This window comes from Cibotium barometz, chromosome 2 (assembly GCF_041138505.1).
Source record: "Cibotium barometz isolate CiBa-2024 chromosome 2, ASM4113850v1, whole genome shotgun sequence".
NCBI lineage: Eukaryota > Viridiplantae > Streptophyta > Polypodiopsida > Cyatheales > Cibotiaceae > Cibotium > Cibotium barometz.
The window spans coordinates 20,599,813-20,671,901 of record NC_141047.1 but is presented as its reverse complement, the minus strand read 5'-3'; the positions used below and the strand labels follow the sequence as shown (position 1 = coordinate 20,671,901).

Here is a 72,089-nt window from a genome sequence, read left to right as displayed (position 1 = left end):
GTATATAAATTAATTTCAATAATTAATATCAATGATATCCATGCATATTCATAGGTGAATATGTACATGGAGTAAATAAAAATATTTCTTTTAGAATGCACAAATGGTGGGGATTACTCTTTTAGAATAACATAAAAATAAACTTTATTTTTCACAAATTTTAAGAAAATTTTACCATAACCTCCTTTGTATGACTGACCATTTTTCAATTTTTAACATTCTATTCTCAATTTAAAATTAATCCCAATTTGAAGTAAAGTACTCTAATCTAGTCAATTTTCACTTTCTAGTGTGAGAACAATAAGAAAAGTTTAATCAATTTATTTGTTACTCATTCTAGGATAAAGAAAGGCTGAATTCTTAAGGAAGAGAAGGGGGTAGCCTTTTCATCAAGGCATAACATTAGGATTCACTTTAATCAACAAAAAAAAAAGCAAAGAAATTAGAAAACCGTAGATTTCAATTAAAAAGTAGAATTTTTAGCTTACATGGAGTTTTGTGAGCTTTCCTTTGGCTTGAGGGATTGAGGGTTCTACTCTTGTTTGGATTAAGGGTGGCCACCAATTCTTTTGGAGAGGATTTAGTTAAAAATAGTTGAATTCAATGTAATTGGCTCTGGGTAGGAGTAGAGTAACAGTGCATAAACACTATTAAGCTTTTATAAAAGGGGAAGGCTTCTATTTATAGGAAAAAGTGAGCCTCAAACTAAGCAAACTGATTCTAGAATTTTTCAGATCAGTTTGGTCAATTTTTGACCATTTTTGGGTCAGTTCAGCTTACTTTTTGGAACTAGACTTGAAATAGGAGAGAGGAGAGATGAAATATCTCACTTAATTGATTTAAAATTGGGAAGCAATGATGAGAAAAAAGGTGCCTCCTTCATGAGGGGGAATCCCCACTCTGAGGTGTCAAAAATTCATTTTTTTAATGTTTCCTTTGGTCCTTAGTCCACTCTTCATCTTAAGTGAGTATTCACTCATTTTTGGGAGGTTTTTCTTAGGCAATTTGGCTATCAATCCGGTATGAAGTCACTTGCAGGGGGAAGGAAATGAGCACTTAGACGACAGGTTCTGGTATCCTCTCTCTCTCTCTCTCTCTCTCTCTCTCTCTCTCTCTCTATGCTTCCCTCTTTATTAGTCTCTATCTCTCTCTCTTTGTCTCTTTTGCTTATTTCTCCTAAAAATGAGTAAAACCCCCCCAAAAATGGGTTGAAGAAGTTAAGAGTTCATCATTAAGCACATGATTCGGGCTCGGTACATACTTTTTAAGTAGGCTGACATGAAATACATTATGTACTTTGAGATGAGGAGGCAGAAGAAGTTCATAGGCTAAGTCACCTACTTTCTTTGTTGTAATCAGATATGGCCCACAGTATCTGGGGGATAACTTCTTGTACTTCCCAAGAGATACAGAACTTCTTTTAGGGTGTACTCGAATGAAGACCATATCTGCTTCTTCGAATTTTCTGTCTGACCTCTTCTTATGTGCATACTACTTCTGTCTATCCTAGGCAGCTTTTATATCTTTGCGGATTGACTGCATCTGCTGCTCCATGTCGTCAAGCATCTGTCTGGACATCTCGACCCTAATAAATGGGTCGGACGAAGTTAATGGTGTTAGGCAGTCTTGTCCATACAGAGCTTTGAAAGGGCTCATCCCGATACTTCGGTGATAAGAGGCATTATAGGCAAATTCGACTAGGTGCAGATAGCTTAGCCACTTCTTGGGTTCCCTGCCACACAGCATGACCGAAGTATATCTTCGATTACATGGTTCACCCTTTCTGATTGACCACACCATTGGTCTCGGGGTGGTAAGCTGTGCTGAGATCCAAGAAAGTTCCTACTGCTTCAAAAAATGCAGTCCAGAATCTTGACGTGAACTTGGGATCTCAATCACTTACTATTCTCCTGGGGTAGGCCATGCAATCTGAAGATTTCCTTGAGGAACACTCTGACCACATCCACTGCAGTGTAGGTTTCTTTTACTGGAAACCTAGAAAAAGCTATTAAATGGGAATAGCATGTGAATGGATGAGATAAGGTGAAAATAGGATGCGATAAGATGTGTATGGGATTTGACAGGATGTGATAAGATGTAAACGGGATGCGATAGGATGAGAATGGATGTGACAAGATGTGTATGGGATGTGATAGAATGTGAATGGATGTGATAAGAGGTGTATGGGATGTGATAGAATGTGAATGGATGTGATAAGATGTGTATGAGATGTGAAAGGATGTGATAAGATAAAAATAGGATGTGATAAGATGTGATGTAATGAGAATGGATGTGGATGTGTATGTGGAAGAATGAATGTGGATGTGTATGTGGAAGAATGAATGTGGATGTGTATATGGGAGAATGGATGTGGATGTGTATGTGGAAGAATGGATGTGGATGTGTATGTGGAAGAATGAATATGGATGTGTATGTGGAAGAATGGATGTGGATGTGTATGTGGAAGAATGGATGTGGAAGAATGAATGCAGATGTGTATGTGGAAGAATGGATGTGTATGTGTATGTGAAAGGATGTATGTGAGTGAATGAATGCAGATGTGTATGTGAATGGATGTCGATGTGAGTGAATGAATGAGGTGTGATGTGATGTGAATTGGGATGTGAATGAATGAGATGTGATGTCATGCGAATCGGATGTAAATGTATGATATGGGATGTGAATGGATGAGATGTGATGTGATGTGAATCCGGATAAGAATGAATGAGATGAGATGCGAAATGAATGAGATGAGACGTGATGTAAATTGAGATAGATGTGAAATGAATGAGGTGTGATGGGATGTGAATATGGGTTGATGCGAGTGGATGAGATGTGATGAGAAAAAATGAGGAAAGATGTGATGAGATGAAAAATGATGTGATTGGATGAGAATAGGAATACATATGAAATGAATGAGGTGTGATGGGATGTGAATATGGGTTGATTGCGAGTGGATGAGAAAAAATGAGGAAAGATGTGATGAGATGAAAAATGATGTGATTGGATGAGAATAGGAATACATATGAATTGGATATGGATTAAGTAATGTGGACAGATGTGGAACAATGTGAAAAATGATGTGATGGGATAAGAATAGGAATACATATGAATTGGATGTGATTGGATGAGAATAGGAATACATATGAATTGGATATGGATTAAGTAATGTGGACAGATGTGGAACAATGTGAAAGACGAGAGTTCATTATAGAAACTGTATTTATGACCTATTTTTAAATGACTGTTTTATGTCAATAATTCTGGGGAAGCATTATTGACCGTCTTGTGAATGAGGTCGTGGAGACCAAACTGTTAAAGTTGCAACAGTTGACGGAGAGTCAACGGAGGACGTCTCGCGTAGCAAGGTCGGCCGAGGTCTTGACCAGCCTCAGTTTGATTTAAATGGTGAGCTTCCGGTACGGTGGATGAGGGGCCAAGGAAGCGGCCTATGAGTGAAGCGCTAGGTGACCTGCGAAGGATCCTAGAGGGTGCTGACCATACGGTGCTCGAGCTCTGGGTTGCTCGGGGTCGCCGAAGATACCTACACATGTGTCGTGGAAGATATTGGAACAAGGAGTAAGAGTTGTTTTCTGAAATCGGGCATGGATCTGGTTGATTGACCTTGCTAGTCCTCAACGGATGAGTCCATGGCTGTTTTATATGGATCTGTTGGTTGATCTTGCTGATCTTCAACTGAGATTCTATCTTGATTTTTATAATTGAATATATTGTCGGGTACTATGAGCTAGGAACTATCAAAAAGGCCCCTAGGGGACAGGCGGTGAGCGTTCTGCCAATGATGCCATAGGTACACCGATGAAGGAATGATTGGAAATTAGGATTCAACAACCGGATATTTTGGAGGATTATGATCATTGACACTATGGTTTCATTAAATGATTGTTTTAAAGATAGCCGAATATGTGAAAAAGGCAATTTCATATTGGGTGTGTAAGTGGTGTGACTGGCGTTAAAATTGCATGAATATCCAACTAGGGGGCTTGGGAAGTCTTTTCCCTGGTACCCGGGACAAAACCTAACTAAATTCCTAATTGGATCCCATCACTACAGTGGTTGGACGGTTGGCTAACCCATGGGACTAGGCTGGACTGATGGATCCGTAAAATGAGACTCAATTCTATTATAGTTCGATAGATGAAGTAAATCCCGGATAGTAATTGTTTTATGGAAAAAGAATCAATGACTGTGTCTCTCGATGGGGAAAAAAGCATTGGTTTCTATGATCCAAGTGCAAGTGTCTTCCTTGATCTGACCAAGTGACTCACAGGTTCAGTTGGATCAGTTTGGTCAGTAATGACGACTACGTTAGAGTACAAATATCCTGGAGGAATCGCCTGTGCTTTTTGGTAGGGGGAAGTTTTTCCGGGTTTGGTTTTTGAAGAACCAAGGGATTAGTCTCTTATCCAGATATTCGTTGGTAGGCGAGGCCCCGAGTGAGGGATCCTGCCCTTTGCAAGAAGTGCTACTTGCGCTACTAGCACCCCCAAATCCGTTGCATACAGGGGGCATGGATAAATTTATGAAGTACAAGTAAAAGGTTGTAATTAAGTGATAAAATTCATACAAATTGATATTCAGAATGAAGATTCATAAAATTGAAAGTGGGTCTTCAGATGAAGTCCCGCAATTGTATGGAAATCCCTGACTTGCTTGAGGCCTAGTCATGATGGTATTTACCTTATAATTCCAAGGACCGTGACTACCCGTATATACCGAGGGTATAACTGCAGCTCTGAACTGGCAGTATATACCAGTAAATCTAAGACCTTGAAATTATAAGTAAAAATGCTATCCAAATAATGAATTCGAATGCTGGTTGATATGATTTTAGAATTCTGGTTGTGGAGTTGATTTGGATTCTGATTGAAAAATGATGATTCCTGAATTCTGGTTGAAAAATGATGATTCCTGAATTCTAGTTGAAAGAAGATAAGTCAAACAAAGCCACAATGAGGATGAATGGGACGAGTCCCTGTGATGATGTTCGTAACTGTAATGATGATAATGACTCTAGCAAATCACTACGAGATTAGTGGATTGTGCTAACAGATTGCTACTGTTAACACTTGACCTAGTGGATCCAGTTAAGGGATGACAAATTAAAAACCTGCATAACTGAAACTTCCATGGAGGAATGTTCAGATGGAATTTTCGGCCTGATGGACCATTATTGTGTTAAGAATATGAATGATATGTTCTGAATGAATTGTTATCTGATAATGAGTTCTATATAAGGGATCTTTATCCCATGATTCTGTGGGTGGAGAGCTGACCAATCTAAAGAACCCCAGAATCAGTTAGATCTAAAGTCAGATTTGAATTGTAAATAAAAGGCCTTAACAAGAATTTTTGTATAGATAGGATCATGGATCGAGGTCGTGGTGGTAGGAATGATAACCCCCAACTCGATGTGAGGAAGAGCTCGACTTGGATGTTCGTAAAACTCTTCGTAGATCGCAGCCTGGACCTTTCAAGGGTGAAGGGGGAAACTTGGACGAGAGTGTGGAGAAGTGGATCGAAGCAATGGAAGAGTACTTTGATGTCACCGAGTACAATGAGAAGAGCAAAATGGCTCTTGCAAGGCTGAAGATAGTAGAAACAGCCAGAGTAGCATGGAGAAACCACTACGAGACAAACCGTGTGGATCAAAACACTCAGACATGGAATGATCTCAAAATTTACCTAAGGAAGAGATTCTATCCTCCTGGCTTTTTGGAAACAAAGATGAACGAATTCTTAGAGTTAACCCAAGGTAGCAGAACTATTGAAGTATATCACCAAGCGTTTGCTCTCCTCCTCAAATACTCGCCACCGTTGGATGAAGAACAGCTGATGGCCAGGTTCATTTGGGGACTGAATGGACCTTTGAATATCCTAGTGAAGAATGCCAAGGCAGTTTCCATGGCCGAAGCAATGCGGATGGCGAAGGATTTCGACAAGGCCTTTGATGTCAAGGTCCCGCTGAAGCCAGCACCATCACCTTTTAAAAGGTTTTTAGCTCCAGAAGGTGATTCCAACCTTCCACCGTCTAAGAGATATAAGGGTCAAGCCCAGGATATGGGAAGTTCCAGAATGGAAGAAATATCCTTTCCCGGAACTCAATCCCTTGGAATTCAACTACACAAGTTCCACCCTTGAACAAGGGAGTGAAATGCTATAACTGTCAAGGATTTGGACATTGCAGTATGGATTGCCCAACTCCTTTTGGAACAAGGTTTTTAGGACGGGAAAATCTAGGATCAAGATTCCAGACTCCAGCTCCTTCCTTCTAGAGTAATCAGGTTTCTTTCTGCCAAAATCAAAGAAATCCCAGAGGTAGACCCTCTAACCAACCCGCAGTTTTAATCCAAAGTAATGCAAGACCTCCGCCTCAGAATAGGGAAAGTCAAAGAGAGATGTTCCCAAATCGGTCGTCCACTTTCGAGACAGTAACGCTGGAAGTGATTGAAGAAGAAGAAGAAGATGAAAGAGATCATACTCCACCTATGAGATGAGGACATCTCGTGTTTTTTAAGTGGGGCAATGTAACATTCCTCTCTCCAGATTTTGAGGTGTACAGGTGTAAGAACCTCCCCTTCTGATCTTGTAATTTTTCCCCTCTTTGAAATAAAAGAAAGATTCTTTTTTACCCTGTTTTGACCTAGAGAGAGAAAATATCTAGAGAGAGAATCTAAAATTGAGATATTATTGGATATAAAAATCCTCCTAGTGTCTAAAATGGTTTCCCCTAAAAAAAAAATTCAAAAAGAACTTTCCAATGTGCATTTGGAATTAATTGAAAATAAGTATAAAGGACCTTAGCCTAAGGGTCCAGATTTTTAGAAATTTTTGAATTATTCTCCAATTAAGGTTTCTATATGGAGACCAATAAGATTAATCCAAATGTAGGGAGGAGATAAATTGAAGAATAAAAGAAAAACCCCCCAAAAATGAGTAAATGCTCACTTAAGATGAAGAGTTGATTAAGGACAAGGTTTATTAGTAAAAAACTATGAATATTACTAAAAAATGAGATATTTTGGGTATAATGATTCAATTTTGACACCTTGGTAAGGAGAAGGGGGCTCTTCAAGGAGGCGCCTATTTCACATGTGTGGTGGAGTTTTAAACTCAAAAATATTGTGATATTTTTATCTCTCCTCTCTCCTGGATCAAACCAAATCAAAAGGGAGCCAAACTAGTCCAAATCTTGTCCAAATTTAGCCAAACTAAACCTGGAAAATTCTAGAAACTAGTTGGACTTGGTTAGAGGCCTCCCTCACCTATAAATAGATCCTTAGCCCTGTGTAAAAAATATGAGAACTATACCATGCCATGATTATACTGAAATAATGATATTTTCTATTATCCTTTAAAAATCCTCTATAAATTGAAGAGATTGGAGCTTCTCTCTCTCTTCAATCTTCCTTGGAGACTTCATCAACATACCAAACCAATTGATTGGTTGGGGGCCTCTACTTTGATCAAAGAATCAAGCAATCTAGGAGGTAAAATGTGGTTTATGGTCTTTTTTCTTTAATCTCCAAATGTTTCTCTCTTCTCAACCCCTCTCAAGCTTGAGAAGCATTCAATTGAATGGCTTTTTAATACAATTGAAGTTCTTTAATGAATTGTAGTGATAAAACACATAAATTTTTATTTATGCTTGAATTAAATGTTTTTTTAAAAGCATGTCTCTCTCTCCCCCAAAGAATGGTCATTCCTATGACCTATTCTATATTCAAATGAAGCTTCTCATGAAGCAATTCTCTAATCTAAAAGTAATTTCTATGCTTGTCAAATTAGAGGCCAAATAAGTGGCTTTTTTAATACTTTTATGCTATTTAATTTATGAAAAAATTAAGAATCAAGTCCATAATTGGATATTGATCCAATTAATGGTTATTCTAATCATAGGGATATTACTAAACTTTATGCTTTCAAATTATTGAGAATTATCAATAATAGCAATGGAGCTATGGTAAATTTTTTAAAAAATTAACACATAAATCATTTTCATTCATAATATGAAGAGGACTTCCTACCATATTCTAGGATTAATCATCCTAGATTAATTGAATGATTCTCATTATAATCATGGAAAAATTAAATTTTATGTTTATGCATAAATAGTCAATTAGAAAAAAGAGGAATTTCTAGTAATCCATTTTTATGTTAAAAGAGTAATCCCTGACAATGGAGATCCATGTATTCCAATGAAGTAAGAGAAAACTTGGGATGCTAAAATAATGTATATTTTATTTAAAAATTAAAGAAGGACTTTAGTTAAATTTATCTTTTTGCATAGATAAATTTAAATGATGAAAGAGATTCTTCCCACCATATTGGAATTCAAATATTTAAATGAGGAAAGTGTAATTCCTAGTGTAAAGGAATTAATGGAGATTTTTATTTAAATTTTAAGAGAAAATTTAGTTAAATTTATCTTTTTGCATAGATAAATTTAAATGATGAAAGAAGAATTCCCACCATATTGGAATTCAAATATTTAAATGAGGAAAGTGTAATTTTTAGCATATTGAAATTAATAGATATTTTATTTAAATTCAAAGATAAATTTTAGATAAATTTATTTTATCTATGAGAAATATTTAAATGGTAAAAGAGGAATTCCTATGACATTTGGAATTCCATCATTTAGATGGGAAAAGAGAAATTCCTAGCATATTGAATTAATGGGTATTTTATTATGAGAAATATTGATGAGATAAAAGAGAAATTTCCATGACATTGGAATGCAAATAATTAAATGCAAAAAACAGGAATTCCCATGGTATTTGAGATCCAAGAAATTAAATGAGAAGAAGAGAATTTTTAGTATAATTCAATTTATTATTACTTATCAAAAGTGGAAATATGGACAGAATTGATTTCTGTAAATCCCATGAATTCTTTTATTCAAAAGAGGAATGTTGAATATAATTCATTTGAGAAAATAAGAATGAATATGGAAATAGTCGTTGAGAAAAAGAACCTTTACTTAAGCCAAGCAATTGGCAAAAATTTAGAAAAAGTCCCATTATCGGGATCAACCTAGAAAAAGCTATTAAATGGGAATAGCATGTGAATGGATGAGATAAGGTAAAAATAGGATGATGCGATAAGATGTGTATGGGATGTGATAGGATGTGATAAGATGTAAACGGGATGCGATAGGATGAGAATCGATGTGATAAGATGTGTATGGGATGTGATAGAATGTGAATGGATGTGATAAGAGGTGTATGGGATGTGATAGAATGTGAATGGATGTGATAAGATGTGTATGGGATGTCATAAGATGAAAATAGGATGTGATAAGATGTGATGTAATGAGAATGAATGTGGATGTGTATGTGGAAAAATGAATGTGGATGTGTATATGGAAGAATGGATGTGGATGTGTATGTGGAAGAATGAATGTGGAAGAATGAATGCGGATGTGTATGTGGAAGAATGGATGTGGATGTGTATGTGGAAGAATAAATGCAGTATGTGGAAGAATGAATGCGGATGTGTATGTGGAAGAATGGATGTGGATGTGTATGTGAAAGGATGTATGTGAGTGAATGAATGCAGATGTGTATGTGAATGGACGTCGATGTGAGTGAATGAATGAGATGTGATGTGAATCGGGATGTGAATGAATGAGATGTGATGTCATGCGAATTGGATGTAAATGTATGATATGGGATGTGAATGGATGAGATGTGAATCGGGATAAGAATGAATGAGATGAGATGTGAAATGAATGAGATGAGACGTGATGTAAATTGAGATAGATGAATGAGATGAGATGTGATGTAAATTGAGATAGATGTGAAATGAATGAGGTGTGATGGGATGTGAATATGGGTTGATGCGAGTGGATGAGAATAAATGAGGAAAGATGTGATGCGAGTGGATGAGAATAAATGAGGAAAGATGTGATGAGATGAAAAATGATGTGATTGGATGAGAATAGGAATACATATGAATTGGATATGGACAGATGTGGAACAATGTGAAAGACGAGAGTTCATTATTAAAACTGTATTTATGACCTGTTTTTAAATGACTGTTTTATGTCAATAATGCTGGGAAAGCATTTTGACCGTCTTGTGAATAAGGTCATGGTGGAGACCTAACTGTTAAAGTTGCAACAGTTGACGGAGAGTCAACGGAGGACGTCTCGTGTAGCAAGGTTGGTCGAGGTCTTGACCAGCCTCGGTTCGATTTAAATGGTGAGCTTCCGACGGTGGATGAGGGACAAAGGAAGCGGCCTATGAGTGAAGCGTTAGGTGACCTCCGAAAGGATCCTAGAGGGTGCTGACCATACGGTGCTCGAGCTCTGGGTCACCGAAGATACCCACACGTGCGTCGTGGAAGATATTGGAACAAGGAGTAAGAGTTGTTTTCTGAAACAGGGCATGGATCTGGTTGATTGACCTTGCTGGTCCTCAACGGATGAGTCCATGGCTGTTTTATATGGATCTGTTGGTTGATCTTGCTGATCTTCAACAAAGATTCCATCTTGATTTTTATAAGTGAATATATTGTCACGTACTATGAGCTAGGAACTATCGAAAATGCCCCTGAGGGATAGGTGGTGAGCGTTCTGGTTGCCAATGATGCCATAGGTACACCGATGAAGGAATGATTGGAAATTATGATTCAACCGGATATTTTGGAGGATTATGATCAGTGACACTATGGTTTCATTAAATGATTGTTTTAAAGATAGCTGAATCTGTGAAAAGGCAATTTCATATTGGGTGTGTAAGTGGTGTGACTGGCGTTAAATTTGCATGAATATCCGGCTAGGGGGCCTGGGAACTCTTTTCCCTGGTACCCGGGACAAAACCTAACCAAATTCCTAATTGGATCCCATCACTTTAGTGGTTGGGCGATTGGCTAACCCATGGGACTGAGATGGATCCGTAAAATGAGACTCAATTCTGTTATAGTACGATAGATGAAGTAAATCCCTGATAGTAATTGTTCTATGGAACGAGAATCAACGGCTGTGCCTCTCGATGGGGAAAAAAGCGTTGGTTTCTATGATCCAAGTGCAAGTTTCTTCCTTGATCTGACCAAGTGACTCACAGGTTCGGTTGGATCAGTTTGGTCAGTAATGACCCTGACTACGTAGAGTACAAATATCCTGGAGGAATCGCCCGTGCTTTCTGGTAGGGGGAAGTTTTTTCGGGTTCGGTTTTTGAAGAACCAAGGGATTAGTCTCTTGTCCGAATATCCGTGGGTGAGGCCTCGAGTGAGGGATCCTGCCCGTGCAAGAAGTGCTACTTGCGCTGCTAGCACCCCCGAATCCATGGCGCGAAGGGGGCAGGGATCTTTCAGTCTCGCAAATGGTTCCTCCATGCAACCTTGGCCGTTTCCACAAATTTTAATTTGGCGAGAGCCATATTGCTCCTTCCATTACATCAAAGTACGCTTCCATTGCCTCAATCCATTTTTCCACTGTTTCTCCTAACTATTCCCCTTCACCCTTAAATGGACCAGGTTGGGATCGATGCAGGGCTTTACGAACGTCTGGATCTAACTCTTCATCATCGGTGTGCAGGGCTTTACGAACATCCAGATCTAACTCTTCATCATCGGCGCCGGTAAGAGGATTCGGCTGCCTAAAACGGGCCGCGTGCCTCGTGATTCTGACAAAACGAGATTTTTTTCAACTTAACTTCGTCATCAAATTTATGACTATTTAATTTTTGAGATTTATTTCTTAAACAAATAAATATTCCATCATAATTCTTAAAAACAAGATTCACTCTGATAATTTTATTAACCAATATTCACAACCATGAAAACAATTTGGAATCTTTTGCAAAATATCATTTATAATCAAAAGTTTTTGATATATACATAGAGCGTCTCGGCTCCAAAAGTCACTGCCCTCAATCATGTACGCATAAAAAGGCAATACTGCGATGGAGACATGCTATGATAGACACGATTCATCATAAGGGTGCTGTAATTCTACTTCTAGGAATAAAGCGGCTTAGAAGTGTAAAAATTCGGCAAGAATTTCTAAAATTCCAGGGCGAATGATTAAAGAGTTGGACATAATGAATAACTCCTAGCCTTATCAAGATCATGGCTAGCGATATATTTTGCCTGAGTCTTTGATGCTGATTGGTACTGACGTTAATACATCACCCTCCAGAGAACCACATGTGCTGATGTCGCTCTATTGGATCAGGGAAGTATAGATCCTCAAAGTGACGAGCGAGCCTCACTCTACTTTCTCGGGTTGTAGCAGAGGTGATGAGATTTTTGAAGGCAAAGGCGATCATATCCTGACTCTGGGAAAGTCCAGGAATGCTAGACAAATTCGGGATATCCATCTAAAAATCCAATTCAATTTATGAGTTTTCAATTTATGAATTCATTTCAAACATAATCTTAGCAAGTGAAAATATTTTTTTCGCAGATTTACTTTAAAATTTTAGGCAATTTCTGCTGCTGTATCATAACTTTACAACAACGCTCTAATACCAGCTGTGAAGATCCCATTGCCCCCTCTGTGCACCGGATTTTTGGTTGCTAGCACAGCAAAAGTAGCTTCTTCTTGCGCGGGGCAGGGTTTTCCACTCGGGGCATTGTCCTCGAATGTCCGGACACGAGACTAATTTGGTGCTCATTCCGAAACTGAAACCGGGAAAATTTTCCCTGCTCGAAAAACGGGGACGATTCCACCTTTTTAATTTCCTTCACGACTTTTCTAATGGGGTCAAGAGACTAAACTAACCTTCACCTGATTAAACCACATAGAAGGAAAACTACTACTACAGACTTAACTTGAAGAAATCAACGCTTTTTTCCTAACTGAATTAGGCATAGCCGTTGATCTATTCATTTGAGAAGTCTTCAAGTTATTTATTTAACTACTCAAGTTCTAAGCGTATTCCTATTATTCAATTTCATTATTAAAACTCTACTGATTCCAGCCTACCCCATCCGGCCCATGGGTTAGCCACCGCCCAACCATTGGAATTGGTAGAACCAGACAATTTCTCACCCACCTATAATTGAATGCCTTTCTTAACTTTTGCTTTCGAATATAGATACGCACACACTCCTCTTTAAAACTTAACTTATAAAATAATCCATTAACAAAAAGTTATTGATTATAGATGTCATAACTCAAAATTTCCATCCAACCCTTGTTTCTAAAAAAAAACAGTATCACTCTGGACTCTCCGTTGAGACCAGCTGGTCAACAATGAGATCCAGTGCAACATATTACAATAATCATTGGTCCATCATACAATCTTCCACGACATACGCAAGAAGTGCTACTTGCGTTGCTAGCACCCTCGAATCCATGGCGCGAAGGGGGCAGGGATCTTTCAGTCTCACAAATAGTTCCTCCACGCGACCTTGGCTGTTTCCACAATTTTTAATTTGGCGAGAGCCATATTGCTCCTTCCATTACATCAAAGTACGCTTCCATTGCCTCAATCCATTTTTCCACTGTTCCCCTTCACCCTTAAATGGACCAGGTTGGGATCGATGCAGGGCTTTACGAATGTCTGGATCTAACTCTTCATCATCGGTGTGCAGGGCTTTACGAACATCCGGATCTAACTCTTCATCATCGGTAAGAGGATTCGGCTGCCTAACACGGGCCGCGTGCCTCGTGATTCTGACAAAAGGTGGAGCTCGAGATATGAACATGGGTGTTTTGTGTCCCTAATTCTTTATCCACTGAACCCTCCAAATGTCGGACATCTTGGGCAATGTCGTCAGCACTAGAATCAAGACTATCAGCAGCACAAAGAGGACTACATTGTAGCATATATGTTTTACTTCGAGAAATATCTATGAGGTAGTTTTTATTGCCCTCCATATCATAATGAGCGATGATTTCCTGTAGGCTTCCATCGGTCCTAGTAGCTTTCACTCCAGAAAGGGCGTGTGAAGAAGGCAAAAACCCTTGTAGATATCCGTGAGACTGACAAGCGTGGTCTGGTGGAGAAGTATTAAAGTTTGAGATTTTTTGCTACAGCCATCAAGCTCCCACTCATCAAAGGTAACAGTGTGCTCCATAGGGAAGGCAATATGAAGATGCAGAAAGGACAGGAGAGACGAAAATGTGAAACAGAAAGGATAGGAGAGACGAAAATGTGAAATGAAAATATAAAAACGAAGGAACAGGTGGAGCAATCACGATTGAGAATGAAGGAGGTTGAAATGATAAAACAAGGTGGAGCAATCACGATTGAGAATGTAGGTGGTTGAAATGATAAAACAAGGTGGAGCAATCACGATTGAGAATGACCACGATAAAATTTTTTAATAAAAAATATACAAATAAAAATTTTTTAATAAAAAAATACACAAATATATACATTTATTAATTCTAAGTGTTATTTTAATAAAAAGCTTATCTCTTTGTAAATACACACACACACACATGTTTATATTTATATTATTATATTGTATATATTCTAGGCTAAGAACCCCAGATGGGGATATATGTAAATACACATACACACATGTTTATATTTATATTATTATATTGTATATATTCTAGGCTAAGAATCCCCCGATGAGGATATATGTATTTTAGTGTGTGTGTGTATTTACAAAGAGACTAGTCTTTTACTTATTTTAGGATATACAAATATATTAGATTATATATCTAGTAGGCTACACACACACCACACACATTTATTAACATCAATATATATATACATATTTAAATAGCCTAAACTATAAAATGTACGTGTGTACAATAAAACACATATAGCTTAATACATTTTTAGACATATATATATGTGTGTGTATATGTATCTATTTTTAGGCTAAGTATGTTTTAGGCCACACACACATATGTGGTGCTTAGTTTAAAGGGTACACGAAGAAAAGATATTTTTAGGGTACATGAAGGATACTTTCAACTCAGCAAGCAGGCAGACGAATGCAAGAGAAGAGGTGAGTTTTTTTTTCATTTCTCGATTTTCCTCTGTTCTTCTTTTCTGTGCGCCGGCAGCGGCTTCGTTGGAGGTGTACGTTGTAGCTTTCGTAGGCGGTGAGACGGTGTTGAGGACGTCCAGTTTGTGGCATAGGCGGAGACGATGTTGAGGAGGTCAAGTGTGAGGAGACGGGGCAGCGCTGGCCGCAACGCCTCCATCGCCTCTCCTCCAGCATGTCCACTCCCCCGGCAGAGCCTGGGGATGGTCTGCACTAGCGCAGACCATCCCCAGGCTCTGCCGGGGGAGTGGACATGCTGGAGGAGAGGCGATGGAGGCATGTTTGAGCAAATGTAGAGGTGGAGCCGGTGGCGTTTGAGGAGGTGGAGGTGGTGCAGGAGGTGGAGGCGAAGACGCAGGCGTCGCTGGACGTTTTGTTGAGGAGGCGGAGTTTGAGAAACAGCTGGAGAAGACGACGTTAATAGCTGGAGAAGACCTTTAAAAGCCATGCTCGTGCATTTCCACCCCCCCGGCGGGGGATGGTCTGCGCTAGCGCACGGGGGATGGTCTGCGCTAGCGCAGACCATCCCCCGGCTCTGCCGGGGGGGGTGGAAATGCACGAGCGCTTTCTCTCTTCGTCTTTTGCGCGAATGTCCAGCTCGCAGGTTTGTGCCCATGCTACTGCCAAGGCCTTCTCGAAGGGCATGCACATGGCCGTTCTGTGGTTCATCGGCATGCTGCTATGCTATGATGGGTCTTTCTGAATGTTATGTGCCTTTGTGGATCTGATTTCGGCTTTGGTTTTTGGAGCTCGACAATTGCGGGTTCTAGAGGTTTTCTATTCTATGGCATGTTATGGACTACTTGCTGCCATGTTGTTTTTATCTTTTCTCGTCTTGGCAATCGCCTATTTAATGATAGTTTGGGTTGTCTTCTTCATCGAGTTCGTCGTCTGCTTTGTGTTTTTTGAGTTTATCTACAATTTATTTATCATGGGTGTGTTAGTTATCAGTCTTATGGCTCCTAAGAGAAAAACAATACGTGACAACACGAATCTTATGCAAATAAACTGCCGTCCTTCCCCTCTGATGAACGTGGTCCGTGGTCGCTTATCCTTGCATTTGGAAGGTTTCGCTTACCCATGCGTTTGGAAGGTTCTCTGCAGAATTCGAGCAACGTTTTTTTCCAGTGATATTTTTCCTTATCTCTAGCGTATTCCGAAAACATTGATATTTTTCCTTTATCTCTAGCGTATCTCTAGCGTATTCCTTATCTCTAGCGTAGGCGGGTATCTCTCCTTATCTCTAGCGTAGGCGGGTAACAATGGTTGAGAACTCTCCTTATCTCTTGCATTTGGAAGGTTGCTCTCTCGAATGCAGGTGTAGGGGCTATTGGAGCACAATATTGTGCGTTGGCGCTCTAGAAAAAGAAGGCACACATTGCCTGGGGTGGACGCATCAAGATGTACATAGGAGAGGGGAGGTGGGTGGGTGGGCACCTAAAGGAACCTAAATGTTAGGTACCTTATGTTTACCTTTTCCTATAAACATTAAGTACTTTAGTTCTACCACAACCTTTAGCCATATAATATATACATAGCATAGAGGTCATGTGAATTTATACACAACATAGAATTTTTTAACTTCCATTCAAATGTTAGATACCTTAGGCTTACCTTTACGTCCATTGAAATGTTAGATACCTTAGGCTTACCTTTACGTCCTTAGGCTTAGCACCTTTACTCCCATTCAAATATTAGATACATTAGGCTTACCTTTACTTCTCCCAATTGTAATAGGAAACTTTAAAGCACAAGCTCACACAACAGAGAGTCGTGTAAGTCCCATTTGAATGGTGCATTTCTTGTACGCATTTATCATTGCTTGAACATATGGCACAATGAATTTGAGCTCACATTTGGCTATGGATCATCGTAATGATGATGACGAAGAAATGGGCACGTCCTTCTACGCTTATATCATGGTCCTCTCGGACGAAACACTGCAATGGGTTTGCATCACTGCCACCATGAACAGCCAATATATATTAGCTCCTTCAATGGCTCTTGTATTAAGCTAGGAAGCTCAGGTTTATTGGTTTCTCCTCAAATGTGCACTCTAACCAGAAGAGCCCATTTTGCAACTCTAGCTCTTCAATATAATCCGTGGCTTCACTTCATGTCTATGCTATTCTCTCTCTCCCCACACACACACACACTAGTAGGAGATGTTTGTGTGTGAGGTTGATGTTTTCCTATATACATGAAGTAGGGTTTATGTGTGATTCAGCTCAAACTTTTTGCTACTCATATTCAGGGCAAAAGAAAGGAAGATGGCTCCAAGAAAAGCAGGAAAACAACAGGCAAAGACTAAGAAAGGTATATGATGTGAATAGCCAAGATTCTATTGAGATTGTGTTTTATTGTTTTAGATATGCTTACTTGGGCTTGGTGTGTGTGTCTTACAGACAACAGGGGATACTCACTAAGATCTGGGCGTGTTTGTTTGACTCTTAGCGAGGAAGCTCAATCACGGACACCTTTGTCCTCACATGTATCTCCTGTTAGAGAGGAAACAGAAGCGCATAATTCTCTTGGTCATGAGGAAGAAGTGCTTGTGTTGGAGAACGAAATGAGCTCACCTCCTCCAACTCACACGGAGATTCCTGAATCTAGTACTGGTCAAGGGGAGACCCATAGAAGGCTTCTTGGAAAATGTAAGATCCCTGTTCCCACCGAGCAATGGATTCGAGGTACTAGCAGCGGAAGTAGCACTTCTCGCGCGGGACAGGGTTCCCACATTCGGGGCCTCGCCCACGGATATCCGGACAAGAGACTAATCTGTCGGTTATCCAAACCGAACCCGGAAAAACTTCCTTTACCCGGAAAGCACGGGCGATTCTACCAGGATAATTTTTACTCTAACGTAGTCAAAACTCTTACTAATCAAACAGATCTGACTGCATCTATAAAGATACTTGGTCGGATTAAGGAAGAAACTTGCACTTGGATCATTGGGATCAACGCTTTTTTCCCCACCAAGGAGGCACAGTCGTTGATTCCTATCCATAGAACAATTACTATCCAGGATTTACTTTATCTATCGTAAAAACAAAAGTTTGAGTCTCGATTTACGGATCCATCAGTCCAGCCTAACCCCATCCGATCCCATGGGTTAGCCAACCGCCCAACCACTGTAGTGATGGGATCCAATTAAGAATTTGGTTAGGTTTTGTCCCGGGTACCAAGGAAAAGAGTTCCAAGGCCCCCTAGCCGGAAGTTCATGCAAATATAAAACTAGCCACACCACTTACACACCCAATATGAAATTGCCTTTTTCTTAGCATCAGCTAAACTTAAAACAATCCTTTAATGAAACCATAGTACCACTGATCACAATCTTTCAATTTATCCGGTTGATTCATAATTTCCCATCATTCCTTCATCAGAATATCTATGGCATCATTGGCAACTAGAACGCTCACCACCTGTCCACACAGGGGCCGTTTCAATAGTTCCTAACCCATAATACTCAACAATATAATCACTTATCAAGATGGACTCTCGTTGAAGATCAGCAAGATCAACCAACAGATCCATACAAAAGAGCCATGGACTCATCCGTTGAGGACCAGCAAGGTCAGTCAACCAGATCCATGCCCTGTTTCAGAAAAACAACTCTTACTCCTTGTTCCAATATCTTCCTCGACGCACGCGTGGGTATCCTGGGCGACCCAGAGCCCGAGCACCGTATGGTCAGCACCCTCTAGGATCCTTCGCAGGTGACCTAGCGCTTCACTCATAGGTCGCTTCCTTGGCCCCTCATCCACCGTATCGGAAGCTCACCATTTTAATCGTACCGAGGCTGGTCAAGACCTCGGCCGACCTTGCTACGCGAGACGTCCTCCATTGACTCTCCGTCAGCAGTTGCAACTTTATCAATTAGGTCCACGACCTTAATCACAAGACGGTCAAAATGCTTTCCCAGCATTCTTGACATAAAACAGTCATTTACAAACAGTCACAAAATACAGTTTCTATATCGAATTCCATCTTTCCACATTTTCCCTTCTCAATCCACATTACTTATTCCACATTCCCTTCATATGTACTCATTCTCATCCATTCATTCATATCAACGACACATTATTTCCCATACACATTTCACCTTCATTATTCTTCATACCCATCCATGCATACATCCATTTTCACATTCTTACTCATACATCCATATCCACATACATACATCCATACATACACACCTACATGCATACATCCACATCAACATGCATACATCCATACATACACATCCATATGCATACATCCATTTTCACATTATGACAACCCATATACATCTTATCTCATCACATACACTTCTTATCTCATTCCATACACATCTTATCATCTCTTAACTCATCTTATCACATCCTAACTCATCTCATATACATCTTATCTCATCTTATCACATCTCATACACCTCTTATCACATCTTAACTCATCTTATCACATCTCATACACCTCTTATCACATCTCATACATCTCTTATCACATCTTAACTCATCTTATCACATCTCATACACCTCTTATCACATCTCATACACCTCTTATCACATCTTAACTCATCTTATCACATTTCATACACCTCTTATCACATCTCATACACCTCTTATCACATCTTAACTTATCTTATCACATTTCATACACCTCTTATCACATCTTAACTCATCTTATCACATTTCATACACCTCTTATTACATCTCATACACCTCTTATCACATCTTAACTCATCTTAACTCATTTTATCACATCCTAACTCATCCTTTATGCATACCTCTATGCAAGAATTTCAATTGTGATAAAAGTAACACTTTTATAATAAAACAATTATTTTTTTTCTGAAATATTTTTATAATAAAATAATAATTTATTTATTTTTTTCATTTCTATGCACGAAATTCAATATGATGAAAATAACTTTTTATAATAAAATAATCAATTTCTTTTTACAGTTTTATAATAAAATAATAAAATATTCATCTTTTATGCATACCTCTATGCATGAAATTCAATTAGGTTAAAAGTAACACTTTTATAATAAAATGTTTATCTCTTATGCATACCTCTATGCATGAAATTCAATTATGTTAAAAGTAACACTTTTATAATAAAATGTTTATCTCTTATGCATACCTCTATGCATGAAATTCAATTATGTTAAAAGTAACACTTTTATAATAAAATATTTATCTTTTATGCATGCCTCTATGCATGAAATTCAATTATGTTAAAAGTAACACTTTTATAATAAAATATTTATCTTCTATGCATACCTCTATGCATGAAATTTAATTATGCTAAAAGTAACACTTTTGATATAAAATTTTATCCATTATGCATACTTCTATGCATGAAAATAAAAATGATAAAAGTAACACTTTTAATAAATTTATCCATTAAGCATCCTTCTATGCATAAAATAAAAATGATAAAAGTAATACTTTTGATATAAAAATTTATCCATTATGCATACTTCTATGCATAAAATAAAAATGATAAAAGTAATACTTTTGATATAAAAAATTATTCTTTAAGCATAAGATAAAAATTTAATTTTCTCATGATTCTAATGAATTTCTTTCAATTAATCTAGGATGATAATTCCTAGAATATGGTAGGAAATCCTCTTTTCATGCTTTGAAATAAATTATTTTATGTGTAAAATTTTATAAAATTTTACCATAGCTCCGCTACTATAACTGATAAATCTCAATTATTTAAAAAAGGATAAGGCTTAACTTTAAGAGAATGATTAGAATGATCCCTAATTGGATCATTAACTCTTAATTAAAAATAATCATAAACTAAAAGCATAGAAAAACTATTAATTTATTCTCAAGCATAGATTAATCTTGGATTAAGAAAAAGCTTTATGAAAAGCTTCATTTGGATTGAGAATGGGTCATGAATATGACCATTCCTTAAATGAGAGAGAGAAATTACATAAAACCCATTAGAATTAAACATAAATAGAAATTTATGTAATCAAATTATGTAACTCTTCACTACTATTCATCAATTAACTTTAATAATATTCAAAAACCATACCAATTAAGCTTCTCAAGCTTGAGAGGGGTTGAGAAGAGAGAAACATTGAGAAATTATAGAAAAATCAAAATTCACCATATTTACCTTACAAATTACTTGCTTCTTGTTCACGGTAGAGGCCCCCAACCAATCAATTGGTTTAGTATGTTGATGGAGCCACCAATGAAGATTAAAAAAAGAGGGAAGTGTCAAAAACTAGTGAATTATTAAAGAATTCACAGTTCTTGGCTTAGGTGGAGTAGAGTAACAATGCATAAGACACTATATATTTTTCAACAAGGGGAGGCTTCTATTTATAGGAAAATTTGAGCTCCTAACCAAACAAACTGATTCTAGAATTTTCCAAGTCAGTTTGGTCACTTTTTGACCATTTTTAGGTCAGTTAAGCTAACTTTTTGGAACTAGACTTGAATGAGGAGAGAGGAGAGATAAAATATCTCAATTTTTATGAGTTTAAAACTCATTCAAGCATGTGAAATATGCACCTCCTTTAAAGAACTCCCCTTCCTTACATATGTGTCATAATGAAATCATTTTAATATTGCTCATAGTTTTTTACTAATAAATCTTGTACATTTTCAACTCTTCATCTTATGTGAGCATTTAAGGGACTCCCCTTCCTTACATATGTGTCATAATAAAATCATTATTCCCAAAATATCTCATATTTTTAATATTGCTCATAGTTTTTTACTAATAAACCTTGTACATTTTCAACTCTTCATCTTATGTGAAATATGCACCTCCTTTAAAGAACTCCCCTTCCTTACATATGTGTCATAATGAAATCATTTTAATATTGCTCATAGTTTTTTACTAATAAATCTTGTACATTTTCAACTCTTCATCTTATGTGAGCATTTAAGGGACTCCCCTTCCTTACATATGTGTCATAATAAAATCATTATTCCCAAAATATCTCATATTTTTAATATTGCTCATAGTTTTTTACTAATAAACCTTGTACATTTTCAACTCTTCACCTTATGTGAGCATTTACTCATTTTTGGGTATTTTCTTTTTACAAATTGGATTTATCTCCTCCCTACACATGGATTGATGCTATTGGCCCATAGGAACCTTAATTGGACCATAATCCAAAGATTTATGAAAATCTAGACCCTTAGACTAAGGTTCTTTATACCTATTTCTAATTAATTCCAATCTCTCTAGAATATTTTCTCTCTCTAGGTTAAAACAGTTAGAAACAAGGTCTTTATATTTTTGAAGAGGGATTGATTACAGGGGAAGATGCTAGACATCAAAAAGGGTTGGGAGAGGAATCTTACATTCTACCCCACTTAAAAAACGCGAGATGTCCTCATCTCGCAGGTGGAGTATGATCTCTTTCATCATCTTCTTCTTATTCAACGTTACACCTTGGAAGTGGACGGTCGATTTTTCCCTGGTATTCTACTGGAGTATGGATGACTTGAGAACTGTCGGTTAAGTCCTTGGTTTTTCAATTGTAGTACAGATCTGCCCTTCTTTCCTCTTCTACTTCTTCTGAAATTGTGACTGCTCTGGCTGCTGCAGTCTGAGGTGGAATTCTTTCTCTTTGGTTGCTCTTGTTCTGGAAAGGAGTTCTGAGGTTACTTTGGGTAGAGGCAGATGGTTGATTTGGAGTTCTTCTGGGGTTACCCTGGCTTGGGTGAGACGGACCCTGATTAGACTGGTATGAAGGAATTGGTCTCTGAATTTGGGTTCCTAGACTTCCCTGTCTCCTTGACATGGCAGGAGTTGGGTAATCTTTTAACTGATGACCAAAACCTTGGCATCCAAAACACCGGTTCTCACTTCTGGGCTCATTGTTCTGCATCCTTAAAATAGATGGTCCTCCTGAGAAAGTATTCTGGGGGAAGGATCTTCCTTCACTTTGGAATCTTCCTGTATCTTGATTCTGAATCGGTCCTTGCTGCCTCTTTGGGGGTGGAAAGTTTGAAGTACCTTCCTGGGCTTGGAATCTTTTAAAGTTAGAGGGTGCAGGCTTTGGCGGGACCTTTACTACAAAGGCTTTGGCAAAATCCTTTGCCATTTTTACTGCTTCAGCCATGGACATTGGTTTGGCATTTTTGACCAGTGTGTCCAAAGGTTCGTTCATTGCCCGAATGAACCTGGCCATGAGCTGTTCTTCATCTAGAGGTGGTGAGTATTTGAGTAGAAGAGCAAAAGCCTGGTGATATTCTTCAATGGTTTTGTTCTCCTGCTTTAGTTCTAAAAATTCGTTCATTTTGGTTTCCAAAAATCCAGGGGGACAAAATCTCTTTCTCAAATAGGTTTTTAGGTCATTCCAAGATTGGGTATTTCTATTTAGACGGTTGGTGTCACAGTGGTTCCTCCATGCTACCCTGGCTGTTTCCACTATTTTCAACCGGCCAAGAGCTATTTTGCTCAGCTCATTATAACCTGTGACGTCAAAATACTCTTCCATGGCTTCCACCCATTTCTCCACAGTCTCACCCAAGTTCTCCCCTTCTCCTTTGAAGGGTCCTGGCTGAGTCCTATGAAGAGCCTTGCGAACATCAGGATCAAGTTCGTTATCTTCAGTGACAGGATCTGGCTGTTGACGGCTACGGTTTCCTCGTCTCATGATTCTGTCAAAAATTTATATATTAGAGAGAGAATAGTTATAAGATTAGAGAGGAGATTCTTATTTTTGAATACCTCAAAAACTGGGGAGAATTCTTACATTCTACCCCACTTAAAAAAAAACGCGAGATGTCCTCATCTCGTAGGAAGAGAACAACTCTTTTTCTTAAGATCCAATTTATTCTGGGGTTCCTTATATTCTGGTCAACCCAACAGAATATCTTCTGAACATTCCTCCACGGAAATTTTTGTTAGCAAGTTCTCAATTTGTCATCCTTTAACTTGATCTACCGGTCAAGTGTTAATAGTAGCAATCTGACAGCACAACCCACTAATCTCATAGTGATTTGCTAAAATCATTATCATCATTTCAGTTATGAATATCATCACTGGGACTCGTCCTATTCATCCTCATTGTGGTTTTGCTCAGCTTATTACGTTTCAACTAAATTTCGAAAATCATCATTTTTTTCAATCAGAATCCAAATCAATTCATCAATTCTCAAACAGAATTAAAAATCATATCAACCACATTCGAATTCATCATCTGGATAGCATTAACGCTTATAATTTCAAGTCTTAGATTTACTCGTATATACTGTCAGTAAAGAGCTGCAGTATACTCTCGGTATATACGGTTAGTCACGGCCCTTGGAATTATAAGGTAAATACCATTATGTCTAGGCCTCAAGCAAGTCAGGGTTCTATATAATTACGGTATTTTCATCTGAAGACCCAATTACCAATTTACGAATTTCAGTTTGAATATCAATTTGTATGAATTATATCACACAATTACAACCTTTTTGTGCTTCTTGATAATTTTTAGACATAATTGGCTTCTCAGTTGATCTGATTGGAGATTTAAGACATACGTCTGATAAACAGATTTTTCCTTATCTGATCGTCCGTAAACAATCACTTAAATAACAATAAAAATATTTGTATATATATATACAAGTTGCAATAAGTACATAGAGTGGCTCGGCTCCAAAATTCAAAATCTCCTCGGGAGACGCATAAGGCGACGGTATTAAGCCATAGTCATGCCCTGTTACATAATTTCTCTAATTGCGAAGGGAGCTATTATTTTCTCCTTAGGGATAAATCGACTAAAGAGTCTATAAACTCGGCAATAAAGTCTGAAATTTTGAGGTGTTGAATTATATAGAATGACACCACGCGTCATTTTTAGCTTTATCAGAATCATGGCCAATGAGAGGTTCTGCCTCAGTCTTGCACGCCGGTTGCAGGAGGCGTGGATATATTGCCCTGCAAACCACTTATGCTGTCGTCTCTCCATTAGGTTAGGAAAATATAATTCTTCGAAATGGCGTGCGAGTCTTGCTCGGCTTGACGGAGTTGAAGCGGAAGAGATGAGATGCTCGAAGGCAAATGCAATCATATCTTGAGACTGGGTGAGGTCGGGAATACTAGATAAATGGGGAACTTCCATCTATAAAACAATTTCTTTGATTAAAATTTTCTTCATTAGAGAAGCTTACGGAATGAAAATGCATTATCAAAATGCTCTTTCTGAATTCTTATTACCAATTTCAGATAAGAATTTAATTATCCTTATTAGCTTTCAATTTTGCTCTGATACCAACTGTAAGATCCCTGTTCCCACCGAGCAATGGATTCGAGGTACTAGCAGCGGAAGTAGCACTTCTCGCGCGGGACAGGGTTCCCACATTCGGGGCCTCGCCCACGGATATCCGGACAAGAGACTAATCTGTCGGTTATCCAAACCGAACCCGGAAAAACTTCCTTTACCCGGAAAGCACGGGCGATTCCACCAGGATAATTTTTACTCTAACGTAGTCAAAACTCTTACTAATCAAACAGATCTGACTGCATCTATAAAGATACTTAGTCGGATTAAGGAAGAAACTTGCACTTGGATCATTGGGATCAACGCTTTTTTCCCCACCAAGGAGGCACAGCCGTTGATTCCTATCCATAGAACAATTACTATCCAGGATTTACTTTATCTATCGTAAAAACAAAAGTTTGAGTCTCGATTTACGGATCCATCAGTCCAGCCTAACCCCATCCGATCCCATGGGTTAGCCAACCGCCCAACCACTGTAGTGATGGGATCCAATTAAGAATTTGGTTAGGTTTTGTCCCGGGTACCAAGGAAAAGAGTTCCAAGGCCCCCTAGCCGGAAGTTCATGCAAATATAAAACTAGCCACACCACTTACACACCCAATATGAAATTGCCTTTTTCTTAGCATCAGCTAAACTTAAAACAATCCTTTAATGAAACCATAGTACCACTGATCACAATCTTTCAATTTATCCGGTTGATTCATAATTTCCCATCATTCCTTCATTAGAATATCTATGGCATCATTGGCAACTAGAACGCTCACCACCTGTCCACACAGGGGCCGTTTCAATAGTTCCTAACCCATAATACTCAACAATATAATCACTTATCAAGATGGACTCTCGTTGAAGATCAGCAAGATCAACCAACAGATCCATACAAAAGAGCCATGGACTCATCCGTTGAGGACCAGCAAGGTCAGTCAACCAGATCCATGCCCGGTTTCAGAAAAACAACTCTTACTCCTTGTTCCAATATCTTCCTCGACGCACGCGTGGGTATCCTGGGCGACCCAGAGCCCGAGCACCGTATGGTCAGCACCCTCTAGGATCCTTCGCAGGTGACCTAGCGCTTCACTCATAGGTCGCTTCCTTGGCCCCTCATCCACCGTACCGGAAGCTCACCATTTTAATCGCACCGAGGCTGGTCAAGACCTCGGCCGACCTTGCTACGCGAGACGTCCTCCATTGACTCTCCGTCAGCAGTTGCAACTTTATCAATTAGGTCCACGACCTTAATCACAAGACGGTCAAAATGCTTTCCCAGCATTCTTGACATAAAACAGTCATTTACAAACAGTCACAAAATACAGTTTCTATATCGAATTCCATCTTTCCACATTTTCCCTTCTCAATCCACATTACTTATTCCACATTCCCTTCATATGTACTCATTCTCATCCATTCATTCATATCAACGACACATTATTTCCCATACACATTTCACCTTCATTATTCTTCATACCCATCCATGCATACATCCATTTTCACATTCTTACTCATACATCCATATCCACATACATACATCCATACATACACACCTACATGCATACATCCACATCAACATGCATACATCCATACATACACATCCATATGCATACATCCATTTTCACATTATGACAACCCATATACATCTTATCTCATCACATACACTTCTTATCTCATTCCATACACATCTTATCATCTCTTAACTCATCTTATCACATCCTAACTCATCTCATATACATCTTATCTCATCTTATCACATCTCATACACCTCTTATCACATCTTAACTCATCTTATCACATCTCATACACCTCTTATCACATCTCATACACCTCTTATCACATCTTAACTCATCTTATCACATCTCATACACCTCTTATCACATCTCATACACCTCTTATCACATCTTAACTCATCTTATCACATTTCATACACCTCTTATCACATCTCATACACCTCTTATCACATCTTAACTTATCTTATCACATTTCATACACCTCTTATCACATCTTAACTCATCTTATCACATTTCATACACCTCTTATTACATCTCATACACCTCTTATCACATCTTAACTCATCTTAACTCATTTTATCACATCCTAACTCATCCTTTATGCATACCTCTATGCAAGAATTTCAATTGTGATAAAAGTAACACTTTTATAATAAAACAATTATTTTTTTTTTGAAATATTTTTATAATAAAATAATAATTTATTTATTTTTTTCATTTCTATGCACGAAATTCAATATGATGAAAATAACTTTTTATAATAAAATAATCAATTTCTTTTTACAGTTTTATAATAAAATAATAAAATATTCATCTTTTATGCATACCTCTATGCATGAAATTCAATTAGGTTAAAAGTAACACTTTTATAATAAAATGTTTATCTCTTATGCATACCTCTATGCATGAAATTCAATTATGTTAAAAGTAACACTTTTATAATAAAATGTTTATCTCTTATGCATACCTCTATGCATGAAATTCAATTATGTTAAAAGTAACACTTTTATAATAAAATATTTATCTTTTATGCATGCCTCTATGCATGAAATTCAATTATGTTAAAAGTAACACTTTTATAATAAAATATTTATCTTCTATGCATGCCTCTATGCATGAAATTTAATTATGCTAAAAGTAACACTTTTGATATAAAATTTTATCCATTATGCATACTTCTATGCATGAAAATAAAAATGATAAAAGTAACACTTTTAATAAATTTATCCATTAAGCATCCTTCTATGCATAAAATAAAAATGATAAAAGTAATACTTTTGATATAAAAATTTATCCATTATGCATACTTCTATGCATAAAATAAAAATGATAAAAGTAATACTTTTGATATAAAAAATTATTCTTTAAGCATAAGATAAAAATTTAATTCTTTCATGATTCTAATGAATTTCTTTCAATTAATCTAGGATGATAATTCCTAGAATATGGTAGGAAATCCTCTTTTCATGCTTTGAAATAAATTATTTTATGTGTAAAATTTTATAAAATTTTGCCATAGCTTCGCTACTATAACTGATAAATCTCAATTATTTAAAAAAGGATAAGGCTTAACTTTAAGAGAATGATTAGAATGATCTCTAATTGGATCATTAACCCTTAATTAAAAATAATCATAAACTAAAAGCATAGAAAAACTATTAATTTATTCTCAAGCATAGATTAATCTTGGATTAAGAAAAAGCTTTATGAAAAGCTTCATTTGGATTGAGAATGGGTCATGAATATGACCATTCCTTAAATGAGAGAGAGAAATTACATAAAACCCATTAGAATTAAACATAAATAGAAATTTATGTAATCAAATTATGTAACTCTTCACTACTATTCATCAATTAACTTTAATAATATTCAAAAACCATACCAATTAAGCTTCTCAAGCTTGAGAGGGGTTGAGAAGAGAGAAACATTGAGAAATTATAGAAAAATCAAAATTCACCATATTTACCTTACAAATTACTTGCTTCTTGTTCACGGTAGAGGCCCCCAACCAATCAATTGGTTTAGTATGTTGATGGAGCCACCAATGAAGATTAAAAAAAGAGGGAAGTGTCAAAAACTAGTGAATTATTAAAGAATTCACAGTTCTTGGCTTAGGTGGAGTAGAGTAACAATGCATAAGACACTATATATTTTTCAACAAGGGGAGGCTTCTATTTATAGGAAAATTTGAGCTCCTAACCAAACAAACTGATTCTAGAATTTTCCAAGTCAGGTTGGTCACTTTTTGACCATTTTTAGGTCAGTTAAGCTAACTTTTTGGAACTAGACTTGAATGAGGAGAGAGGAGAGATGAAATATCTCAATTTTTATGAGTTTAAAACTCATTCAAGCATGTGAAATATGCACCTCCTTTAAAGAACTCCCCTTCCTTACATATGTGTCATAATGAAATCATTTTAATATTGCTCATAGTTTTTTACTAATAAATCTTGTACATTTTCAACTCTTCATCTTATGTGAGCATTTAAGGGACTCCCCTTCCTTACATATGTGTCATAATAAAATCATTATTCCCAAAATATCTCATATTTTTAATATTGCTCATAGTTTTTTACTAATAAACCTTGTACATTTTCAACTCTTCATCTTATGTGAAATATGCACCTCCTTTAAAGAACTCCCCTTCCTTACATATGTGTCATAATGAAATCATTTTAATATTACTCATAGTTTTTTACTAATAAATCTTGTACATTTTCAACTCTTCATCTTATGTGAGCATTTAAGGGACTCCCCTTCCTTACATATGTGTCATAATAAAATCATTATTCCCAAAATATCTCATATTTTTAATATTGCTCATAGTTTTTTACTAATAAACCTTGTACATTTTCAACTCTTCACCTTATGTGAGCATTTACTCATTTTTGGGTATTTTCTTTTTACAAATTGGATTTATCTCCTCCCTACACATGGATTGATGCTATTGGCCCATAGGAACCTTAATTGGACCATAATCCAAAGATTTATGAAAATCTAGACCCTTAGACTAAGGTTCTTTATACCTATTTCTAATTAATTCCAATTGCACATTGGAAAATTCTTTTTGAATTTCTGTTTCAGGGGAATTCATCTTAATTATATGAGATATTTTTCTATCCAAAAATATTCAAAATCTGAATATTCTCTCTCTAGAATATTTTCTCTCTCTAGGTTAAAACAGTTAGAAACAAGGTCTTTATATTTTTGAAGAGGGATTGATTATAGGGGAAGATGCTAGACATCAAAAAGGGTTGGGAGAGGAATCTTACAGAAAATCTATTGAATTGGGATTGCTTGGTGATGTATTCACTAAGTTTTTTGTGCAACGCAATTCCTCTACCCCATTGGTCCCTTTATGCAGGCTGATTCCAAATGAATCCATCCGTACAGTTTCTACCCAACTTGAGGTGTTTCATGATTCTTTTGACTGCCATGGTTATGTCGAAGCATCTCCTCCTTTTTTAGTTTCACTTACACGTCCAGGAAGCTCTATGTATTTCGCGGTCACACAAATAGACTTGCAAGAATGGGGACCAAACTGGGTGGTACAACATGACAGATTTGAGGATGTAAGTTCTTAGCTCATTGTGACTCTTTACAACACAGATTGGTGCGGACTAGTGTTACACCCACATTGTCACATGAGATCTTCATGTTTCAACGATTTGGAATGGCGGACAAATCATCCATATTGGACTACCTTGGTGAAGACGTAAGGAGGTGGGCTTTAATGGAGCTTAGTTTGGAGCGACGAAGTGGAGAGCAATGGTAAAATGCTCCAGCTACAATCTTGGCACAGCTTGTGTGGAAGGTAGTGTTTGCATTTTCCATCTTTTATTAATAAACGGATTATCAATGTTTTTTAATCGTGTGAGTGATAATGAGTCCTTTTCATTATACGTAGACACCGTTTGAAAATGCGGTGAAGCAAGCTATATCATGCATTGATAGACATGCCATGGGGTTGCAAGAATATGAGACAAAATGTGAGAAAGCCAGACGTGGTGTAGAGCAAACATTTCGAGATAGAGCGTACAAGATGCTCATAATTGCAAACCCATCCAATGGTGATGCATTCTTTCAACTCGTATATAACTATGATTGGTCCAAGAAGGGATTGGTTGCTCTGACCAAAGAAAAGCTCTACACAGTCGCCATATCTCGGATTTCAACTCAAAGGTATGTCACATGTCAATAAACCTCCCTTAACATAAACTAACCTTAATATCTAATCTCTTATGGTTTTGGTATGATGCTGAAATAGGAAGACGGAATTGCTTCAAATGCTTATGACCGGGAGGGCAAAGGACAAGGTAATTTCAGAGATGTTTGGGGATAACAAAAAGACGTTGCTGCATATGAAGAAAGAGTTGTATTGGGAAGAGCTAATAGGGGAGGCAGACTCTATTTTGGAGGGTTTATTGGTATATGATGATGTTGTCTACATCCCACCATTTATGCAATGGGTGCAAGAGGAGCGATCGAAACACATACCATGGGCCTTCCATGAGGTGTGGGCAAAGATTGGAAAAGTAAAGGAAGGCCAAAAGCAACCTGAGGTGGAGAATGCCACAAAGAGGGTTGTCTATAGGTATATATCTTCTAATGCCATTACATTTTTGTAGAAAATACATATACGCTTTTAAAAAAATATTTTAGTACTGTTTGTTTTATTTTGGACATGTAGGTGGGTGCAGCTACTCATTGGCCAAGGTCTAATGGACGAAGAGACGGAAGCAATCAAAGAATGGGTAGATCCAAATTCCTCGGAAACAATGTACCCGAAGGAATGGGTTGAGAGAGGGGTTTCTGATTGGGAATTTAAGAGATGTCCTTGGTGGTTGGACTATTCTCTAAATCATGTGCCTCCATGTGAGGAGCTCCTAGAAAAAGGTACTTTTTTGCTTTCTACTGAATTATATGTTACCATATTATAGTAGTGATGTGTGTGAACACACTTAGGACCGCCGGGGCACTTTTTCCCTCACTAGGAGGTTTTTTCCCCCGTGCATTGTATATACGCCCATTATCTTCTAGGGCTTGTTATCTTTCATTTTTGGCACTCATAATACTCTACTGTGTTGTGCTCAAGCTTCCTCATCTTCTTGAAGTTGTGTGTGCATTCCTGCAACCCTAATTCCAACAATTGGTATCAGAGCAGGCTTCCTCCTCCCGGGCAGCATCACCGGCACCTGCCGCTTCATCTCCTCCGATTGCGACGAGGTTTCACGAGCGTCTGCAGGTTAGTATATGCCGTGGGGGAGCCCGTAGGGCTTGGTCGTTTCAGAATTTTGATCTGAGGTCATTTCGCCCTCCGTTTTTGCATTCCAAGTACTGCGCAGGCAAAATCGTCCTACTGTGCAGATTTTTTGTCAGGATTAAAATCTGCAGGACAGGTGCCCATTTGTCTGTTTTGGGCTGTGCTACATAGCACAGGTCGATTTTATACAGGTTTTCCTCTTACAGACAGCATTTACGTCTAGTAGTACAGTCATTGGCCATGGCTGACAACAATGATGTATTCCGCATGTTGGCTGCTGAGGATAAGTTGGATGGCACCAACTATCCATTGTGGGCATATATGATGCGACATGTATTGGTAGCAAAGGGGTTATGGAACATTGTGCAGGGTATTGATGCACGTCCTATTGTGGCTGGGAATGCTGCAAACACATCAGAAACAGGTACTGTTGATGATGGTGCAGGCACAAGTGCTGTAGCAGCTGTTCGAGAACCACCACTTTCAGCAGAGCAGATTCGTTGGGATGGTAGAGATGCGCAGGCTCATGCCTTGATTGCGCTGTCTGTCAAACGTACCATTATCCCACATATTCGCTCCTGCAGGACTTCTAAGGATGCTTGGGATGTACTTGCCACATTGTATCAGGCAAGAAATGAGGCTCGTGTTGCTTATCTCCGAAAACAGTTGGAGAGTGAGCATATGAACGAAGGTGATTCTATGGATAGCTTTTTGACAAAGATCAAGGATTTCAAAGAGCAGCTCATTTCTGCAGATGAAATCCTGTCAGACAGTTCACTTGTGCAGACTGTTTTGAATGGTCTACCAGATTCTTATCAGGGTTTTGCTTCCACTCTTCGCTTGATGATGAAAGGCAATCCCAATGCCTTATCATTTGAGGAGTTAGTTTCTGTTTTGCTGCAAGAAGACCAGTCAAGGCAAAACAGGAATATTATGCGTGTCGCAGATCAAGCTTTCGTTGCTAGTCAGAGAAGCGGGAAAGGTAAAGCTGGCTTTTCTTCTAGTAAGCAGAAATCTGCAAATGCTGCGCAACCAAAGAAGGAAGACAAAGATGAGAAGAAGGGTGACAAACAGAAGACATTTTGCAAGTACTGTAAGGGAAATGATCATGTCATCAAAGCGTGTCCTAAGCTGGCTGCAAAAGAGGCTAAGAAGAAAGAGGCTGGTATGGCTGTTGCAGATGCCTCTCCTTCTAACAATGAATCTGCTAATGTTGTGCTAGATACAGAATGGGCATTCAATGCGCAGTGCAGTTATGACCCATCTTTGCATGACACATGTATGTCTGCAGTAGATTCAGATGTATGGTACTTTGACAGTGGTGCCACTAAGCATATCACCTCGCAGCGCAGTTTATTCACTTTCCTTGAGTCTGCTCCCACAGGGAATACTGTCACTTGTGCCAATAACTCCTCTTATCCCGTTAAAGGAGTTGGACAGATTGTGCTGAATGTTGCAAATGGCAACACCTTTACACTTTTTGATGCATTGTATGTGCCAGGGATCAAAAAGAATCTGCTGTCAGTCTCCGCATTTGCCAAAACAGGTTTGGTTGTAAAATTTGTGGATGACAGATGTACTGTTCATGATCTCTCTTGTGGTGACATCATTGTAGCATCTGGTTCACTATGTCGAGGGCTGTATAAGCTCAATATGGATGGCAAATGTGTAGAGGATTCAGCATGTGCTATTATGGATACGCAGGCTATTTCAGATGCAAAACTGTGGCATGCACGTTTTGGTCATCTGAATTTTTCAAGTTTGCTGCGCCTGCAGAAATCTGAAATGGTGTCTTCTTTGCCTAAGCTTGAGGCACCTGTCAAGCATGTTTGTGAGGGCTGCATATTGGGTAAAATGCAGCGTGCTTCCTTTCCCAAAGATGGATCAGTGAGAGCTGAACGCAGATTGCAGCTTGTTCATAGTGATGTTTGTGGTCCCATGCAAACTCCATCATTTGGAAACTACCTTTACTTCGTGACTTTCATTGATGATCTTACCAGGCATGCATGGGTATATCCTTTGAAGGCAAAGTCCGAAGTGTTTTTGTGCTTCAAACAGTTTTTGGTTATGGCTGAAAATGTGTCAGAAAGTAAGATGGGCACCCTCCGTTCAGATCGAGGGGGGGAGTATATGTCTTCAGAATTTAATGCATTTCTGGCTGAGCGTGGGATTAAACACCAATGTACAGTGCCGTATACACCACAGCAAAATGGTGTGGCTGAGAGAAAAAACAGGTCTCTCATGGAAATGGCAAGATGTATGGTTAAGAGTCAAAGTCTACCACATGGTTTTTGGCTTGAGGCTGTCATGTGTGCCACTTATGTACTAAACAGGTGTCCCACCAAAGCATTACAGGTTGTCACTCCATATGAGGCTTGGCATGGCCGCAAGCCATCTGTTGGCCATTTACGTGTTTTTGGTTGCCTGGCATATGCATTAGTGCCTGTGCAACATCGCAGAAAATTGGATGACAAAGCTGTCAAATGTATTTTTGTTGGATATAGTGCTGAGAGCAAAGGCTATCGTTTGTATCATCCACAGACAAAGCGCATTTTGGTTAGCCGTGATGTTGTATTTGTGGAAGATGCAGTTCAGCCCTTGGTTTCATGTACTAAGGAGACAGATATCAGCTCACGTGATGTCTATGATACATTGTTGCCTCTTTTCAGTGGTGCACAGTCAAGTGCAATACCTCATGAGGCAGTTTTTCAGCCTATGCAGGTTTTAAATGATGGCACAGATCAGCCTATATCTGATGCAGATGTGCATGATGCACTTGAGGATGAGAGACAAGAGATTGAGGGCTCTAAGAATATGCCTAGATGGCTGGTGCAGACTTTGCGTGACAGCAAGTTGGATGCCCCTTTGTCTAGTCGCACTCGTTCTGGCTCTCATGGTGCCTCTTATGCGTCAGATTGTTATGCATTGGCTGTTTCTAGTATGTGCGATGAAAGTGAGCCTGTTTCATTTGATGAGGCACAAAGTTCAGAAAATTGGATGGCTGCTATGCAAGCAGAATACGATGCTATTATGAAGAATGGTACATGGTCTTTATGTGACTTGCCCCCTGGCAAGAAGGCCATTGGCACTAAGTGGGTATACAAATTGAAGCGTAAGCCTGATGGCACAGTGGATCGCCATAAGGCTAGGCTTGTTGCAAAAGGTTATGCTCAAGAGAAGGGCATTGATTTTGATGAGACTTTTGCTCCCACATGTCGTATGACCACTGTTCGTAGCATCTGTGCATTAGCAGCTCATAATGGTTGGAATGTACATCAGCTGGACATAAAGACTGCGTTCTTAAATGGAGATTTGCATGAGGAGGTGTATGTATCGCAGCCTCGTGGTTTTGTTCAAAGAGGGCAGGAAAACAAAGTGTGCAGGTTAAAAAAGGCTTTATATGGTTTAAAGCAAGCTCCACGAGCTTGGTATGAAAAAATACATGCATATTTGACTGCACATGGGTTTCAGAATAGTCCAACAGAAAGCACTTTGTATGCTAAACGTGTGGATGGTGTACATCTAATCATTGCTCTCTATGTCGATGACATGCTGCTCACAGGACCAAATGAGAATCATATTGCTGATTTTAAGGCTGATTTGAATGCCTCTTTTGAGATGTCAGATTTGGGGCATTTGCATCATTATTTGGGAATACAATTTAAGCAGTGTGATGGAGGTATTGCTTTGTGTCAGACAAAGTATATTGAAACATTGTTGCGGAGATTTGGCCTTGAAGACTGCAAGCCTATTGCTACTCCAATGGAGACAGGTTTGAAGTTGAGTCTTCATGATGCTGGAGATCACTTTGATGTCACACTCTATCAGACAGCTGTTGGTTGCCTCATTTATGTATGCATTACGAGGCCAGACATTCAGTTTGCAGTCTCACAGGTGAGCAGATTTATGCATAGCCCAGGCATTAAGCATTGGCAGGCAGTGAAGCGTATCTTTCGCTATTTGAGTGGTACTCGGCATCTTGGGTTGTTTTATCCCAAGGGGGGATCATTGCCGCCAGATTTACATGCTTTTTCAGATTCTGACTGGGCTGGTTGTTATGACACACGCGTGTCCACGAGTGGTTTTTGCTTCATGCTTGGAAGCTCATGCATATCATGGTTGAGCAAGAAGCAGCCTACTGTGGCCACTTCTAGTTGTGAAGCTGAGTACAGGGCAGCTTTCACAGCTACGGTTGAGTGTGTGTGGCTCAGACGCCTTATGGCTGATTTGGGTGTTGGGCAGCCATCTGCCACCACCATCTTCACTGACAGTCAGAGCGCATTGGCAGTTGCGCGGAACCCAGTGTTCCATGCTCGTACGAAGCACATTGAGGTGCACTACCATTATGTCAGGGAGAGACTCTCTGCAGGAGAGATCAGTTTGGCTTATGTGCCAACACAGGATAACCTTGCAGACCTTTTCACAAAGGCTCTGCCTCGTGAGAAGTTCGAAGCTTTTCGCAAAGCTTTGGGCTTACTCCCTTTTGTGGATTCGTCCACATAGCTAGACACTTCCCTATACATGAGTGCTAGCTCTTGTTCACCGCATCACTCCAGGGGGGATTTGTTACCATATTATAGTAGTGATGTGTGTGAACACACTTAGGACCGCCGGGGCACTTTTTCCCTCACTAGGAGGTTTTTTCCCCCGTGCATTGTATATACGCCCATTATCTTCTAGGGCTTGTTATCTTTCATTTTTGGCACTCATAATACTCTACTGTGTTGTGCTCAAGCTTCCTCATCTTCTTGAAGTTGTGTGTGCATTCCTGCAACCCTAATTCCAACATTATATGCATGTAAATGTAAATGTATATGTTTATGTAAACCTTCCTACCTATACATATGTAAACTATCCATATGCATATACATATTAGATACATATACATACAGATATATACATATACAAATACATATGTATATACATATGTATATATACATATGCATACATAAATACATACCTACATACATACACTAAATTCCTACATACATACAAAGTTCATGTTACATTTAAGATTTGGCATGTTAGATTTTAAAGAAACATTGTTAAGTTTTGATATATACTATTCTCTAAAATTCTCTCCAAATTGAAGAAATTGGAGCTTCCCTCCTTCTTCAATCTTCATTGGTGGCTCCATCAACACACCAAACCAATTGATTGGTTGGGGGCCTCTACTGTGATCAAAGAATCAAGCAATTTGTAAGGTAAAGTGTGAATTTTGATCTTTTTCTATAATTTCTCAATGTTTCTCTCTTCTCAACCCCTCTCAAGCTTGAGAAGCTTAATTAGAATGGCTTTTTAATGCTATTGAAGTTAATTGATGAATGGTAGTAAGGAAATACATAAATTCCCATTTATGCTTAATTTTAATGGTTTTTTTATGATTTTTGTCTTCTCTAAATTATTATGATGTTATGCCTCATTGAAAAAAGGCATTCCCCTCTCTTCTTTAGTAAATCCAACCATTATCCTAGATGAAGGATTAATGGATAGAATCAAGTTTTTCATAATGTTTTTCTTAAATAAGTAGAAATTATTTACATTAGAATGATTTAAATACTCTTGGTGAAATTCTAGTTGATTTTAGAGAGTTAAAAATTGAAAAATGGTCAGCCATACAAAGGAGGTTATGGTGAAATTTTCTAAAATTGTGTAAAATAAGTTTTATTTTTTTAATTCAAAAAGAGTAATTCCCATCGTATATGTATTCTTAAAGTGTTAATTTTCATCCTAGGTATAAGAAAATACATACTAAAAATATTTTATTAAAAAAGTGTTACTTTCTTTAGAATTAAGTTCTATGCATAGAGGGAAGTATATTGAAATTGTTATTCTGATTATAAAAGTGTGATTTTATACATAAATTAGATGCATAAAAGAAATTCTTTTATATTAAAAGAGTGATTTTCATCATAAATGATTTGTATGCATAAACATATGCATAAAAGATATATTTTTTATATTAAAAGTGTGATTTTCATCATAAATGATTTTATGCATAAATTAGATGCATAAAAGAAATTCTTTTATATTAAAAGAGCGATTTTCATCATAAATGATTTGTATGCATAAACATATGCATAAAAGATATTTTTTTATTAAAAGTGTGATTTTTATCATAAATGATTTTATGCATAAATTAGATGCATAAAAGAAATTATTTTATATTAAAAGAGTGATTTTCATCATAAATGATTTGTATGCATAAACATATGCATAAAAGATATTTTTGTTATATTAAAAGTGTGATTTTCATCATAAATAATTTTATGCATAAATTAGATGCATAAAAGAAATTCTTTTATATGAAAAGAGTGATTTTCATCATAAATGATTTGTATGCATAAACATATGCATAAAAGATATTTTTTTAATATTAAAAGTGTGATTTTCATCATAAATGATTTTATGCATAAATCAGATGCATAAAAGAAATTCTTTTATATTAAAAGAGTGATTTTCATCATAAATGATTTGTATGCATAAACATATGCATAAAAGATATTTTTTTATATTAAAAGTGTGATTTTCATCATAAATGATTTTTGCATAAATTAGATGCATAAAAGAAATTCTTTTATATTAAAAGAGTGATTTTCATCATAAATGATTTGTATGCATAAAAGATTTTTTTATATTAAAAGTGAGATTTTCATCATAAATAGATTTTATGCATAAATTAGATGCATAAGAGAAATTCTTTTATTCTAAAAGTGTAATTCCTACTAAATTGGATTTATGCATGGAAAGATGCATAAAGAATTTATGTTAACCCAAAAGTGTTATTCTCATCAATTTTGATTTTATGCATAGAAAGATGCATAAAGAAATCTATTTTTAGTTCAAAAGAGTTATTTTCATCAATTTTGATTTTATGCATGAGAAGATGCATAAAAGAATGAATTTTAATTCAAAAGTGTCATTCTCATTTAAAATGAATTTATGCATAGGAAGATGCTTAAAAGATTGATTTCTATTTCGAAAGTGTTATTCTCCTTAAAATGGAATTTATGCATAAATAGATGCGTAAAGAAATCTCATATCAAAAATAAGAATTCTCTTGTATTCTATAAATAGATATGAGGATGTGAAATGAATCAGATAGATGAAAATGAACGAAGAATGGATGGAGATGTATGTATGTGAAAGACTGGATGTAGATGTATATATGTGAAAGGAAAGATGTATATGTATGTGATAAGTATGGATGTAGATGTATGAATGTGAATGTGGATGTGGATGTATGAAAGTGAATGGGGATGTGGATGTATGAATGTGGAAGTGGATGTATGGATGTGGATATGATGGAGATATATGTATGTGAAAGACTGGATGTAGATGTATATATGTGAAAGGAAAGATGTATATGTATGTGATAAGTATGGATGTAGATGTATGAATGTGAATGTGGATGTGGATGTATGAAAGTGAATGGGGATGTGGATGTATGAATGTGGAAGTGGATGTATGGATGTGGATATGGATATGTATGTATGAATGTGGATGTGGATGTATGAATGTGGATGTGGAAATGGATGTATGGATGTAGATGTGAATGTGGATGTATGGATGTGGATATGTGGATGTATGGATGTGTGGATGTGGATATGTGGATGTATGGATGTGGATGTGGATGTGGATGTATGAATGTGGATGTGGAAATGGATGTATGAATGTGAATGTGGATGTGGATGTGGATGTGGATGTGAGGATGTGGAAATGGAAGTGTGGATGTATGAATGTAGATGTGGATGTGGATGTATGAATGTAAATGTGGATGTGCGGATGTATGAATGTAGATGTGGATGTGGATGTATGAATGTGGAATGTTGATATGGATGTATGGATGTGAATGTGGATGTGGATGTGGATGTATGAATATAGAAGTGGATGTGGATGTATGAATGTGAATGTGGATATGGATGTATGAATGTGGAATGTGGAAATGGATGTATGGATGTGAATGTGGATGTGGATGTGGATGTGGATGTATGAATGTAGATGTAGATGTGGATGTATGAATGTGAATGTGGATATGGATGTATGAATGTGGAATGTCGATATGGATGTATGGATGTGAATGTGGATGTGGATGTGGGTGTATGGATGTAGATGCGGATGTGGATATATGTATGTGGATGTGGATGCATGAATGTGGATGTGAAAATGAATGTATGGATGTAGATGTGGATGTATGGATGTGGATGCGGATGTGGATGTATGGATGTGAATGTGGATGTGGATGTGGATGTGAATGTATGAATGTAGATGTGGATGTGGATGTATGAATGTGAATGTGGATATGGATGTATGAATGTGGAATGTGGATATGGATGTATGGATGTGAATGTGGATGTGGATGTGGGTGTATGGATGTAGATGCAAATGTGGATGTATGTATGTGCATGTGGATGCATGAATGTGGATGTGAAAATGGATGTATGGATGTATGGATGCGGATACGGATATGGATGTATGGATGTGGATGTATGGATGTATGTATGTGGATGTGGATGTATGAATGAGGATGTGAAAATGGATGTATGGATGTGGATGTGGATGTGGATGTATGGATGTATGGATGTAGATATGGATGTGCATGTATGTATGTGGATATGGATGTATGAATGTGGATGTATGGATGAGGATATGGATGTGTATGTATGAATGTGGATGTATGATGTGGATGTACGAATGTGGATGTGTATGTAGAATAATGAATGCGAATGTGTATGTGAAATGATGTGTCGTCGATATGAGTGAGATGTGATGACATGTGAATTGGGATGTGAATATATGATATGTGATGTGAATATGAGATGGAAAATGATGTGATTGGATGAGAATGAGTACACATATGAATGGAATGTGGAATAAGTAATGTGGACTGATGAGAGATAATGTGGAAAGACGAGAGTTCAATATAGAAACTGTATTTGTGACCTGTTTGTAAATGACTGTTTTATGTCAAGAATGCTGGAGAAGCATTTTGACCATCTTGTGATTAAGGTCGTGGAGACCTAACTGATAAAGTTGCAACTGCTGAGACAGAGAGTCAATGGAGGACGTCTCGCGTAGCAAGGTCTCGGCCGAGGTCTTGACCAACCTCGGTTCGGTTTAAATGGTGAGCTTCCCGTACGGTGGATGAGGGACCAAGGAAGCGGCCTATGAGTGAAGCATTAGGTGACCTGCGAAGGATCCTAGAGGGTGCTGACCATACGGTGCTCGGGCTCTGGGTCACCGAAGATACCCATACGTGCGTCGTGGAAGGTATTGGAACAAGGAGTAAGAGTTGTTTTCTAAAACCGAGTATGGATCTGGTTGATTGACCTTGCTGGTCCTCAACTGATAAGTCCATAGCTCTCTTATATGGATCTGTTGATTGATCTTGCTGATCTTCAACGAGGATTCCATCTTGACTTTTATAAGTGAATATTTAACGGGTACTATGAGCTAGGAACTATCGAAAAGGCCCCTGAGTGAGCAGGTGGTGAGCGTTCTGGTTGCCAATGATGCCATAGATACTCCGATAAAGGAATGATTGGAAATTAAGATTCAACTGGATACTTGGAAGTTTATGATTAGTAACAATATGATTTCATTAAATGACTTATTTAAATACATTTGAATCTGGGAAAAAGGCAATTTCATATTGGTGGGTGTGTAAGTGGTGTGACTCGAGTTAAATTTGCTTGAAAATCTGGCTAGGGGACCTGGGAACTCTTTTCCCCGGTACTCGGGATAAAATTTAACCAAATTCTAAATTGGATCCCATCACTACAGTGGTTGGGCGGTTGGCTAACCCATGGGACTGGGCTGGACTGATGGATCCGTAAAATGAGATTCAATTTCTATTGTAGTACACTAGACGAAGTAAATCCCGGATAGTAATTGTTCTATGGAAAAAGGAATCAACGGTTGTGCCTCTCGATGGGGAAAAAGCGTTGATCTCTATGATCCAAGTGCAAGTTTCTTCCTTGATCTGACCAAGTGACTTTAGGTCCGGTTGGATTAGCTTGGTCAGTAAAATGACCCTGACTACGATAGAGTAAAATTTTATCCTGGAGGAATCGCCTGTGCTTTCCGGGCAAGGGAAGTTTTTCTAAGTTCGGTTTTGGAAGAACCGAGGAATTAGTCACCTGTCCGGATATCCGTGGGCAAGGCCCCGAGTGTAGGACCCTGCCCCGCGCAAGATGTGCTACTTCCGCTGCTAGCACCCAGAATCCGTTGCGCGGTGGGGGACGAGGATCTTACAACATCACTGTTCATGAGTGCAATGGAAGGCTGAAATTTGTTTTAAAACTTGATAAGAGTGAGGTGATCAAAGGACAGAAGCTGGAAAAGGTTAGCTTGACTTTAATGAATAGAGCTTTGGATGCAAGTATCAGTAATGCTGATGAGAGGCACTTTAGTGTACAATCCGAAAATGAGATTTGGTGGCTGGCTGCATTTGAGGTGAGGTGCTATCCATTTTTAAAAAAAGTATATTATGTTGCTATCCATTACATGTTATAGACAATTTAACTGGCCTCTTGTTAACAGGTTCCAACAGAGACCCATGAAATTCTAAAGTGGTACTTTAACCAGACTGAGCTTCCTTCTACTATTCAGCAGCAGTCGACGAATGGCGAAAAGCTTTATGTAGAAGGATATGGTGAATATGAGGTTGAATGGCACCTAGTTGCAGATCTTAAAAACTTGAAATGCATGTTTGGTATTTCCCAAGGAGCAATGGCCAAGTATCCTTGCCTGTATTGCATGGCCAAACGAGGTGTCTCCAAAGGAGGAACTGAAGAGAGAGAATGGAAATGCCTAAATGCAAATAGTAATAGGCGTCAAGCCCCAAATCGTGATGCTCCAGGAGTGGATCCTAATTGGGATCCAATTCTTGCTATCCCTTTGATCAGAGTTCATATTTGTGTTTTGCATGCGCTGGTTAGAATAATTGAGAAACTAGTCTACATGTACATTGAATTTGCATGGATTATGAAACCAACATTAGAGAGTGAAAGAACTATTAAAAAAATAGAGCAAGTGCTTTCAGATGCAGGTTTACATTGTGGTCAAGTGAAGATTGAGAAGGACTTGAAAAGATCAGGGAAGACAAGAAATGTTCCTAGAGCAAACCATGTTTTGGAGGTGCAAAAGCCATTGTCCTTGGAGAAGCTAGCGTGAAATATTACAATTTGAGGGAATTTTAGGCGATGTATATATGTTCCTAGTGTCGAATCGTGGCCCAATCCTGCCATACGCTTGCTTGAAGCACGTTTGAGGAATGTGTCTTCATATATTTCCAACTGAAAAAATAAAGGAGCATTAGCCCAGAAACAACATCACCAAACAATCCAAGACAAAGTTGATAAAGCCAAATCCGCAACAAAAGTACGAAAACACAACAAAAGAAAATAACCTCTTGGTTCTCATCTGCTTCAAGCAAGGCATCTTGCCATAAATTAGTGCTCGAACTAGGAACGGTTTCCGCTGTCTTACATGGCACATCCCTAAACTCTCCCATGTTGGTAATATTCAGTCTTTCCCTTGCTTCTTGTAGCTCTTCCTCTGTGGCATCTTTTCCTTCATATTCAAGGGCATCAGCATAGATCATCTTTAGTGTTGCTGTTAGCAGATAGGAACTCGGTGTCTTTCACATGGCTATCCACTAGTAAGTACTTATCTATCCCATCATCATCTACAAAATTGTCATCAACCTCCAGATTTTGGGCTATGAAGGCTATGCAATGGTTCTCCCTTAAGTTAAATACATGTTGTATGTCTGTCAGCAATATATACTCTGAATCTCCTACTTGGTAGGAGGGGAGCAATGGTGTTGGAATGGGGGAGAACTCATCTGATTCAATCACGGACTGGCCTACGTCAGTGTTTTGTTCTCTCACTGCCTCAATATCAACTGCCGCACTGAGCTTCCTCTTCTCTTCAACATTGAACTCCTCAATCACATGAGGAGTGTCCTCCTCTTCAGCAACATCCTCAACGGTGGGACTAGCCTGACGAGAAACCGTGTCTTCAATTTCATTTGTCGCATGCGGCTCTGTACATTCTTCATCTGTTAATTGCACGTTCATGTGCAAGAAGCATAAGAAGGCATAAGAGTATTCCATCAAGCGGCATTTTCTTTTGTGAAAAGGGCATGGCAAAGCTCTCTTCTTATCACATGGTACCTTCTGCCAATCCCTGTTTAACCTCTGCTTCTTCTCCAGCGACACCTTGAGATTAAAATGAATGTAGTTTTTCCCATCAATCATCACTGTATCTTCATTTGTGAGCTCATCAAACTCTTGCTTTGCCTCTTCAAAGTATTCGGGATGGCTAGAAAGTGTATCCTCCAGAGAAAAATTGCAATTGAACATCAACGAAATCGAAGGGTGCAAATCATGACGTCCACATTTGTAGAGGAAGTCATACAACAGAGTTGCAGGTGTTTCTTTAATCTCTTCATCCACATCAAACTCGACTTGAACTTGCGCCATGGCTAAATTCAAGGGTGTAGATAAGACATGGAAATTATTAGTTCAAGCAATGAATCAAGAGACAGTCGGTCTTAAACACCAAATCTCTGTGTGGTGAATGGATTCAACATAACGCGAGAGGAGATGCCAGAGGAAGCCAGGTATTCCTCCTCGCATTGTAGTGAATCTATTTTCCCTAACGCAAATAAAATTGCAGCTTCGTCAAGGACCTCTTCTTGCATTATGGTGAATCGATTCACCATAATGCGAGGAGGCATATTGTGCTTCCTATGGGACCTTCGCTCGCGTTATGGTGAATTGATTCACCGCTACATGAGGACTTTTGCATCCTTTGGCGCCGCCTCTCACGTTATGGTGAATTACAAATAAAGATACTTCTCATGTACCCATACTGAGAGAGGAGGTGCCAAATGAATTAAAATAGTCTTCCTCGCATTGTGGTGAGTCAATTCACCATAATGCGAGGAGTCATAGGTTTTCAATTCACCATAACGTTTCTATCATGAAAAAACAAAGCAAGGAGTTCTGCAAGAATGAAACCAAGAGAACGAAATAACAAAAGGAGAAGAACGCACAAAAGAGATAAAAATACCAGGAAAACGAATCGACGTTGGATGAAGGAGGTTGTCGTTATCTTTGATGGAGATGAAGGAGGTTGGAGATTTGTCTTTGTCGTTTGATACAGGACGATGAAGGAGGATGATTGATGAAGGAGGGTTGGAGGAGATAGTCATTGATGGAGATGAAGGCCGTGGTGGGGAGATAAATGAGAATACGACTAGATGGGTATCCAAGAGAGGCAATTAAAAACCGTTTTTAATGCTATGCGACACGTCAGCGCCGCGTTTTTACCCGCCATTCCATGAATGCCACGTGGTAGCTCGCCATGTACCTAACACATGTACACGCTATAAAGACTAATCAAAGCAAGAGAGGCAATTAAAAACCGTTTTTAATGCTATGCAACACGTCAGCGCCGCCTTTTCACTCTCGCCATTCCAAGAATACCACGTGGCAGCCCGCCATGTGCCTAGCACGTGTACACGCTATAAAGACTAATCAAAGTCGTTAATCACGCCACCTTTTCGTCCTCTTATCGATTTTGCCTTGTCCATCCTCCTGTTTGCCTCCTTCCAACTTCAGACTACCCCCACACTATTGAACCGATATTCCACCTTGTACACGACAGTCTCCATCCATTCCCACGCATGAAATGTGAGTTTTTGTATATTACTTGATTGTTTTGTGATTTTTTTGTATATTCCTTGATTGTTTTGTTTATTCTTTGACTGTTTGCCCTCTGCCATTGAATCTTGCTTTATGGTGATTCGATTCACCTTAAAGCAGACGACGGGCCATTAGAATCTCAATACGACTCCATGTGTTATGGTGAATCGAATCACCAAAATGCAAGATGGAATGGTAAGAGATTCATGATAATCCTCCTCCCGTTGTAGTAAATCGATTCACTATAACACGAGGAGGATTGTTCTGCTTTGACTGGCCCTTGGTCTCGCGTTATGGTGAATCAATTCACTATAACGCAAGATCAAAGGGCAAAGGATTCACGATAATTTACCTCGCATTGGTGTCAATTAATTCACCATAATCCACCTCGCATTGGTGTCAATTAATTCACCTCGCATTGGTGTCAATTAATTCACCATAATGCGAGGAGGATTATTGTGCTTTCAGTGGCCCTTCATCTCGCGTTATGGTGAATGGATTCAACATAACGCGAGGAAGTGCATATTGCTTTCTTGGCCACCCTCTCGCGTTATGGTGAATTGTTAATCATGTACTACTGAATAGCTAAGTTTTCTGCACTTACTTGCGTTTTCACATGGCATACATCTAGACCCAAGGACAATGCAGGTCCCTCATCTAGTGGGAAGAAGATGGGCACTCTGAATGCCTCAAGATCGAGGAAATCAAGCAGTCCTTCCCGATTATCCAAACTGCAGCCTAGACAAAGGCGTTTCGCAGAGCATTCGTCAGTGCTGCGAGAAATCACACAATTTATGAAGCACATGACTGCTGCTATTCCAAGATTACCTTTCCAGAGGCTTGTCAGGAGAATTTGCGAGCGAAATGGAATTTTGTTTAGGTGGAAGGCATTGGCCCTGTTTTGCTTGCAGGAGGCCTCAGAGGATTGGATGATTGAATTTTTTTTGGATAGTTACGTTCTTGCGGCCCATACACACAGGATCACAGTGATGAACAAAGATTTTTTCAGTGTAGTAGCCCTTCGTTTTAGATATGATAAGTTACTTAGGCCAGTTACATTTACTGATGCACGAATGGTGCAAATTTTGGATGTCCGTCCCGTTCAAAAAGTGAGAATTGAAGAGGTGACGGAGGGAGTTCCAGAACATAAACGTGAGACTCGGGTAAATTTTCGGACAAGTGCTCAAAGGGAACATCATGTGGCAATGCTTGCATTGCAAACAAAAAGAGAAAATGTTCGCACACTCCACGCTATGAATCGGGAGGCGCTTCAATTTTTGTTGCCGGAGTTCTATGTACCCTATCATATTAGAGGGCAAAGATGTTATTTTCCGATTCATGCTGAGGAGATAAACATTTTGTTTGATCCTAGAACTGAAGTCAACGACAAAGTGCTCAGATGTGTTTTAAGGTATACTCTTTTCTCTGTCCTCCCACAATTTTTCATTCTTGGCTCTTAAAAGTTTATGCCTAACTCTTGATATGTTTTCTTGTGAAGTTTGGTTATTTCGCAATTGCCCGAGGATGTACAGCATCGGGTGTTCCAGATTGATTCGCTAGTGTCAACACTTTTGCTAGTAGAGTCAGTTCCCTACCTTGATGTGCTGAACTGGTTTCGGGAGGTCCAGCTGGACGATACTCGAGTAATTTTTTTGGCATATCATGAAAAGTGAGTTTGTCTATGTATCTCTCTTGCATGATGTTTATACGAATCACCATACACGAGTTATATAGTGCTTCCTTTGGCACGTGCTCTCGCTTCACAGTGAATCGATTCACCACAATGCGAGGAGGCATTTTGTTTTTCATCTGGCTTGAAACTAATAGAAATCTATTTGGATGTGATGCAGTGCCCATTGGAGTCTTGTTCTAGTCGATGTGCAAGAGAATGGTTATAGCTGTGGGTGGAGGGTTGCTCTCAATGCATTGTTGCTGCTCTACGGAGCATTTTTCAGCTCCCTTCAGAGGATGTAAGCATTTTTCAGCTCCCATACGCATGCGTACTCTTGTTTATCTTCTTGTATAATATTGTCATGTTGATCTTATGCCTTGATGAATTGTGATGGCAGTTTCCATCCATGTCTCGTTACATGGACCTAGACGTCCAAACGTTTAGGGAGGAAATGATTGCAAAAATGATCGAGGTCGCACAAGTAATGCCTCCAGACGGCCCAGTGGACTTCATCCCGCCCAATCCACGAGGGGGGATAGGCCCCCCTGAGCCTCTTACATGGGCTCCGTACTTGGGAGAAGAGCCATGGCTCCATCCTGAAGCCCAGTCCTATGGGTTCTAGTAATATATAGTTTTTTCCTTATCGATGTGTTGTTGGATTGCTTCTTCCAACAAGTGTACTCCACTCTGTAACATGCTGTTTGTAAATATGCAACTACACATGTACATTTATATTTTTTTACACATATTTAGTGTTATTGGAGAGAGAACATCAATTGTAAATGCACTTTTAATTTGAAAATTAGAGGATCAAATTTGCTACTGTGTTCCTTCACTTCTTGTTTTCTTACTTTAGGCCTTTTTGTGTACATAAAAATTCAATTGCGGAATTTTTGCCTTCAATACATTGCTTTAAACAATAAAGCATTACAAAAGCAATGTTCTAAATAGATAAGTTTATTGTATATGGAAAATATATTGTCACCGTATACATATACATGGTCACATCATATATCTTCTAGTGCCTCCAATTCATGTGGGGCTGCAACATCTTTACAAATGATCTGATGCTCTCTTCTTCTACTTACCTTCTGACCATCGAGCTTGAAGAAAAATTGATCTGGAGGATTCTGAATAGCTACTTCTAATTCCTTCTTAACATATTTGAGAGTCCAATTCTCTTCCACTTCCAATGTCAATGATGATCAAGCAAGAGTGGCTGCCATCTCTTGTATCTTGGTCCATGCTTTCCCAGTTGTTGTTGATCCATCGCCACCTTCTATAAGTAAATGACATGCACAGATGTTGCCTGGCAATATAGTATCTGATTCCAAAATATCATTAGGATAATTTCTCGAGTATAATCAAATAAGCTTTGTAACTGTTTCACAAAAAGACATTTGAATGTTATAACACTCACCGAAATGCAATGTCGGAGGTGTTCAATCGACATTTGATCAAATCATCTCCAATTGATGATTTCACTCTCCAACCTTTGTCAAACAAATGATCAAGCCAGGCTTCATCTATATCTTTGCACATAAAAGTTGTTCTAGTTTTTCTCAATTGTTTACAATCAGAAAATAAATCAACAAAGTATGCAATTGAAACAAACAAACTTAAGTGGACATTTCTTGCACCAATGCTAGGCTTCATAGCACATTTAATATCATTAAACATTTTGGTCCTGTATGACTCTATCACTTCTGTATCAAGCAATGGCCACTCAGGACTATCAAGTGCAGGCAAAGGAATACGTTCCAACTTTCCATTGCCGTATTTTTAGACTTCTTAGCCGCTTTATTCCTAGGAGAAGAATTGCAGCACCATTATCACTGATGAATTGTGTATATCATAGCATGTCTCCATCACAGTATCGCCTTTTTATGCGTACACGATTGAGGTGGTGACTTTTGGAGCCGAGACGCTCTTTGTATATATAAAAAACTTTTGATAATAAATGATGTTTTGCAAAAGATTCCAAATTGTTTTCGTGGTTGTGAAAATTGGTTAATAAAATTATCAGAGTGAATCTTGTTTTCAAGAATTATGATGGAATATTTATTTGTTTAAGAAATAAATATCAAAAATTAAATAGTCATAAATTTGATGACAAAGTTAAGTTGACAAAAATATCATTTTGTCAGAATCATGAGGCAGGCGGCTCGTGGAAGGCAGCTGGATCCTCTTACCGATGATGAAGAGTTAGATCCGGACATTTGTAAAGCCCTGCACCGATCCCAACCTAGTCCCTTCAAGGGTGAAGAGGAACAGTTTGGAGAAGTAGTGGAAAAATGGATCAAGGCAATGGAAGAGTATTTTGATGTAGCCGGTTATAACGAGAAGAGCAAGATGGCTCTCGCCAGATTGAAAATTGTGGAAACGGCCAGGGTCGCATGGAGGAACCATTGCAAGACAAACCATCTTGATCAAAATACCCAGACCTAGTCAGATCTTAAATCTTACCTCAGGAAGAGATTCTGTCCTCCGGGCTTCCTGGAAACCAAAATGAACGAGTTCTTGGAATTGAAGCAGGATAGCCATACGATTGAAGAATACCATCAGGCATTTTTCCTTCTCCTCAAATATTCTCCACTTTTGGATGAAGAGCAGCTGATGGCCAGATTCATTCGAGGGATGAACGAGCCATTGGACACTTTAGTGAAAAATGCCAAACCAGTCTCAATGGCAAAAGCTGTCAGAATGGCAAAGGACTTTGCTAAAGCCTTTGTTGTTAAGGTCCCGCCGAAGCCTGCACCCTCAAACTTTAAAAGGTTCCAAACCTCGGTAAGTGCTTCAAACTTTCCACCCCCAAAGAGACAGCAAGGCCCTAATCAGAATCAAGATGCTGGGAAATTAAGAAGTGAAGGAAGACCCTTCCCTCGGAACACTTTCTCAGGAGCCCCACTTCTTTCAAGGATTTAGAGGGATGAGCTTAGAAGTGAGAACAGGTGTTTTGGGTGTCAGGGTTTCGGTCACCAGCTTAAAGACTGTCCGACTCCTGCCATGTCAAGAGGACACGGAAGTCAAGGACCCAGAGTGCAGGGACCAGCCTCTTCGTAGTATCAGTTAAATCAGGGTCCACCGTCTCGCCAAAATCAGGGCAATCCCAGGAGGACTCTAGCTTAACCATCTGCCTCTGTTCAGAGTACTCTCCTCAGAACTCCCTCCTAGAACCGGGGTAACCAAAGAGAAAGAGTTTTGCCCCAATCTGCAGCAGCCAGAGCAGTTACGATAGCAGAAGTAGTGGAAGAGGAAAGAGGTCAGATTTATGCCGCGATTGAAAACCAAGGGCCTAATTGTCAATTCTCTGTCATCCATGCTCCAGCTGAGTATAAGGGTAAGCCATTTAAGCTTTTGATTGATTCAGCAGTACTCATTCATTTATTTCCCCAGAATGCTTGCGTAAGCTAGTCTTAGAATAGAAATCAGGGAAATCTATGCAAGTTGAATTGGCCCAGTGGGAAGATTCTTTTCACTCACCATGAGACAGATCGTATTCACTTTAATCTAGATGGTGTTGAGATATCGAGCTCATCTAGTGAGGCGGTGGACACTGATGACCCGCCTGCGGGATAGGCCCCACACTTACACCACTGGCATGGTTGGTGAGATCATGGGTGATATGCAGCCAGTGGGATGACAGGCTATGTGACAGCCATCCTAGATACTAGCATAGTTATAGCGCTAGCTCATTTAGTTGGGTTCACACTATAGAGAACCCTAGTATGTATTTGGTTGAGTACCTTTTCATATTGTGTGTACTCTTATCTTTGTATATGGTGTAGAGTGTTATGTGAAGAAGAAGAAGATTTTCAGCCTCACCTTGTGTGTTCTCTTTTAGGGTTTTGTGAGTGTGTGTGTGTGCTTGCAAGAGCTCAAGCTCTCTTCTCCCCTACATCTTTTCATGGTATCAGAGCCTGGTTCATGCTAAGGGCTGAGCTGCAAGCAAGAGAAGCATAGGAAGCGGTATGAGGGTAAGAGCTTCAACTACTCTTTCCTATTTGTGTTGGCGACTACACCCTTGTCGGGAGGAGCTCTACGGGAGGCACCGGCAAATGATCTCTGATTGAGAAGCTTTCTTCATGGGAGTAAAGCTATAGGGCAACTATACTGTCCTATTGGACTTAATTTTTTGGGCCAAAAACGCGTTTCGGGCGCGTTAGGACCTCTGTTTTTGAGAAAGCAGGTGATTTTGAGCACTGCGCGGGTAAGTCATCATTTCTATGCCAAACTCTGTTTTAAGAACTGTAGGAAGACAGATTGGTTGTGCAGACATTGTGTGTGTTGCAAGGAGGTCAACAGTTGCCATTGGGTGTATGTATGCACATTGAGGTCACTGGTTGTGACATTTGAGTGTAGTACAGTACCGCTGCAGAAAATACAGTAGTTTGTGCAGGATAAACCAGAGTGCTGTTTTTGGTAAATCTGTGTGTCTAGCAAGATGTCAAATGATGGCATAAACCAGATTGTTGCTAAGAAGCTTGATAAGAACAACTTCCATGCTTAGAGGTTCAAGTTGACAAATTTCCTGAAGGAAAAGGGTTACTGGGACTACATAGAAGGTGAGCACATGAAGAGGCACCGGAGATACCAGAGATCAATCCGACTGTTGTTGCAGATGTGAAAGAGTTCAAGGATTGGAACCAAGGAGCTAGAAAAGTTATGTATTGGCTCTCTATTAGTATATAGGACACCATGATTGGGCACATAGGATGCCAAGTCCCCCAAGGAGGCATGGGACACCTTGGTAAAGCTCTATGAAACGAATACCAAGGCACAAAAGATATAGTTGAAGAATGAACTTCATACTGTGGAGAAAAAGAGTATGTCTGTGAATGACTATGAATTAAAGATCAAGGGTATTGTGGAATCCCTTGCATCTATTGGCGTTTCAATAGATGATGATGATAAGGTGGAAGTCAGTCTACGTCTGTGAATGACTATGAATTAAAGATCAAGGGTATTGTGGAATCCCTTGCATCTATTGGCGTTTCAATAGATGATGATAAGGTGGAAGTCTGTCTACGTGGTCTCTGCCCACAATACAAGGCGTTCAAGACGTCTATTCAGACTCGGGAAAACATTCCCAATTTCACAGATTTGGTGTTTATGTTGATTATAGAAGAGAAGAGCTTGGGTGAAGACCAATAGTCTTCACAAAACAAAAACAGTTCAGAGCAACAGGCCTTCTACACAAGTTCAAGAAGAGGACGAGGTAGAGGAGGCCATGGACGTGGCCGAATAGGTAATCAGAATTATGGCCAGCAGCAACAACAACAACAGTCCCAGAATTCACAACAACAACAACACGTAGGTGGAAGAGGCCAATTTAGAGGCAGGGGGAGTCAAAGAGGTCGTGGAAATTAGCAAAGGCAGTATAATGATACACGTGGATGCTTTTATTGTGGTAAGCCTGGACATGTGCAGGCAGATTGTTATAAGAAACAGGCTGACATACAAAATGGAAAATCGTAGCAAAACAACTATGCATCCTCGAGCAAAAACAATGAGGATAATGAAAGGTTGTTTGTTATGCAACATGTCGTTAATGCCATGTCGTTATGCAGCATGTCGTTAATGCCATGTCTAAAAATGTTGAAGCAACACATAAAGATGATGTATGGTACGTTGATTCAGGTGCTTCGAACCACATGACAAGTCATGGGGAGTGGTTCAAGGAGATGAAAAACCTTGAAAGACCAGGTTTTGTGGAAACAGGGGATGACACTCCTCATCCAATTGCCCATGTTGGAGATGTGCCATTGTCTATGCAGGATGGCAAAGTGAAGTACCTTGCAGATGTACTTCATGTTTTGAACATAACAAAGAATCTGGTTTCAGTTGGCCAGATGATTGAGTAGGGTTTTTAGATTCCGTTTAACCCTGATGGTTGTTATGTTGATGATTTTAAAGACAAGTGCAGGTTGGTTGCAAAAGGCAACAGAGTGCCCAACGCACGTACAAAATGCCAGTCCCTGAAGCCATTGAACTCAAGGAACAGCTTAGGTAGCTATTAGAACAAGGGTTTGTAAGACCCAATGTTTCACCTTGGGGAGCGCCAGTTCTCTTTCAGAAAAAGAAGGATGGAACGTTAAGACTCTGTGTGGATTACATAGGTCTCAATCAGCTGACAGTTAAGAATAAGTATCCTATCCCCAGAATTGATGAGCTTTTGGATAGGCTAAATGGAGCCCATATCTTCACAAAAATAGATCTCAAATCAGGGTATTACCAGATCAAGATTAATGATCAAGATATCCCGACGAAGACAGCCATCAATACTCGCTATGGGCACTATGAGTTTACTGTCATGCTGTTTTGATTGACAAATGCCCCAACTACATTCAATCGCCTAATGCAGGACATTCTCAGAGAATACTTGGATGATTTTGTTCTTGTTTTTGTTGATGATGTTCTGATTTACTCAAAGAATGCAGCTGACCATGAAGCTCACGTCCGTAAAGTTCTTGAGATTCTAAGGAAGCACCAACTCTCTGCAAAAAAGAGCGAATGCACTTTCTCTATCGACCATGTTAAATACTTGGGCTTTCTGGTATCCAAAGACAGAATTTCTCCAGATTTCGCAAAAGTCCAAGTAGTCATAGATTGGCCTGAACCAAAGACAGTTAAAGAAGTCAGGGGATTCTTGGGATTAACTGGTTGGTATAGAATTTTTATACCTAAGTATGCTCTCATAGCTTCCCCCCTGACTAATCTTCTCAAGAAGAATACCCCGTTTCAATGGTCTGCCAAGTATAAGAGCGCTTTTGATAAGCTGAAGACCACCTTGGTAACCAATCCCGTTCTGAAGTTGCCAAATTTCTCTCTACCCTTTGAGGTAGTAACTGATGCCAATGGTTTTGCCCTGGGAGGTGCGCTTATGCAGGAAGGTCATGCAGTGGCCTATGAATCCCGAAAACTTAGAACGCATGAGAGAAATTATGCTGTCCACGACCTGGAGCTACTTTCAGTAGTCTATGCCTTGAAGTTGTGGAGACATTACCTACTGGGTCAAAGATTCACTTTGATGATAGATCATCAGAGCTTAAAGTGGATCTTCACTCAGAAGGATCTCAACATGCACCAAAGAAGGTGGATGCAGACCCTGCAGGAATTTGAAATTGAAATCAAGTACTGCCCAGGAAAAGAAAATGTGGTAGCAGATGTCCTCAGCAGAAAAGCCTCCTTGCTTGCAATCACAGTGGTGTCAAGTCCATTGATTAATGAAGCAAGAGAGAAGATCATGTAGGATAGATTCTTTGGCCCTATTGCTACCCTACTTATGCAGGAAAGCGAAACTCCTCAGGAGTTGAACCGAGTTCAAGGGTACAGCCTGGATGAAGGAATTATGTATTATAATAGTAGGCTATGCATTCCCAAATGATGAGGGAACTAAGGGTCAAATTCTGAATGAAGCCCATGATAGTCAAGAAGTTATCCCCCAGATACTGTGGGCCATATCTGATTACAAAGAAAGTAGGTGACTTAGCCTATGAACTTCTTCTGCCTCCTCATCTCAAAGTACATAATGTATTTCATGTCAGCCTACTTAAGAAGTATGTACCGAGCCCGAATCATGTGCTTAATGATGAACTCTTAACTTCTTCAACCCAAGGGTAGATGGAACTCCAACCTAAAGAAATCCTTGATGTTCGAGAGAAGGTTCTCAGGAACAGAATTCTGAGAGAATTATTAGTCAAATGGAAGTTCTATCCTTTTGAAGACGCCACCTGGGAGAAAGAAGTCGAACTGATGATGCGGGATTACCCCCAGTTTGCGAGATGAGGACATCTCGCATTTTTTAAGTGGGAGAGGATGTAAGATTCCTCCCCAGCCCCTCAAGATGTCCAGTTTCTTCCCCTGTAATCAATCCCCTTTTCAGAATAATAAAAGATCTTGTTTCTACCGGAGAGAAAATGTTCTAGAGAGAGATAATTCAGTTTTTAGATATCTTTGGATGGAAAAATATCCCTTCTTATTAGAATAAATTCCCCTGAAACAAAAGTTTAAAAAGAAATTCCTAAAGTGCATTGGAAATAAATTATAATGTGCACAAAAGACCTTAGCCTAAGGACCCTTGTTTTTAGAAAATTTTGGATTAAGGTCCAAACAAGGTTTGACAGGCCAATGAGATTAATCCAAATGTAAGGAGGAGATAAATTGAAGAATAAAAGAAAAACCCCCCAAAAATGAGTAAATGCTTACATAAGATGAAGAGTGAAGAGTGGACTAAGGACTAAAGAAAAGAATTAAAAAACTGAATTTTGACACCTCAATGTGGGGATCTCCCCTCATGAAGTAGGCTCCTTTTTTTCATCATTACCCCCAATTTTTAATCAATAAAATGAGATATTTTCACCTTTGCTCTCTCCTGTTTCAAATCTAGATCCAAAAAGTAAGCTGAATTGACCCAAAAATGGTCAAAAATTGACCAAACTGATCTGGAAAATTCTAGAATCAGTTTGCTTGGTTAGAGGCTCACTTTTTCCTATAAATAGAAGCCTCCCCCTTTGTGAAAGCTTAATGGTGTTTATGCACTGTTACTATACTCCTGTCCTGAGCCATCTACATTGAATTTTTTAACAATTCAATTGTTTTTAGGCCTAATCCTCTCCAAAGTGAATTGGTGGCCACTATTACTTCAAACAAGAGTAGAACCCTCAATCCCTCAAGCCAAAGGAGAGCTTACAAGCTCCATGTAAGCTAATTTTCTTACTTATAGTTTTCTTGATTTTTATGTTTTTTTGCAAATGATTGAATTAAATTCAAATGCTATGCCTTTGATGAAAAGGCCACCCCCTTCTCTTCTTTACATTCCAACTTTCTTAATCCTAGAAAGATTAACTAAGTGATTAATTAAACTCTTCTTATTGTTTACTCTTTTGAATTTAGAAAATTGTGTAGATTAGAGTTCTATAATTCTAAATTGGGTTAATTAAGCTAAGTGAAGAAAGATAAAAATGAGAAATGGTCAGCCATACAAAGGAGGTTATGGCAAAATTTTCCAAAATTTTGTGAAAAAGAAAGTTTGTTTTTATGTTATTCCAAAAGAGTAATTCCCACCATTTTTGCATCTAAAAGAAATATTCTAATTACTCCATGTACATATTCACCTATGAATATACATGGATATCACTGATATTAATTATTAAATTTGATTTTTATGCATAGAAAGATGCATAAAGAAATTTTTTATTATTATAAAAGTGTTATTCTTAGTAAATTTGATCTCTATGCATAGAAAGATGCATAAAGGAATTTTTTTATTACAAAAGTGCTATTCTTATTAAATTTGATTTTAATGCATAGAACGATGCATAAAGAAAAAAATTTTATTACAAAAGTGTTATTCTTATTAAATTTAATTTCTATGCATAGAAAGATACATAAAGGAAATTTTTTTATTATAAAAGTGTTATTCTTATTAAATTTGATTTCTATGCATAGAGAGATGCATAAAGAAATTTTTTTTATTTATAAAAGTGTTATTCTTATTAAATTTGATTTCTATGCATAGAAAGATGCATAAAGGAAAATTTTTTATTATAAAAGTGTTATTCTTATTAAAATTGATTTCTATGCATAGAAAGACTCATAAAGGATTTTTTTTTATTACAAAAGTGTTATTCTTATTAAATTTGATTTTTATGCATAGAAAGATGCATAAAGGAATTTTTTTTATTACAAAAGTGTTATTCTTATTAAATTTGATTTTTATGCATAGAAAGATGCATAAAGGAATTTTTTTTTTACAAAAGGGTTATTCTTATTAAATTTGATTTTTATGCATAGAAAGATGCATAAAAGAATTTTTTAATTATAAAAGCGTTGTTCTCATAAAAATTGATTTTTATGCATAAATAGATGCATAAAGAAATTCTTTTTATTTTAAAAGTGTTATTCCTATTAAATTTGATTTTATGCATAAATAGACGCATAAAAGGATTTTTTTATATATAAAAGTGTTATTCCCATTGAAGTTGATTTTGATGCATAAATAGATGCATAAAGAATTTTTATATCAAAATTAGAATTCTCTTAAATTCTATGTTTGAATTTTATGAGTATTTGATAAATGAATATTTAAATACTCTAAGAGAGAAATTTCTATCGTTTTATATTCACATGGATTGTAAAAAGAAAATTCAGGAAATCTATCGAGATCGAAATATTCTGATAAATGATTAATTTATTCCTCATTGAAATTCATAACTAATTTAGAAATCAGTTAAGTGAATATTCAAAGAAAGAAATTCAGTAAAATAGTAACTGAATTATCAAACCTTTTTGCCGAGAAAGATAGTTCATGAAAAATCTTATCCGACTCGAACCTTGAATCAGACTATGACCAAGACCAAACTCTTTCGTCAGTTTCGAGGAAGAAGGTGTAAGCAGTTTAGAAAAATACACTCAAACTCCCGCCAAATCTGAAACTAAGTTTGAGACCCTTCGAATTGATCTGTGGATCAAGGTTTTAGAATTCGAGGAATTCTGGTATGAAATTTAGAATTCCGATCAAGAAGTTTTGGGGATACTGATTCAAGAAATACTCCTTATATTCAAAAGAAAATCAAACTGAAAACTTGCATAGAAACCTTGTTTTCTTAAAGGACTGTCTTATGCCAGAATGCTGGGGAGGGAGCATTTGGTATATGTTTTTCTAAGGGAAGTTGGTTACAACAGCTGGCGGGGGAGTGTTCAAAGAACGGCTCACGCGGCAAAGCCTGCCCAGGTCTTGACTAGCCTCGGTATGGTTGAAAAATGGTGCGCTTCCGGTACGATGGGCGAGGGCCGACAAAGCGGTCCCTAAGTGAAGTGCCAGGACACCTAAGGAGGATCCTAGAGGGTTCTGACCAGGAGATGCACGGGCTCGTGGTGCCTTTGACACCCATGCGTATGTCATGGAAGATATGTATGATGGACAAAATGATTATTGTAATCTGTTTACTGGATCTCGTTTGCTGACCAGTTGGTGTCAACGGAGAGTCTAGAGTGATATTGTTTTTTGAGAAACAAGGGACTGGATGGAATTTCTGAGTTATGACATCTGTAACCAATAATCGTTTGTCAATGGATTATTTTATATGTTAAAGTTTTAAAGAGGAGTGTGTGCGTATCTGTATTCGAAAACAAAAGTTAAGAAAGGCATTCAATATGGGTGGATGAGTAATTGTTTGGTTCTACCAATTCCACTGGTTGGGTGGTTGCTAACCCATGGGTCGGATGGGGTTAGGCTGGAATCAGTGGAGTTTTAATAATTAAATTGAAATAATAGGAATACGCTTAGAATTTGAGTAGTTAAATAAAAACCTGAAGAATTTCTCAAATGATTAGATCAACGGCTGTGCCTGATTTCGGTTAGGAAAAAAGCGTTGATTTCTTCAAATTAAGTCAGTGATAGTTTTTCTTCTATCTAGTTTAATCAGGTGAAGGATAGTTTAGTCTCTTGACCTCGTTAGAAAATTCATTAAGAAAATAAAAAAGGTGGAATCGTCCCCGTTTTTCGGGCCAAGGGAAATTTTCTCGGTTTCGGTTTCGGAATGACCACCAGATTAGTCTCGTGTCCAGACATTCGAGGGCGAGGCCCCGAGTGGGAAACCCTACCCCGCGCAAGAGGAAGCTACTTCTGCTGCTAGCAACTGGGAATCTAGTGCGCGGAGGGGCCAGAGGGGTCTCACAAATACTCTGAGCCAATATCCTCTTACTTCCTTCCCCTAACAGAATCTACCCTCTGCTTCGGCTTGGCCATCTTCCCCACTCTCCCCTTCTTGCTTGTGGCCCCCACCTTCTTCATGACTCCACAACTCTCTGTATAATGCCCATGAAAAACCTCCTATCTACCTTAGGAATTTGCCATGCGAGTAGTTGAATCTTCTTTCTACCTTACAAAATCGCACACGAGTAGTGAAATCTAAAAATTCACCACAATTTTGCATGATTACATATATATTTAGCGCGAGTCATATCTTATAATTTACCACAAGTACCAAACATGATTACCATAAGTTATATAAAAAAAGAATATAGACTTCCATATTTTACATATAACAATTATTCTTTTTCATATGCTAGCAAGATATGCTATTTGGTACATGCTAACAACCATAAAAAGAGTAGCAAGTTAACATTCTTACACCTAGAAGAGAAATAGACAGTTGACAATAGAGAATCGGAAAGCAGAAATAGAAATAGTCCAAGAGGTGGATAACATGATCCCATAGGTGAAAAGTTACACTCCAAGGATTACGCTCTAAGGATAGGATATACCTAGGGATATACTTGGAGTCCCAGTAGATGGAGGATCAAGAGTAAATATCATCTCAAAACAGACAACCAAGGAGCTAGCTCTGATGTCAGCTGGAAAGTATCACCATTCAATAATCCCACACGTGAAAAGTTACACTCCAAGGATTATGCTCAAAGGATAGGATATACCTAGGGATATACTTGGAGTCCTACTAGATGGAGGATCAAGAGTAAATATCATCGCAAAATAGACAACCAAGGAGATAGATCCGATGTGAGCTGGAAAGTATCACCATTCAATATAAAAATGGAAGATCAAATTTAAGGAAAAAAAAAGAAAAACAATGGAAGATTAGAGGACAGTGGAACCCTTAGGAATAATGAAAAATAAGGAGATGATGGTGGCAAGATGAAAATTCCCCATCTTGTTTATGGTGCTAAAGATGGAGTCAAGATAGTGCTCCTATTTGATGCTCTTGGGTAGACCATGGCTGCAACATGGAAAGGTAAAACAAGATATTAGAAGGGGTAAAAAGAAGACAAAGATTTTAATTTGAAGTGACACACATGGCTATCAAGTAGATGGTGCACCATTGCATGCAAAAGGACTGAATGGATAGAATGGATGATGGAGGAGGAGGATCCTAAGGGAAAACCCTCATCTAGTCACATTGTTCATGGTGGATGTGGGGAAAACAACAGCTCAATACATTACACTCACACCTCCATAAAAAAGTTATGTAGCATGGGGAAATGATCATAAGACTCCCCACAATAGTTTAAAGGATGGACAAAGTCCACAGAAGAATTCTAGGCCAAACAACCACATGCAAGAACTAGCAGAACCAAAAGGAGTCAGTAAATGAGTTGAAAACGTGGTTGGCAAAAAAGAGAAATTGAGTAGTAAGCCTATTAGAGTGCAAGAAGACAAGCTAGTGGAGGGGAATCTCGGTCCCCAGGATGATTAATGAAATATCAAGGTCAGTGCATGTACGGTCTCCATTGGCCGCCACATATGGAAGCCCATGTTGCCACTGACCCGGAAGGTACATGCGTACCACAGCTTTTGCCCACGTACAGGTACCATCCCTTTCCCCAAGCTCATGCAAGCCACAGGTCAGTGTACTTTCACCGTACACCATCCTTTGCACCCATGCTTTGCTCTTCCTTTCCCTGCACCTGTACCCGTACCCGTACCCATATCTATATAAACCCCTTAGCACCCTCGTGTCGACACACCCACCAACACCCTGTTCTGCCCGTGCTCGACACTGCGTAATGACTATACTTGATAGTTTGTACCCGACACTCTATGCGGGACTGTACCTGATAGCCCTCTGTAGCCCTCTCCCAACAAGCCCTTTTTGCCCATCTTCAAGTAAGCTCTGCAAAAAAAAAATTCACCCTCTCGCCCTTGTATTGAGTAGAGGGTGTCTTTAGCTACTCCCCCTCCCCCGTGTGAATAGACTTAAGGGAGAACTCCCCCTTCTATCCCTCTAGGTGCACCCTTTTTCCCTGAAAATCTAGTTTAAGGACACCTCCCCTTCTATCCCTCTAGGTGCACACTTTTTTCCTTGAAAATCTAGTTTAAGGACACCTCCCCCCCCAATTAGTAGTGACTTTAGTAAGGGCTCTTTGGCTAGAGGTGAGTCACACCTAGGAGTTTTTTGCTCATAAAGTGAGCAAACAAGCTCCGATTTGTGATTCGACTGAACCGTTGGATTCGCCGGCAACGTGGACTACAAGAAGGTGGGTAGGATGGATCCTTCACGAAAGCGCCAAAATATCACCTCGAGAAACGTGCACAATAAAACGAGCCTAGAGAGATTGCTCCAGATGCGGCCCCAACTCTCCCCTTGGGAGCCCCACAAGGAATTAATGGCCCGGTTAGCTTGGTCATCGTTTAAAAAGAAGTTTTTGATTAATCTTTAATGTTAACATTAATAAATTAAGAAAGAAGATCACTTTTCTTTATACCCAAAATTCTGTGAAATTGTTGTTTTCTTGAGAAAGTGATGTTGTCTATCATATTCTATGGTTTAGTTTAGAAATTGTTATCTTGATTAAGTTAAAAAGTACAGGTACATCTTCTCCCTGCGCCTTGATGTTAACCCCATTTCCGCGCTTGGTGTAACCGGGCGGCGAGAAAGTGATGTCGTCTATCATATTCTATGGTTTAGTTTAGAAATTGTTATCTTGATTAAGTTAAAAAGTACAGGTACATCTTCTCCCTGCGCCTTGATGTTAACCCCATTTCCGCGCTTGTGTAACCGGGCGGCGACATTAGCAAGGCCCGGAGTCGGCCCAAGGTATCCCTCATACCATTGGAAAAATGAGGTTCGCCGATTGAGGCGAGTATTGTGATGCTGCCTAGTTCTGTGGACCCAGGCTAGTGCGGTGAATAAGCCCTTTCTAGCGCGTAGACATCCCTCTGAAGGGCGGGAGAATCAAGTGATGGAGCCTGAGAGGGCGACAGGCCGGCTTGAGTCCTTGCCAGCTGACGATGAGGTGTATGGTCCCGTAGGGATTGCCCAATCTATATAGGCTGTGGAAGGCCGAATTCTAGATCATTGGCAGAATAAAGTAAAGATCCTGGATTTGGCTATGGATAATTTTGAACATTGTATCTATTTTTTAAATTAAATCCTTTATTTGTAAGCATTGTTGTATCATTAGTAAAGACCGTTTAAATGAACAATATGTAAGGTCATTAATTAAGGAACTTGCTTATTTATGTCAAATTTAATTAGAAAACCCTGGTGGCAACATCCTATGTGTAAGATCCCTGTCCCCACCGCGCAACAATTTCAGGGGTGCTAGCAGCGGAAGTAGCACTTCTTGCACAGGACAGGGTCCTACACTCGGGGCCTCGCCCACGAATATCCGGACAAGAGACTAATCCATCGGTTTTTCCAAAACCGAACCCGAAAAAACTTCCTTTGCCCGGAAAGCACGGGCGATTCCACTAGGATAACTTTTCCCTATCGTAGTCAAAAGCCTTAACTAACTGAGCTCATCCCCGTAAGTCCCATAGTCAGATCAGGGAAAAAGACTGTACTTGGATCATAGAGACCAACGCTTTTTTCCTCATTGAGAGGCACAACCGTTGATTCTTTTCCATAGAACAATTTTTGTCCGGGATTTACTTCATCTATCGAACTAAACAGAAATTGAGTCTCGATTTACGGATCCATCAGTCCAGCCTAACCCCATCCAGTCCCATGGGTTAGCCAACCGCCCAACCACTGTAGCGATGGGATCCAATTAGGAATTTGGTTAGGCTTTGTCCCGGGTACCAGGGAAAAGAGTTCCTAGGCCCCCTAGCCGGATTTTCAAGCAAATTTAACTCCAGTCACACCACTTACACACCCAATATGAAATTGCCTTTTTCCTAGATTCAAATGTATTTAATTCAGTCATTTAATGAAATCATAGTGTTACTGATCATAAACTTCCAAGTATTCGGTTGAATCTTAATTTCCAATCATTCCTTCATCGGAGTATCTATGACATCATTGGCAACCAGAACGCTCACCACCTGTTCACTTAGGGGCCTTTTCGATAGTTCCTAGCTCATAGTACCCGGCAGATAATCACTTATAAAAATCAAAATGGAATCCTCGTTGAAGATCAGCAAGATCAACCAACAGATCCATATAAGAGAGCTATGGACTCATCATCAGTTGAGGACCAGCAAGGTCAATCAACCAGATTCATACTCGGTTTCAAAAAACAACTCTTACTCCTTGTTCCAATATCTTCCACGACGCACGTGTGGGTATCTTCGGATGACCTAGCACCGTATGGTCAGCACCCTCTAGGATCCTTCGCAGTAGGTCACTTAGCGCTTCACTCATAGGCCGCTTCCTTGGTCCCTCATCCACCGTACCGGAAGCTCACCATTTAAATCGAACCGAGGCTGGTCAAGACCTCGGCCGACCTTGCTACACGAGATGTCCTCCATTGAATCTCCGTTAGCAGTTGCAACTTTAACAGTTAGGTCTCCACGACCTTAATCACAAGACGGTCAAAATGCTTCCGTAGCTTTCTTGACATAAAACAATCATTTACAAACAGGTCACAAATACAGTTTCTATAATGAACTCTCGTCTTTCCACATTATCCCTCATCAGTCCCTCCACATTACTTATTCCACATTCCATTCATATGTGTACTCATTGTCATCCAATCACATCATTTTCCATCTCATCACCCCAGATTCATTCACATCACATATCATTTATTCACATCCTAATTCACATGTCATCACATCTCATCCATTCACTCATATTGATGTCACATCATTTCACACACATTCGTATTCATTATTCTACATACACATCCACATTTGTACATCCACTTCCACATCCGTATTCTTACATACACATCCATATCCACATCCATACATCCACATTCACATTCATACATCCACATCCACATCTACATCTATACATCCATTTTCACATCCACATTCATACATCCACATCCACATCCACATCTACATCCATACATCCATTCTCACATCCACATTCATACATCCACATCCACATCCACATCCTAAGTCATACATCCACATCCACATCCACATCCATACATCCACATCCACATTTACATCCATACATCCATTTTCACATCCACATTCATATATCCACATCCACATCCATACATTCACATCCACATTTACATCCATACATCCATTTTCACATCCACATTCATACATCCACATCCACATCCATACATTCACATCCATATCTACATCTATACATCCATTTTCACATCCACATTCATACATCCACATCCACATCTACATCCATACATCCATTCTCACATCCACATTCATACATCCACATCCACATCCACATCCACATCCTAAGTCATACATCCACATCCACATCCACATCCATACATCCACATCCACATTTACATCGATACATCTATTTTCACATCCACATTCATACATCCACATCCACATCCATACATTCACATCCACATTTACATCCATACATCTATTTTCACATCCACATTCATACAACCACACATCCATACATTCACATCCATATCTACATCTATACATCCATTTTCATATCCACATTCATACATCCACATCCACATCTACATCCATACATCCATTCTTCGTTCATTTTCATCTATCTGATTCATTTCACATCCTCATATCTATTTATAGAATACAAGAGAATTCTTATTTTTGATACAAGATTTCTTTACGCATCTATTTATGCAAAAATTCCATTTTAAGGAGAATAACACTTTCAAAATAAAAATCAATCTTTTTGCATCTTCTTATGCATAAATTCATTTTAAATGAGAATGATACTTTTGAATTAAAATTCAATCTTTTATGCTTCTTCTTATGCATAAAATCAAAATTGATGAAAATAGCTCTTTTGAACTAAAAATAGATTTCTTTATGCATCTTTCTATGCATAAAATCAAAATTGATGAGAATAACACTTTTGGATTAAAAATAAATTCTTTATGCATCTTTCCATGCATAAATCCAATTTAATAGGAATTACACTTTTAGAATAAAAGAATTTCTCTTATGCATCTAATTTATGCATAAAATTCATTTATGATGAAAATTACACTTTTAATATATAAAAAATATCTTTTATGCATATGTTTATGCATACAAATAATTTATGATGAAAATCACTCTTTTAATATAAAAGAACTTCTTTTATGCATCTAATTTATGCATAAAATCATTTATGATGAAAATCACACTTTTAATATTTAAAAAAATATCTTTTATGCATACAAATCATTTATGATGAAAATCACTCTTTTAATATAAAAGAATTTCTTTTATGCATCTAATTTATGCATAAAATCATTTATGATGAAAATCACACTTTTAATATAAAAAAATATCTTTTATGCATATGTTTATGCATAAAAATCATTTATGATAAAAGTAACACTTTTATAATAAAAATATTCTTTTATGCATACTTTTATGCATAGAAATCAATAATGATAAAAGTAACACTTTTATGATAAAAAAATATTCTTTTATGCATACTTTTATGCATAGAAATCAATAATGATAAAAGTAACACTTTTATGATTAAAAAAATATTCTTTTATGCATACTTTTATGCATAGAAATCAATAATGATAAAAGTAACACTTTTATAATAAAAAAATATTCTTTTATGCATACTTTTATGCATAAAAATCAATATGATGAAAGTAACTCTTTTGTAATAAAAAATATGTACTTTTATGCATAAAAATCCATAATGAAGAAAGTAACATTTTCATAATAAAAAATTTATCAATAAGTATCTTTCATAGAATTTAATTCTATTGAAAATCATTCTTTTATAAAAATTAATCAATATGCATCTTTCTATGCATGAATGAAAATGACACTTTTAGAATACTCTAACGATGGGGATTACTCTTTTTGACTAATAAAAGATGAAATTTATTTCACAAATTTTCAAAAAATTTTGCCATAACCTCCTTTGTATGGCTGGCCATTTTTTAAATTTTAACTCATAGAATTAATTAGAAGTTCACCAAGAGTATTTAAATCATTCTAATGTAAACATTTTCTACTTATTTAAGAGAAACATTATCAACTCTAAGACACATGTGATGCGTATGAGTTTGAATGTGAGTTAATCCAATCAACTCTAACGCACGTACGATGTGTATTAGGACATGTGGGAGTGAATACAACGTGGGAGAAATTAATGTGTTTAATCTCCTGTGTATGCTGATAGTTACAATCGAGGATGGTTGTCTTCTCAAACGGGAGGACTATTGCGGGAGTGAGATTTTTCAGAATATTTTATCACGGGAGTGAGTCCAATTAATTATGTGTAATACATGGTTTATTTGTTGTTAATCTAATTATAGGATTAACAAGATCTACCGCCATTATCTCACATCAAGGAATCATGGTAGATACACCAAAGGGTCATACATTCAAGATATGAAGCAATAGTGTCCAAAGCTACAACTTGGACGAGCACTCGTAATGGTGTGACGGAGTATTTATGGTAATTCCCGCTTCAACAGCGTTTGGTAGCAAGTTAGGATGAAGTCTTAAGTGATGTACTTCATGGATATTGATTTTATCCAATAATCAATCATCTAGGATAAAGAATGGTTGGATTTACTAAAGAAGAGAGGGGAATGCCTTTTTTCAATGAGGCATAACATCCATTCAATTTAGAGAAGACAAAAATCATAAAAAACCATAAAAGAAATAGAAAAGAGAAGGATCTCCAACTTACATGGATAATTTGAGAGCTTTCCTTTGGCTTGATGGTTTGAGGGTTCTACTCTTGTTTGAAACAAGAGTGGCCACCAATCTTTTAGAAGAGGGAAGGTCAAAAACTAATGAATTATGAGTAAAATTCACAATTTTTGGCACACTTGGGAGAGGCAGGGTAACAGTGCAAAACACTATTGAGTTTCAACAAAAGGGAAGGCTTCTATTTATAGGAAAAAGTGAGCTTCTAACCAAGCCAACTGATTCTAGAATTTTCCAGATCAGTTTGGTCAATTTTTGACCATTTTTGGTTCAGTTTAGCTCACTTTTTAGATCTAGTTGAAAGAGGAGAGAGGAGAGATAAAAATATCTCATTATTTGGGAGTTTAAAACTCATTCAAGCATGTGAAATAGGCGCCTCCTTCATGAGGGAAATTCCCCCATACTGAGGTGTCAAAAATGCATCATTTCACCTAAATGTCTCTCTTTTTTAACTATTAACCTTGTCCTTAGTCAACTCTTCATCTTATGTGAGTATTTACTTATTTTGGGGGATTTTCCTTTTATTCTTCTATTTATCTCCTCCCTACATTTGGATGAATCTTATTGGTCCATAGGAACCTTAATTTAAAATTTCGAAAAAATCTTGACCCTCAGGATAATGCCTCTTGAACAGATTATACTTGATTTCTAATGCACCTTCTGAAAATCTTTTCGAACTTTAGTTTCAAGGGAACTTATTTTAATAAGAAGAGATATTTTTCCATCAAAAAATATTTAAAAACTGAATTACCACTCTCTAGAAGATTTTCTCTCTCTAGGTCAAAACTGGTAGAAACAAGATCTTTTATATTTCTGAAGAGGGATTTGACTACAAGGGAAGATACTGGACATCCTGAGAGGCTGGGGAAGGAATCTTACACTATGGACAGGTGGCCCTGATACGTTAGATAAATAGGTCCCTGGGCAACCCTACTCTAGAGGACTAGGTCAACGGGTGTGCCTTGCATAGATGAGGAAAAAAGCGTTGTTTCTAGAAGTCAAGAATAGAGGTGGCCCGAGCTAAGGTCGATCACTCTATGAGTGGTTTGATTTTTTAGGAATCATCTAGAGAGACCACGCTTCCCCTACGGGATAGAACTAGGTCTTACCTACTAATTGTATCCTTACATCTTTACATGGTCAAGGTGTCGACGCGTAGGAAATTCATCAAGTTAGACTTAGTAGAATATCTTAAGGTTACCCCTAATTAGGAATGGGGGGACCTTACAGCGGTGCCAGTTCATTGCCATTGACAAGTTTAGGGAGGGGGAGCCCCTGTTGGAACTTCAATCACAGAATGAGTGAGTCTTGTCATTGGTTATCACTTATATGTACTGTATTGTGTCTTCTCTCATGTACATCAATGATGTTTTTTGTAGATTGGCTCATTTACATGTGGCTCCAACAATCTTGTACAAGATCTTTCTCTTCTAGAAGTTTGGATTAGCTGACAAGTCCTCACATAATTGATCAATTAAGTGATGATATCAAGAAGTAGGTGGAAATGGAAATGGCACTTGAGAAGAGAATGATAAATGCATGGTATACTACACCAGTTAATCCTGTTGTCCCAACTTATTTGGAAAGTAATGATCTTTCAAATACTTGCGTTGTAAATCTTCACATTTCTTACAATTATTCTATGACATCAATTAATGTGTTTACTTTGTGGATGATGCAAGTTAAATATTTTACGGCTATAAAAAAAGTTGTAGAGTCATTGGAAAGGAAATCCATGACATTACAAGAATATACTGAAAAGTATGAGAAAGCCATGAGGAGAGTGGAGACAACCTTTAGGTGTAAGTTCCCCCCATCCTAAATAGGGGAAACCTTAAGATAGCCTACTAAGTCTAACAAGAGAAAAATTTCCTACTCGTCGACACCTCGACCGTGTAAAGATGCAAAGATATGACTGATAGTAGGTAAGACCTAGTTCTATCCCGAGGGGAGTGTGGTCTCCTAAATGACTCTTGAAATCAAATCACCCATAGAGTCATTGACCTTAACTTGGGCAACCTCTATTCTTGATTCCTAGAAACAATACTTTTTTCCCCATCTATGTGAGGCACAGACGTTGGCCTAATCCTCTAGAGTATGGTTGCCCCGAGACCTACTTACCTAACCTAGAGCTTTCAATCAATTTTGCTAGAAAGCTAAATGACTAATTGGGTCCACCCATCCATAGGATGGTGCCATCAGGGCATTCCATCCTTCCACTTTCCACGCAACTCACACGTCAATTTTGTTTTCTAATTAGTCCTACCACATTGTGTGACATATATAAATAAGTTCCTTAATTAACGACCTTACATAATGTTCGTTTAAACAACCCTTAACAATGATACAACAATGCTAGCAAAAAAGGGATTTAATAAAAAAATAGATACAATGTTCAAATCTATCCATAGCCAGATCTAGGCTCTCTTATTCCTTTACTTTATTATGTCGAGCGATGATCTAGAATTCAGCCTTCCAACCTCTATAGATTGGGCAATCCCTATGGGACCATACACCTCATCTTTTAGTAGCTGGGGCGACAAGGACTCAAGCCGGCCTGTCACCCTCTCAGGCTCCATCGCTCGATCCTCCCTCTCCTTAGAGGGATGTCTACATGCTAGGGTGGGCTTATTCACTGCACTACCTTGGGCATGCAGAACTAGGTAACATTCATAATACTTGCCTAAACTGGCGAGTCTCATCTTCCCAATGGTAGGAGGGATACCTTGGGCCACTCCGAGCCTCACTAATGTTGCTGCCCGGCTACACAAGCATAGAAACGAGATTAGCATTATCAAGGCGGGGAGAAATGCACTTGTACTTTAACTTAATCAAGATAACAACACAATTGCTTAACTAAACCATAGGATATGAGAAACAACATCATCTTCTCGAGAAAGCAACAATTTCACAAGAATTTTGGTATTTTTAAAGCAAGGAAAAGTATCACCTTCTTTCTTACTAATTAATGCTAACATTAAAAGTCAAACAAAAAACCTCTTTTCATATGATTATTAAGCTATCCTGGTCATTAGTTCCTTGTGGGACTCCCAAGGGGAGAGTTAGGGCCGCATCCGAGGTATTCCCTCTAGGGTCGTTATGCACGCTTCTCGAGGTGGTATTTTGGTGTCTTTGAGGAGGATCCATTCTATCCACCTTCTCATAACCCACACCATCGCAAACTCAATGCTTTAGTCGGATCGCGGATTGGAGTTCGTTTGCTCACTCTATGAGCATAAAACTCTCATGTGGGAACCACTTCTAAGAGCCAAAGTGTGCTTACTTAAGTCACTGCAAAATTGGGGGGGAGGGGGAGGGGAGGGGGTCTCCTTAAAATAGAATTTGGGTGCAAAAGCTTGCACTTACAGAGAGAGAAGGGGAGTTCTCCCTTAAGTCTATTCACACGGGGGAGGGGAGGAGTAGTTTAGGACACCCCTCAACATAAGGGTGGGATGCTGAAAAAAATTCTGCAGAGCTTACTTGGAGATGGGCTGAAAAGGCTTGCTGCTGGGAGAGGGGCTGCGGAGGGTTGTCAAGTACATTCCTACACAGAGCGTCGTTTACAGACTGTTGGATACAGTCTCTGCACAGAGTATCGGGTAGTACGGGTAGAACATGGTGTCGGGGGTATTGGCCATGGGGGGAGCTAGGGGGTTACAGGTGCATGGAAGAAATGGTTAGCAAAGCCGAGTGCAAAGAACGGTGTACGGTGAAAGTACACCGGCGGTCTATTGTTGTATGAGTCTGGGGAAAGGGATGGTGCCTGTACGTGGGCAAAAGGTGAGGTATGCATGTACCTTCTAGGTCAGTGGTTGCATGGGTGTCCTCGTGGTGGCCAGTGGAGACTGTACGCTAGGGCGGTCAGCATTTTATCCTTACGTAGTCGTTGTACATGCACCCGTGTATGTGTATAGTATCTTTTTAAGACAAGGATCCCCTTTTTGGGACACTAACCTCCATATGTGTGCCAGTGCGCTTGGCGGTAGCTATTTTTTTTTAATGAAAATGTTCAGGGCGTTTTCCTAGTCGTAGGGGTACAGTTTGTTTGTCAATCATACACTCAGACATGCATTTATTAGGGTTGGAAGTTTATCGTACTTTAACTAAAAATAACTAAAAATCTATGTAGAGGCTTATCTTGGTGTCCATTTTGAGTGCTATAAATCCTATAGTAGGGTAAAATTGCACGTAGATTCCAAATTTGGACTCTAAATTTTACGATTCCAAATCAAAATAGTTCAATTATTAAAATTGATGATTTTTACACCATAAAAGGACCATAAATCATCTATTAAATGGACATATATTATTATTGAAGATGGGCATGTTACATCCTTCTCCCCTTAAAGAAATCGAGATGTCCTCATCTTGTCATGAATTTGCGGTAATCTTCTAAGAGTGTAGCTTCATCTTCCCAAGTTGCATCCTCTTCAGGGTAATCTTTCCATTGTACTAGATGTTCTATAAGAGTTCTATTATGGAGTTGCATCCTCTTCAGGGTAATCTTTCCATTGTACTATATGTTCTATAAGAGTTCAATTATTGAGTTGCCTTTCTCTAGAATCTATTATCCTACTAGGCTGCAACTCAAGGACTCTTTGAGTTGGGATTATAACTTGCTCATCATCAAGAATATGATCGGGACTGGGTATATAAGGATTTAACAAGCTTACATGAAATACATTGTGGACCTTAATATGGGCTGGGAGCTGTAGCTTATTTACACTTCTACCTAGACACTTGATGACTGTATAGGGTCCACAATACTTGGGCTGAGCTTCTTATATTTCCCAAGTGATAGAGAGCTACGCATGGGTTGCACCCGTAGAGAAGAACTTTGTCTCCTTCCTTGAAGATCCTTTCAAACCTCCTTATGTCAACATAATGCTTTGCCGATCTTGAGCAGCTTTAATATCTTTCTAGATAACCTTGGTCTGTTCTTCTATCTCCTCGAGCATTTTTCTAGAGGCTTCGACTCTTAAGGTTAGATTAGAGAAATTTAGAGGAGATAAGCATTACTTCCCATAGAGTGCTTCAAATGGTGACATCCCTATGCTCTAGTGATAAGATGTATTATAGGTAATTTCTACTAGAGAAAGGTATTGAATCCATCCTCTTGGCTCCCATCCACAATAGGCTCTGAGAATGTCCTCAATTACTTAGTTGACTCTC

The 72,089-nt window shown here is 38.5% G+C and overlaps 2 protein-coding genes across 2 annotated transcripts; both read left to right on the top strand.

Moving 5' to 3' along the window:
- Positions 1-17,227: 17,227 nt before the first annotated feature.
- LOC147640793 (uncharacterized) lies at positions 17,228-23,588 on the top strand. Its single transcript, XM_086811014.1, has 3 exons — positions 17,228-17,295; positions 17,385-17,669; positions 23,575-23,588. The coding sequence occupies exons 1-3, from the start codon at positions 17,250-17,252 to the stop codon at positions 23,586-23,588; spliced, it is 345 nt and encodes a 114-aa protein (XP_086667140.1). The 5' UTR covers positions 17,228-17,249.
- Positions 23,589-30,508: 6,920 nt separating this feature from the next.
- Positions 30,509-70,567, top strand: LOC147640792 (uncharacterized). The gene is made up of 4 exons (XM_086811009.1): positions 30,509-30,541; positions 30,635-30,909; positions 30,995-31,241; positions 70,391-70,567. The coding sequence occupies exons 2-4, from the start codon at positions 30,689-30,691 to the stop codon at positions 70,565-70,567; spliced, it is 645 nt and encodes a 214-aa protein (XP_086667135.1). The 5' UTR covers positions 30,509-30,541; positions 30,635-30,688.
- The last annotated feature ends 1,522 nt before the right edge of the window (positions 70,568-72,089 follow it).

What these genes read in the sequence shown, in the direction of transcription:
- LOC147640792 (XM_086811009.1), top strand. Translation starts at nt 30,689, where the DNA reads ATGGGGTTGCAAGAATATGAGACAAAATGTGAGAAAGCCAGACGTGGT. An exon ending in TCTCGGATTTCAACTCAAAG is followed by an intron (nt 30,910 to 30,994) that starts GTATGTCACATG and finishes ATGCTGAAATAG; the next exon opens with GAAGACGGAATTGCTTCAAA. An exon ending in TACCATGGGCCTTCCATGAG is followed by an intron (nt 31,242 to 70,390) that starts GTGTGGGCAAAG and finishes AAAATTCTGCAG; the next exon opens with AGCTTACTTGGAGATGGGCT.
- LOC147640793 (XM_086811014.1), top strand. Translation starts at nt 17,250, where the DNA reads ATGGCTCCAAGAAAAGCAGGAAAACAACAGGCAAAGACTAAGAAAG. An exon ending in ACAGGCAAAGACTAAGAAAG is followed by an intron (nt 17,296 to 17,384) that starts GTATATGATGTG and finishes TGTGTCTTACAG; the next exon opens with ACAACAGGGGATACTCACTA.